The 62,327-nt window shown below is 42.2% G+C and overlaps 1 protein-coding gene across 4 annotated transcripts; it reads right to left on the bottom strand.

The window, feature by feature from the left end:
- Positions 1 to 3,422: 3,422 nt before the first annotated feature.
- LOC147009050 (RNA-binding protein 47-like) lies at positions 3,423 to 48,725 on the bottom strand. Of its 4 annotated transcripts, none has more exons than XM_085864304.1 (2): positions 48,522 to 48,725; positions 3,423 to 4,653 (listed from the first exon to the last, which is right to left on the bottom strand). In XM_085864304.1, the coding sequence occupies exon 2, from the start codon at positions 4,650 to 4,652 to the stop codon at positions 3,438 to 3,440; it is 1,215 nt and encodes a 404-aa protein (XP_085720430.1). In that variant the 5' UTR covers position 4,653; positions 48,522 to 48,725; the 3' UTR covers positions 3,423 to 3,437. The 4 variants fall into 4 exon arrangements, with proteins under 4 accessions (XP_085720430.1, XP_085720432.1, XP_085720431.1 ...); XM_085864306.1 differs by lacking the exon at positions 48,522 to 48,725 and adding an exon at positions 44,169 to 45,323; XM_085864305.1 differs by lacking the exon at positions 48,522 to 48,725 and adding an exon at positions 18,682 to 19,107.
- Positions 48,726 to 62,327: the final 13,602 nt, after the last annotated feature.

Raw genomic sequence — 62,327 nt, 5'->3', positions numbered from 1 at the left:
CACTGCATCAGCGGCACAGCCAAGGCCCAACCAACGATGCAACCACCAGCCACAAGCTGCACTCGATAGAGAGAGATCCCATGCTGTTTGTATGTCTATTAATTACGTACTTTTTGAACGCGAGTTGCACCCTGATTTCACACAAAAACGCCTAATAATTCGATTCCACTGGAATGCACATTTTGATGCTTTGACTGCTGAGACACCTTCGACTATTGAAGACCCTTCAAGACGCCGTGATTCTCAAGACCCCTAGAGAACCCCAAAGACCCAAAAGTCCCCAATGACACAAAAGTCTCCAAGGACCTAAAAGACCCAGAGGACCAAAAAGACCCAAAAGACCCAATAGAGCATGAAGACCCGTGAGTCACTGAGAACGCAAAATACTCCAAAGAACCAAAAAGATCCAGAAGACCCTGAAGACCCCAAAAGACCTCAAAGACCCAAAATATCCAAAATAACCCGAAGATCTAAATGTAACCGTGGTCCCAAAAGTCATTGAGAACCAAAAAGACCCCGAAGATGCCAAAATACAAAAAATAACCTGAATACCCTGAAGACCCAAAAGATCCCAAAGTCCCTGAGGGCCCCCTAAGTCCCCAAAAGACCCTGAATACCCAAAAGTCACCAAAGACCCAAAAGACCATGAAGACCCCAGATACCATGAGGACCCAAAAGACTCCAAAGACCCAAAAGACTCCAAAGACCCAGAAGACCCAAAAAGTCACCAAGGACCCAAAAGACTGTGAAGACCCCAAAGTCATAAATAACCCAAAAGATACTGAAGACCCTGAAGATCCAGAAATACCCTGAAGATCCCAAAAGACCTCGAAGACTCAAAATATCCAAAATGCCCTGAAGACCCAAAAGACCTTGAACTCCCAAAAGTCACCAAGGACCCAAAAGACCATGAAGACCAAAAAAGACCCCTCAAGACCATTCAGACCAAAAAAGACCCCTCAAGACCCTTTAGACCCATCCCTTCCTTCCCTCCATAACTTCCTCTTTCCCTTCCCTCCCTCCCTCCTCTCTCCCCTCTTCTCCCCACAAACCCCCCCCCCCCTCTTAATAATGCCGGCAGTGAAGTGACGGGTTGTATTTACTAGTATTACAAATAAATTTTAAATGAGTATAATATCACCAATATTACAAATAAATTTGTACAAAAGAAATGTTTGTATTATGATTGGTGTCATTCATGACAACGAAGCAAATGTGTGACATCCATTTCCATAACGACATATGGAGAGTCAAGTTTAGCGAACCGAGCCATACTAGTAATCCACAAAACAGAGATGCACCTTTCTTTGATACGGTCTTGCTTTTTCCATGATCCACCAGAGATTCGTGATTTCATCTCCAGTACATCTTCCTCTTGTGAAACTTGCTTGCTCAACAAGTATTTCTCACTTGTTGAAGTTTTCTCTTCTGTGTTGAATGATCTTTCGTAATATCTTGCTGGCACATGAAATCAAGGCGATTGTTCGGTTATTTGAACATTCCCTTGGATCCCGTTTCCTTGGCAATGGTATGTAGACTGACTGCTTTTCACCTTTTAGGCCACCATACAATCCTGCTCCTGATCTGTGTACAGATTCCTGTAAAAATCTTCATTACCTGCTCTCCAACTACCTTATAGAGTTCGATTCGAATTTCATCGGCACCTTTTCATTTTCCGTTTGCCAACTCTTTCAGGGTTCTAAGTATCTCACTCTTGGTCGCTTTCTGTTTCTATTCTATCACTCTTGGTTTTGCTCATATTCTTTCTTCGAAGGTCGCCATCATATTGCTATCTCGTTTGTACATCATTTCGGTATAGTCGCTCAATCATTCTTTCTTGTGTGTTTCTTCCGTCAGGTCTTTTACTGTTTTACTCTTTAGGACCACAATCCTAGACATAACCTTTCCTGTGTTCTCTCTCTCTAATTATTTTTTAAAACATCTTGTTTTCCCCACTCTGTTGTCACTTTCTATCTCGATGCATGCTTTTTGGAAATACTCATCTTTTTCTTTCTGAGCTTGTCATTGGACATTGGCATTTAGCCACTTAATGTCCTCTTGATGAGCCTTTGGTTTTCATCTCTCTTTTTCTGACAGCTCTTTCATCTTCTTTCTGCTTCATTTCGGGATGCAGATTTTGGCCTCTTATTTGACAATGTCTTACAATGTCATGTTCTTGTACTGGAGGTGAAATGTGCAAGCTCCTCCATTAGTCTTAAATTTTAGTGTTTCTAAAATCCCTTGGATTAGTTCAGGAGTTATATTTGTTGGGTTAACTGAAAACTCAAAACAGATTGATGATTGATTCAATGAAAACTGTTTTCTTGCTTGAACCACAACATTGGTATATTTTCCAACCTTACGTATTTTCCTTAAAGCCTCCCCTGCAAAAGAAAGAACGAGTTTTTTTCCGACACATGACTGAGGCTCGTGTATACCTGCCAAGTTAAGGTTAAGACAGGTTATCAGTAAAAACACCTACAAAGGTAAGGTTAAGTTGGATTATCAGTAACACACCTACAAAGGAAAGGTTAGGATGGGTTATCAGGAACAAACACACCTACAAAGGTAAGGCTAAGATGGGTTATCAGTAATAAACATGCCAACAAGTGTAAGGCTAAGATGGACTATCAGTAGTAAACACACCTATAAAGGAAAGGTTAGGATGGGTTATCAGAAATAAACACACCGACAAAGGTAAGGGTTAGGATGGGTTATCAGTTATAAACACACCGACAAAGGTAAGGGTTAGGATGGGTTATCAGTTATAAACATGCCTACAAGTGTAAGGTTAAGATGGATTATCAGTAACACACACCTACAAAGGTAAGGCTAAGATGGGTTATCAGTAACACACACCTACAAAGGTAAGGCTAAGATGGGTTATCAGTAACACACACCTACAAAGGTAAGGTTAAGATGGGTTATCAGTAATAAACATGCCGACAAGTGCAAGGTTAAGATGGGCTATCAGTAGTAAACACACCTATAAAGGAAAGGTTAGGATGGGTTATCAGTAACAAACACACCTACAAAGGTAAGGCTAAGATGGGTTATCAGTAATAAACATGCCTACAAGTGCAAGGTTAAGATGGGTTATCAGTAACACACACCAACAAAGGTAAGGTTAAGATGGATCGTCAGTAACAAACACAATGGCAAATTAATTACATCAGACTTCTAATCATGCCAATGTACAGAATCGTATCTCTTCCCATTGGTTGTGGATGCAAGTTACCAAGTTGGAATAAATTAATATATGCTGAACAGGATTTCAGACAAAGAAGTCAAGATTTAAAGTGAAAGCACAATGTTCACCTGACAAGTCGAGCAAACGGGTCATAAAATAACAATTTTAGATTTCCCAAAACTTTCTACTTCAAATCAGAGCATTTTGATAAATAGCAACAAAATTAGAGATCCCAAGAAAAAGATAATCATGTTGTTTTTATGGTGTGCATCAGCAAGATATTTAATGCCACGTCAACTTTACCTTTCATGACATAATCACGCCCAGGTCCGATGGTAGAACTGAAGGCAGGCCCGTAGCCAAAGTAGGTCAGGCCATAGGGATCGTAGGTCGGATACAAATAACTAGATGCAAGTGAATCCGTGCTTTGTGCGATACCCTTAGTGGCACGTTGGTAGCGCTGATACTGTTCCCGATCCACTGGCTTGGCAAGCATTACCTCAACGCAAGCTCCATCAATATCTGTTCCATGTAATGCAGTCATAGCACGTAAAGCATCATCCCGACATGAAAAATGTACAAATGCATAATCACGGATCTTCTTAACACGCTCAACTGTCCCACCAGGAGCAGCAGCTTCAAAGGCATACCGCAAAAAATCTTCGGTCGTCGTGAGCATCAAATTGCGCACGTAAAGCACTTTCACCGTTTTCATCACTTCCTCATCAACAGCAGGTTCAGGCTCTGCCCAGTCGACAGCTAGTGGTTGCCCCCAAAGCTGAGGACCAGATCGACCACCTGCCAGGAGCTTCCGACGAGCAGCTGCCGCGGCACGATGCGATTCATACTCGACAAATGCAAAACCTCGGTTGCGCGATTTGTCAGCGGCGCTAGCATACACAATAACATCTGTGACTCCATCGGTGGCACATTTCATCTCTCTGAGAATCTCATCCTTGCGTGCCGTTTTTGGTATACCACCGACAAAAAGGCGACAGTTGTCTACACTAGAGCACACACCCAATAGGCGCCCAGGTCTAATCTCATGATTGTCAAGGAGACGGACAGCTGCCCTAGCCTCCGTTCGCCCGATATATGTTGCAAAGGCATAGCCACGTGTCCGTCCTTCACCGTCTACCATCAGCCGAAGTTCATAAAGGCAACCAGCTGTTTCAAGTGCTGGAACAAGCTCATCTTCATAGCAATCACGTGGAATTTTTCCTACAAATACTTGGCACCCACGAGGAGGAGGCGCTCCATCCCAACCAGGTGGAGGGCCACCATAGCGTCGCTGCCCGTTCTCTTGTTGCAGCTGGTAGCCTGTACGTTTCAGGAGACTTTCTAATGCTGAGGATAAGGGGGTTTTGCATGGCTCCCCACTCCCTGATGCAGTAGCTGTGCCATGCTCTGCCATTCCAGTAGAAGCCTCTTGCGGAGAAATAGTAGCGTCTCCAGCAGTCATGCTAAGGCAAGGGAAAGAAAAGAGCAGAGTAAGGTAAAAGAGTGCGAACATCAAGGCAGATGAACATATTGCCGAGAAGTATCTTTTTGCATATTGTACTTTGTTAGAGAAGTCTCATAAAACTCACCAATTGTTCTTGTGGATAGATAATACAACACATACATCCGTCCAGTTCCTTTTATGATGGGTTAGTTAAGCAATAAGAGACAAGCACACTACCCATGCATCCACCTGTCCATCAGCTACCCACGTAACCTCCCTGTGTAAAATTCACCCACACTGGTGTGTATCACCACAGTTTGTTTGTCTCTGAGCAGGATATCTAAAAAAAAGTTATGGATCGATTCGGATGAAACTTGGTGGGGAGGTTGGGTAGGTGAAAAGAACAAGCCGATAAGATTTTGGTTAAAGTCTGGATGCAGATCTGACTTGTTCGGGGGCTACAAAATGTGAACTGTTCAGCCTCACGGAGGGAGGTATGCGCTCTCGCGAGTGCAGTTCTAGCTGTGAAGTTGTATTTATCACATAATAAAGAGCTGTTATAATCAGTAAACCAGAAAAGTGCTCCACAAAAATAGGTCCACCCTGAGAAGGTTCTAGTATATATATTTATTTATTGGATGGGACCGATCCACACTCATATATATATATATATATATATATATATATATATATATATATATATATATATATATATATATATATATATATATATATATATATATATATATATATATATATATATATATATATATATATATATATATATATATATATATAGTGCACATTCGTACAAGGTTGACCAACAAAAATGGACAAAATAAAAATCGACCTAAATACAATACAGGAATGAGACAATAAAGCATCCTATAAATACCTTAGAGTATAATAGGACCACCAAATATAACAAAAAAAAATGTGCCTAACAATTACCAAGGAATGCCTGGGTAGAACGAGGATGATCCTGAAAACGTACCTCTCCCCAAGGGGTAAAAAAAATCAAAGATATAAACCAACTAGCAGTACCAATGTTCCGATACAGTTGCGGAACAGTAAAGTGGCCACAATCGGAAATCAAAAGACCGGATATCAAAACAAGGCAACTCCTCACTGCACAAACATCAGCACATCTCAAGAATGTACCTGCCGAAGAAAGGAGGTGGTGGCGGCCCGATGGAACCAAATCAAGTGCACAAAGTGACAACTGTATGATAAGCAGAGTACTTGAACATATGAACAGAGTACTACCAAATCCAATTTGTATACAAGCATGATCCCAACAAACCATAAAAGGCATCTCTCAATCATCGTGCAAAAAACTTCCAAAAGGAGGTGTGGATCGAAAAATGTCAAACACCAAACTGAAACGGCAACAAATACAGCCTCAACGATTGCCGAAAAAGACCAAATAAAAATATAAGATGAAATATCAACAAATATACACCAACAACTGGGAGAAATACAAAAAGAGCAAGGAAGTATAAAAACAAAGTGTTGAACAGACTTGAGATAAACAAAGAAGGATCACTGGCATGGCGAAGAAGAGGTCTTCATACAATTTTTTGCCAAGTATGTTGGTCTGTAGCATTTGTCTGTCTGTCTGTCTGTCTGTCTGTCACACGATTTGTAGCCACAGTTTTCAAGCAGTCGTTATGACTTTTTTTTTGTGTGTGTAGACGACCGGCCAAGGACAACAATGCATAACTTTGGTGAAGATCCAAATCTGAATCTGGATCTCAGAATCTTTCAAGTGATTCTTCACAATTGAGAGATTGGACCAAGAAAGATAGATACATATATATATATATATATATATATATATATATATATATATATATATATATATATATATATATATATACATATACATATACATATATATATACATATATATATATATATATATATAGCACAATATCTCAAAAACTTGTGGACTGATTCAAATTAAACTTGGTGGACAGGTTGGGTGTGTGACAACGACGAATTGATTCAAATTTTGTGATGATCCAAATTCGGATCCGGATTCGAGTTTTTTCCAAGTCATTCTTCGCCATTTGAGAGATGGGGCCAAAAACTACGTATCGCATGATATCTCAAAAACTTGTGGACGGGTTGGTTAGGTGACAAGAACAAGCGGATTAGATTTTGGTTCAGGTCCGGATTCAGATCTGACCTATCAGTGGCAAACAATATGTAAACTATTCAGCCTGGCAGAAGTATGTGCTCTACCGAGTTCCGCTCTGTTTCGTCAAGTTGTCGATCTACGAGTGATTTTTCATTTGTCTGTCTGTCTGTTTGTTTGTCCACACAGAACTGTCCAGTTTTTCTCGGCAACCTGTCAGATTGAGAAGAAATTTTCACCATCGGTGCGACGACTCATGTAGAATGTTTTAATGATAATGATGTCATAGGTCACGTGGTGTGGCGGCCATGTTGGAAAAACGGAAAAAAACTTTGGACCTCTGTATCTCTGAAACTCCACGAAGGAAAAAATTGAAACTTTGCAAATGGCAAGTACTTCTCATGGGGAATGAGTGCGTTTTTTTTTTTAATGTCGTAAAAGGTGCCTTCATCGTGACGTCATAATTGCATATATAGAATGCTACATCCGATCAGTATGAACAATTTTGTGGGTCATCTCGGGATAAAATGGTCCACAATTTTTGGGGGATTACTTCATCGGTCACGTGATTCAGCAGCCATATTGTTTTTGTTTTTTTTAAACCTTCAAAAATTTTCTCTGAAATGCCTGGACAATTCGAGCAAAACTTCACACATATGACAGCCTATCCATGAGGAACAAAATGTTTACACATTTGATGTCAGAGGTCACATGGTTTGGCAGCCATATTGGATTTAGGAAAAATATTAAATAATGTTTTTTTTCTGGAACCACTTAATCAATCGACATGAAACTTCAAAATTGTTATCTAGTAGTGACGGGGAATACTTGTTTTAAATTTCAACTTGATCGGATGCATGGTCTGGCAGCTGGAATTTTTTTTGTTTTTTTGAAATGGGTTCCATTTTAATGGGTTTTTTTTTTTCGAGTAAGGCTCACTTGGCTGTGCCTGGATGGGTTTGAGGGTAGAGGAGTAGCAGCTGAAACCCGAATCCTATCCAGGATCCTCCAGATGACTTCCTCTTTGCTTTTTTGGGTTCCTTCTGATTATTCCAATGCAGGACTGTACCTAGTTGGTCTTCTATTTAATTTGAATTTGTTTTACTCACATTCTAAATTCAACTGAATAACAATTTTTTTAAAAAAACAACCTTATGGGTCAGGGTCAGGTGTCCAATCAAAGCGGGACGTTTTGGTATCCGGTCATCACTGCCAGCAGTTATAAAGTGATAAACTTCTAATTATCTCATATTAATTATGTAACAGAGCAGTACACAAACACCACGCCAAATACACTACATAAAACAAGTCCTGGCGAGAATCTCTGATTGACCTTTTTACCTCCACCACCAAAGGTGAAGGAGGTTATGTTTTCACCCTTTTCTGTCTGTTTGTTTCTTTGTTTGTCTGCTTGTTTGTCTTTGTACAGGATATCCCAAAAAGTTGTGGACAGATCCGGATGAAATTTTGTGGACAGATTCGGTGTGTGACAAGGATGAACTGATTAGATTTTGGTGAAGACCCAGATCCGGATCCGGCTTCAGGAATTTTTAAAGCGGTTCTTCACCATTGAGAGATATGGCCAAAAACTATACATAGCATGATATCTCAAAATGTTGTGGACGGATTTGGATTAAACTTGGTAGACGAGTTGGGTGTCTGACAAGGAAGAATTGATTCAATTTTGGTGAAGATTCGACTCCGGTTCCTGATACGATAAATTTTTAAGTGATTCTTTCCCAATGAGAGATGAGGCTGAACTAAAATACAGTCATGGCTAAAAATATTGGCACCCTCGCAATTTTTTTTTTCAAATAATGCACCATTTTTCAGAAAATTGTTGAAATTAAAAAGTCTTTTGTTATCCACAAATGTATTTCGTTGGTTTGCAGTGGAACAAAACAAAAAAAGATGAAAAAAATTACTAAATCTCAGCTTATTCCACACACAAATCCTAAAATGGCTCGGACAATATTATTGGTACTTTTAGAAGTTGTTAGAAACAATTACATTTCAAGCAGGTGATTCTCCTTTACTTTGGAATTGAACTCACCTATGGTGATTTGCAGGTGCCTGCAATATAAAATTCACTCATTCAACCAGTTTCACTGGAGAAAAGGAGTCATTCTGCTGTTTTATGTCACTGTGTGGTCCGCAATGAGCATGGAGAAAAGAAAGAAAACCAGAGAATTGTCCGAAGAGGTCAGACGCAATATTGTAACCAAGCATGGACAATCTCAAGGGTACAAGTCCATCTCCAGAGACCTTGATGTTCCTGTGTCCACCGTACGCAAAGTTAACAGGAAGTTTAAGGCCGATGGCACTGCAGCCAACCTCCCTGGACGTGCCGCAAGAGAAAATTTGATCGGAGATTGCAGAAAAGGATTGTTCTAACGGTGGAGAAAGCACCTCGATCAACTGCCAAACAGATTCAAGCTGACCTTCAGACACAAGGTACGACAGTTTCAACTCGCACCATCCGTCACCAACTCGATGAAAGGGTGTTCTATGGTAGGAGACCCAGGAGGACCCCACTGCTGAGAGAGACATAAGAAAGCCTGACTTGAGTTTGCTAAAACACACCTGAACAAGCCAAAATCCTTCTGGGAGAATGTCCTGTGGACAGATGAGACCAAATTAGAGCTTTGTGGTAAAGCACATCATCTCTATGTTTACACTAAACAAAATGAAGCCTTCAAAGAAAAGAACACCTTCCCGACAGTAAAACATGGAGGAGGCTCAGTGATGTTTTATGGTTGCTGTGCTGGGTGCCTTGAATGTGTGCATGGCATCACGAAATCAGGAGATTATCAAAGAGGCATTTTGGAGCGCAAAGTTCAACCCAGTGTCAGAAAGCTGGGTCTCCGTCGAAGGCCGTGGATATTGCAGCAGGACAATGACCCCAAACACACTTCAAAAATCCCCCAGCAATGGTTCAAGACAAAATGCTGGACTGTTCTGAAGTGGTCAGCAATGAGTCCGGATCTAAATCCCATTGAGCACCTGTGGGGAGATCTAAAAACAGCAGTTGGGAGAAGGCACCCTTCAAATCTGGGAGAACGGAAACAGTTTGCACAAGATGAGTGGGACAAACTGCCAGTGGAGAGGTGTCGGAAGCTCATTCATGGATATCGGAAGCACTTGACTGCAGTTATTTTGTCGAAAGGCTGTTATACCAAATATTCAATTTGGTAGCACAGTCGAGGGTGTCAATAATTTTGTCAATGCCATTTATTTTTATTTTCTGACTTAAAAGGATATATTAAGTTCTGATTCTAAAAAAAAGGTTTTGTAATATTAACAGTGATTTGAAGAATTGTGGAGACCAAATACTTTTGTCAATTTCAACTTATTTTTGGAGAAAATTGTGAGTTATTTGAAAAAAAAACAGTGCAAGGGTGACAATATTTTTGGCCATGATTGTATAGCATGATATCTCAAAAAGTTGTGGACGGATTCAGATGAAACTTGGTGGACACGTTGGATGTGCGACAAGGACGAATTGATTCGATTCTGGGGGAGATCTGGATTCTGATCCAGGCTTTCAGTGGGATACAAAACAAACTGTTCAGTCGGGTGGAGGCGTGTGCTCCACCGAGTGCCATTCTCGTTTTTACAATGAATGGCTCTTTGTAGTCAGGCATTCAGATCACGATATAAAGGTGAATAGAAAAAAAAAACTGTAATGGGAAGTAAATACTTTGCAACTTTTGTCATACATTCTTGACAATGTACAACCAATGCAGTACATCTAATGTATGAAAGCTCTTTCTAACTACTGACTGACATTAAAGATGGGTACCTTCCAGGTGACGGAGAAAGCTGAAATTTTGCATGCCAATGGATATCAAAGCCGTTACACTGGGAAACATCACAGAATTGTCGGACAACATCCACAAATGAAAATGTTAAAAAATGGAAGAAAAATTTTTTTTTAAAGAAAAATTCAGGTGAGCGACCCAAGACAATGGGGAATCACAACAATTTAGTGTGCCGCCAGACATCGAGGCCAATACACCAGGAAAAAAATGATCACAGAACCGTCAGAAAGCGTCCGTAAATGAAAATAAATAAATAAATGAAAATCAAATGTGGGAGAGCGACCCACGACAATGGGGAAGCACAATTTGTATGCTTACTCAATGTAACCCACAATGTGTAAGTATACCCAGCCAGTACTTTCATAAAGCTAGCTGATCCAGAAAGGCAAATACATACACAACCAAACACAATGACTTGGTGTAAATCTACAATTTTTTTGTATCGAAATGAGTATATAATGATGCAGTCTATGTATTTGCTAAGGCTGATTGGTAGGGACTGCAATTTGCCCTCTCCCAAAAGGATTGGTTCTCGCTCTCTTCTGCATCAGGTGTTGACTACCTGGGAATGATTTCCCAAAAGCCTGCTTTTGTACACAGGTTTGTCTTTTCTCAATCCAGCTATCATGTTCAATCTCTCAGCTCTGGGACAATGAAAGCATTGGCAGGTGGCTTTCTTCTGGTGGAAGGAGAACCCAACCGAGGGCAACATCAAGTCATTTTACAAGGCTCACAAGTGTGTCTATCCTTGGGCAAGCCAGAAAACACCTGGGAAAGTCAACGCTAACTTTTACAACCGATCTCCTTCTTCAAAATCCTGGTGATGTATTGCTAAGTCTGTATCTTGTATGTTCTCCCCCATCACATCTCAAATGGTTTAACACGGACACAGCTTGAGACAAGGATTAATGTCCAAACTCATTGTTTGCTTCCAGAGCCCGTATATCTAACTTATCCCCACCTGGCATGCACACATTTGTTTTGAACCTAAAAAGGTAGAGAAAGATCTCATCAGCCTTGACTGTCTTAGCAACGAGCCCAGATGGCGACAGTATCTGTATTCTCCAAACCTGCTTTGCTGCTCTCTCCAATGAATCTTTGCAATAAGAAAAAAAAAAAAAAACATTTGCATGGAAAACTTAATAAAACCGCTTTTCTCAAATACAGGCCAATTCGTTTGCTTCCAGTTGACTGGCAATACAATGAAGCCTGCCGTGAAGTTCCCAATGTGCATGCTCCTGCGACAACCAAGAAGCGCTCTGTACGTCTGAAACCGAACTGGTACGATGACGTAGTAAAGGAAGCTCGCCGAGCTCGAGGATGCTCAGAGCGATGACAGCACAATACGACATGAGTTTCTGATCGCAGGAAATCCATCAAATCCCACCGGAATGTTTGTGAGACTTTTAGCAGCCAAGAAGGATTATTATTATTATTATTATTATTATTATTATTATTATTATTATGAAAAACTTCCTAATTGCAATTCCAAAGCCATGTAGAAGACTGTAAATTAATTACTTCATGTTGGAAGTAACGTTATTCCTAAATGTAGTGATCCATCCGATGTGGATAATCGTGATCAGGGAAAATCTGGATAATCCTCCAATCAATCACCGAATCAAGTTCAAGTTTAAGTTCTTGGTCAAGTGGATTTTCTTCACATAACGATTGTGGTTTCACTCATTTTATTTCTGTAAAAGAGGATGTATCGAGGAGAATAAGTAGGAGATGTCCATCAAACACCTGTGTTCCTGACCCAGTGCCAACCTGGCTTATAAACAGACATCTCCCTGTCCTGTCACAAAATGTACATTTGTTTTTGTCCACTTGTGTTTTTTTCAGGAACTCTGAGATCTTCCGTCATGCATGACTCAAGTTTTGAAGAAGTCTTCTTTGAATTGAACAAGGAAGAATTAAGTAACTAGAGGCCTGTCTCAAATTCGCCATTTCTTGGCAAATTAAGTGAAAAGGCTGCATCACAACAGGTATCTGATTTTGTCATTCAACATGACCTCCTTGATCCTCGGCAGTCTGCATATAGAGGAGCGCGTATCACCGAGACAGGCCTAGTTTCAGTACAGAACGACACTGTGCCATTCATAATCAACAGGAAGTGTTCCGACTGATGCTCCATCTGTTCTCCCCTTTTGATACGGCGGATGTTGTGATTCTCGCACACAGACTTTCTGAAGACTTTGGTCTCGGTGGTAAAGTCCTTTCTTGGTTTCAGTCATACCTCACTAACGGATCCAGCAGTGTCCACATTGCTAATTCTTTCTCGGATGACCAACACTTAAAATATGGCATACGTCAGGGTTCTGTTATTGGCTTGCACAACTGTTTACTTACATATTATATTTGTGGTATTGGGCAAACCATCACAATATTTAATCCACTATCATATATATATATATATATATATATATATGTATATATATATATATATATATATATATATGTATATATATATATATATAGATGATATTCAGTTATATGGAATTTTTGACCCACCACAACCTGGTGAAGCTCCTTGTGCTCACTTTCGTCTCTCGAAACGCGTACCTAGATGCCATCCATGGCTGATACAGAGCAAGTTGAAGCTGAAGTCCAGTAAAACCAAAAATCGCGATACCAATTCATTTCAGATCACCTGGACTTTAGTCAGGTGAGCTAATGCAATCGAGCAGTGTCCATACGTGAGAGTCAGTGAGTCAGTCAGTCTGTAAAAACTTCAGTCATTATCGCTTAAACCAAACGCACAATTTTAATGAAACTAGGCCACAAGCTTCACATCCGATGCCTAATGAAAATATATCGACTGCATCAAAATCTGCACTCATTAAGGGGTCTACAGGGGGATGGAGGGTGGAAAGTTCGAACCCCCCATCATAGGTATTTGCTCTTTTCTCCGAAACTACACACACAATTTTAATGAAACGTGACCACAATCGGCATCACCCATAATGTAGCAAAGTGTATTGACTGCATCAAAATCTACACTCATAAGGTCTATGGGAGTGGGGGGGGGGGTTGACCCCCTGGCAAAAATAGGCATTTGCTATCTTCTCCAAAAGACACACAATTTCGATGAAACTTGACCACAACCTTCATCACCCATGATCGACCAAATTTGTTCACACCATTGAGAAATTTGAGGTCTAGGGGGGTCTACAGGGGGACCGCCCCCCCCAAAATAGATCCTACAGGATCTACGTTCTCGGATCACAGCTGCATGCCTACTGGTGGACGCAAACATGCTGATCCAAACATGGCAGGAACTCGTGTACCGCCTTGATGTCCTGCTCGTGACAAATGGAGCTCACCATGAAGCGTATTGATGGTGTGAACAAAACTTTGAGTTTCTGTTTCATATAAACCAAAGGGTATCGTCATATCATTTGTGATTCTAAATATATTAACAACCAAAGTAAATCAAAATATATATTTTTGAAACACCCTGTACATCAATAATATCATACTAGAGGATAGTACAACATAAAGTCTGCCCCGCACCTCCCCGTCGGGAGCGGGTCTTGTGCTTTTGTTCCAAATTCACTCAATAAATACATACCATTAAATATCCAGACCAGAGAATTCAGAAGAGTCAAAACAATTAATGTTAACTTTGAGAATCAAGAAGAAAAAGAAGAAGTGGATGTAAAATCGTTTTGTTGCCGTTCTGTTGAATCAAGGTGTGCAGATAACACCGATTTTGACTCCATATCGAACTGTCGTTAAACTGATTCACTTTTCACAGTACTGTAACAAATACACCTTGAACCTTTTCATAGTACAAGTACCCAAGCAATGAACATCCAGTATCACTCCATAATGAACTGCAAGTTGCACGTTCGATTACAAGAAGATCGCTTTACCTGAATAAAATCATCTCGATGCAGTTTTTCTCAACTGCTCCACCAGGATGCTTTGTCATCATCAGCTCTTCCTTTCACAAGATTCCATAACACCACAGTCTACATTAATGGGATTTGCTGCACAAGTGAGTACAATGTGGAACGGTGTGTGGAAGTGGCACCTAGCTTCAAATGAAACGACGACGGTCATTTTTGACATGACGGTTGGCACTTACCCACATGATTACATGCAAGTCCTTTCACGACGTCTACCACCGAAGATTCACAGAGGTTATGTTTTCAACCATGTCTGTCTGTCTGTCTGTCTGTCTGCCTGCGAGCAGGATATCTTAACAAGTTATCAACGGATAAGGATGAACCTTGGTGGACATGTTGGGGGTGTGACAAGGATGAAATGATTTGATTTTGGCGAATATCCAGATCCAGATATGAGAATTATTTAAGTAATTCTTCACAATTGAGAGATGGAGCCAAAACGATAAATTGTACAGTATATCAAAAAGTAATAAACGGATTTGCGTGAAACTTAGTGGATGAGCTGAGTAGGTGACAAAGACAAATCGATTAGATTTTGTTTCAGATCTGGATCCAGATCCAGCCTATCAGTGGGATTCAAAACGTAAACTATATATATATATATATATATATATATATATATATATATATATATATATATATATATATATATATATATATATATATATATATATATATATATATATATATTGTTGCGAATTCACGCCCACCGGCGTGCGAACGGCCACGTAACTCGAATCGCGGCACGTCGCCCACCGGACAGACAATTCTGTCATGACCCTCTCGGACTAACGCCGGGAGCTAGTCACGGGTGGGCCTTTCGGCCTCACCACGATCATGCCAATTGGCCCCCCGCGTGGGATAGGGTTGTTCGCCAAATTCGACCTACCTAAGTACCCACGCGGAGGGTAGACCGGGCGATCGCACCTCGCCGCAGGTCGACTCCGGACACGGGCCACTTAAGCGACCCGTTCCGTACTATCGAGATAACCGAGCGGTGTTATCGTCGGCCTCGACGGTTCCGATTAATTATCGGGCGTACTAAGCCCACTGCCAACCCTTTACGTGAAGCAAGATGGAGATTCAATTAAAGAAAAGACGAAGCGAAATGGGAAAAACAGTTCAACATAATGCACATTTATTCCGCGGCACACGGAGAGCACACATATACAATTACAACAATTATGCACCAAAAGCAGATGCTGCAAAAGAAACACAACAATGCAGATCTACTACCGACTACACGAGCACACGGCAACACTTACACAGTTTTACTTTACAGACGGCACCAACAACACATTTACTCAAAAATAAAAGAAAAGGGCCACCCTCAAAGACAAGGGGGCAGACGGGGCCTGTGGGCCGCGAGACCGAGTGGATCCTACCCATGTCTTTGTGATGAGCCGCAAATGTGGCAGCGCGGCGGTGCCTCGACTCCGCGCTCCTTCGCGGGTTTCATTGGCACTGCTTGGAGTGGGGTGGGAATGGGGCCCCCTTTTCGCACTATCTCAGCACGGGGGGGGGGGGAAAGGGGGGAATTGTTGATGCTCTGGGGAAAGAGGATAGCTGGCTTGCTTGGGTCCCGCGACGAGCGACTCCACTGCGAGCTCGTCGCCGACCGCCGTCTTCCTTGCCTCGGACCCGAACCCTTCGGTCTCCTCCCCAATTATCCTCAGCCGACTGCAGCAAATCTCCTCGACCGCGCTCCAGGCTTCCTCTCTCTGCAGCTCCCCGACAGACTGCGAGCTCCAACAGACTTCTCCTCTCCAGACCCAACTTGACTCTTCTCAACTCGCCTTGACTCTTCTCCAACTGACTGCTTCGAACTCACTAAATTCGCCCCGCGCTCGGCGCTTTATAGTCCGGCAGGAGAACCCATATGCAAATTTCTGGATCAGAACGAGCTCGGGGGTGGAGCCACGCTCGCCCATTGGACGGAGAAAAAGGGGCGTGAGTCTCCCCTGATTCTCGAATTTGCATATCCCGATTCTACTCCAACGCGCCTGGAGGCAGGGCCAAACCGCCCCGCGCTTGCTGATTGGACGGATCAGAAGTGGGCGTGTATCATTCCTGATCCGACTTCTCCTCAGAAAGGCCGCACTTTGCACCCGCGGCTCGGCGCGCGTCCCGCACGAGGCCAGGACAGCCCGACGCTCGGTGCCCACAAGCGGTGCGGGAATGGCCGCAGAAGGAGAGGCGAAGGTGGTGGAGGGTTTAAAGTGGTGGTCCATGGCCATGGCAACGTTTGGAATGGCGGTGATGCGATGTTTGCGGGAGCGAGTTGTGAAGGTAAAGGTCGTGGCTGTTGGCGTTGTTGTTGTTGTGAAGCGGCGTTGCAGTTGGTGGTTGTTGTGTGATGGCGGTTGAGATGTGGTTGGTTCAAAATAAAGATAGAACAGAAAAACGGCTCTCTTAAAAGGTCGCAGCCCAAATGAATCACATTTATTCCCTCTAAACTACGGGTTTGGGGCTAACTACATATGTACTTACAGAGATATCTCACCTATGGGACCTGAATGGTGGTTTGCGAATTTCATCAACCGTAACAATATATATGTATATATACACACATGTATATGGGGTAAAAAAACAACATATATCCCACCTGAAAAATGAGACACTTTCTGCTGTTGTGGAAACAAAAATAAAGTTCTACAATAAAATTTTTTGTAGTCTAACATTCTTGTAACAAAATATTTAATTTGAATACGCCGTCTTTAAATGTCATTCACTTTTTATAGTGTCAAAGGCTTATAGAAGAACTGGCACATCTTTCACATTCACGACAATGGACAATCAACAGTATTTGGGATTTGAACCCCTTATAAGAGCTTGGCGTGAAATATCCACAAGAATTCCTCTGGATTGTCTGTTAAAACATTTTGTTCTTCAGTTTTTGTTATTTCAGATTACATACAAGTTAAGCCATTATTATAAAAACAAGTGGTCACAAATACTATTTATGAACAAATAAACTTTTAGGAGGACAAGCACATCTCAAAACATGATAAAGTTTGAGGGTTATAAGAACACCAGGTGGAGAAATGTGATGGGTGGGGGAGGGTGGCCACATTGAGAGTGGGGAGGGGGAGGGAGGGGAGGGATGGGAGAAGAGGACAGCACGTTCAAACACAGTGGCTTGCTAAAGCCACTACAGTGCCAGTGCATTCCCAACTGAGCCCAGCTCAGCAGATTCCTTGTGTGTTGCAATTGCAGGCGCCAGGCTGAAGAATACGGGGTGGGAGGAGTGGGTGAGGTGGAAGGGAATACAGACAAAGGAGGAATATAATGATTTTGATGGGCAAACGTAACTCACTGATGAGAGGGTCCAATCAAGGTAACTTGGAATTGAAATGTAAACAAAATGGCGTTTACAACACAACAGGTTTGAAAACGATAATGTCGACTTACTGCAAGATTGGTCCACATGTTGAACTAGGATTTGAAATTGGTGAATAGGATCCATACTGGTTTGGCTTGTAACCATTTGTTTTACTGTTCAGGGTATTGATCATGCAACAAATTGGAAATTGGAAAACCTGAAATACTTTCTTTCACTTCTTCAGTGGTACCTTGTTCTTCTATCCAACATGTGTACAATTTGCAGCCTTTGCCCCACCATTCAAAGCTTAAACACAGATTAGGGTGCAATTTACACTGCTCTCTGACCCTACGGTAGATCTCTCAACGTTGCAGGCACCAAGCTACTGAGCCTGTTCCCCATAAACCTGCCGGTACGATAGACACATGACATGGATCAAGGTCATGCTGATTAATCACATGACGCATAAATCCAACTTGCATCTGTTGTGAACTCCAGCCAAGTTATCGTTCTGCTGAAAGGAAAAAGTTAAAATAAAATGATTTAAAAAAAAGCTTTCCTCCATTTCACAATCATTAAACAAAATCATATTTGTGATTAGACCATTTCAACAAAAGTTTTGCATATGATGAAACAAAAAGGCTTTCCAAATACAGTTCGAGTATCAACATTTAAAAATAAATAATGAGGATACCTGTTGGATTTCAGTTTCACAAAAATCTTTGTTTCTCCCACAAAAGTTACCAAAAAGACAAATACAAGAACAGCTTCATCCAGGATAAAGGATTTTTACAATCATCCATGCACTCAACTCCAACCATGTACCTGTTTATCAAAAACAAAAACATACTTCTCAAACACAACTTCCTTTACGTCGACTGGTGATCCATACAAGTTGCTGTCATGTCACGAGTACAACGTAACCGTCAGTTTTCTTCATAATCAGCAGTTTGAGTTCATTCTACTGGGATAATGAACGACCAACTTCCAGTAAAAACCATAATCAATCAAACTACAACTATCACATTCCAGATGGAGTGGGCAGCACTCGTGAAAATGTGTGGTACCACTGCACACAATGAAGCGCTATCAGTCATCGCAAAGTTCTTATGGACATTAAACTTCCCAAGTTGTCAGTCTGGTTAATCAGGAAAACCTACACTTTGAATAACAAACCAGACCAGTTCCAAGAGCTAGTTCCCATGTGACTCAAAGCAGTGTTTCGCTCTAGACCGCACAGTTCTGCCTATCAAGCATGGTTTTCCCCCCAAGGCAACTGAAGTTTGGGTAAAGCCAGGGCAAACACCATGTACATGGTCCAAATTAAACTGATGAAAGGAGAAGCAGAAGAACAAGAAGACTAGAATAAAAGAGGTATTTTTAAAAGCTTCACTTACCAAGTTGATACACACTGGAACAGGATGTTACTTCAGACAAAGCTTTCCCTGCAATAATTATTGAAAACAGGCCACCCCCATTTGTATATTTCAGTTTGTTCATTGGGTGAAAGTTGCCCGCCCAATCGGCTGCCCTCAAAGCAAACAAGTTGCTACCAAAGCCAACACTATCTCTGTCGAGACTGTAAGCGCAAGCAAAAATTGTCATCACGCATTGGTTCAAAGTTCAAAAGAACTTGCCATCTCAAAAGCGTTCTAATCAAATCAATATTGAGGCAATGGTTCTGCGACACAGATGGACAACAATACAACAACTGCCATATGGACACCGACCTCATATTCCGACACATTCAAGACCTTTTTTTTAGGCCTTTCAAACTCAAAAGCCTTGCACTACCTAAGCTTTGCCATTAAAATACCTGGAGTTTTGTGGTGACTCTTTCAAAGATATCTGTATTTTTGTCACTCGAACAGCAACGTGGCTTGTGTTAGATGCACAACAAATTATTTTGAAGTAAAGCCAGTATCAGATGATCTGTCACGTGATCCAACACATTTTTGGAAATGTAATCAAAACATAGTTTTTATCATTTCACAGTTTAAACAGTCACTGTGTGGATTAAAGAGTTCAGATCGAATGTTGAATACAATCAATTCTCAACAAAAACACCTCAATGAAAAACACGAGATGACACGAAGCTTGGAGCTTGGAGATAGCAGAGAGATTGGGAGGGAGGGGGAGGGGGGATAAACAGATTTAAGAAAGTCGATATCCTTTCATAGATTGGGCAAATGATTGGGAGATCTAGTTTAACATAAAGTATTGTAAAATGATGGAGATGGGCGAAAAATAATGAAAATCGAGATTACATGATGCAAGGTACAATCTTGGAATGTGTCACATGGGAGAAAGATCTGGGGGTGGTAATATATAAGGAGGGTAAGCAGGCAGCACAATGCCAGGTAGCTAAAGGTAAAACAAATAGGGTTTTAGGTTGCATTCGGAGGGGGATCATTTATAAATCAAGAGAGGTGGTGCTAACATTGTAGAGGAATTTAGTGAGGGCCACATCTAGAATATTGTGTGCAGTTCTGGTCACCACAACTTAGGGAGGACTAATATGCCATAGAGAAGGTTTAGCACAGGGCTACTCGATTGATTCCAGGCCTAGCTAGACTCAGCTATGAGGAGCGGCTGAAAGACAGGACTTTATACATTGGCAAGGAGGTGGTTACGAGAGGATATAATCGAGATGTTTAAGATAATGAAGGTTGTGGACAAGATATGTGCAGTTGAGTTTTCCAGCAGAATGGATCGTGTTACGATTAGGGGCAGGAGCCCGAGGATAAAGAAGATGCGAGTTTGGACAGTTTAAAGGCAAAGGTCTTTCAGTCCGAGAATAGTTCATGCAAGGAAAATGGTCTCCCTGGAAAGATATTGGCAGCAGAGGGGTTAAATATGCTTAAAATGGAATTCGATAGGTAGCTCAATATATTGGAGACAAAGGTGAACAGAGATATTGTCAGGACTTGTGGGTAACTTGTGTGTGGGTGGATGATGGTTTCTGGGGTTGGTGTGGTGGAGGCATGGTGGGCTGAATGACCTCTTCCCATGCCAAAGTTCCTAGTGTGTATCACGATCAGCATGTCTGCTTTGTTGGGTTCACTTTGACGGTGTAATGTTGATATAAAAACACAAGTTTGGCATGGCAGTTTCAATTTCAGGGAGAACAAGTTTAATTTAATGCCTAAAACCTTCCTTCTCCTGCCTCAACGACCAGCTTTCAACTTATTCCGTTCAACAGCTCAGAAGTGCATAACAAGCAAAGCCAACACACAATTGATAATTCCTCCACTCCTATATGTCAGTCTGGTTATGACTTTTAGTACGCACTCCCACAAGGTGGCACTGTACTGATACACATTACATAAAGAGGATTGTGGCACTCAGGACGATTGACTCAGCACGTCATTCTTCCGAGGTCAGCAAAATGAGAACCAGCTTACTGGAAATAGGGGGCACTGCATTAGCAGCACAGCCACAGTAACAGCAATGATGCAACCAGCATCCACAGACTGCACACAAGACTAGAAAGGCATTCGGTAGAGCACATACCTTCGCCAGGCTGAACAGTTTACGTTTTGGATCCCACTGACAGGCCGGATCTGGATCTCGACCGAAAGCAAAATCGAATCAGCTTGTTCTTGTCACCAAATCAACTATTCCACCAAGTTTTGTCACAACTCATCCACAACTTCTTGATATCTCATGCTGAAAGGTATATCATTTTGGCCCCATCTCCCAAATGTGAAGAATAACTTAAAAAAATTAAAAAATTCCCGCATCCGGATCCGGAACTAGGTCTTCACCAAAATCTAAATCAATTCGTCCTTGTCACACACCCAACCTGTCCACAAAATTTCAGCCAAATCTGTTCATAACATTTTGAGATACCCTATTCACAGACAAACAAAAACAAACAAAAAGAATACGTCATGCAGAGCATGATACTTCCAAAATCCAGGAAACAAATTTGACCTCAAAAGTAATTGGTGGTTGAATTCAATGAACATGCAACTCCTCTTCAAATTTCAAGTCAATTGGATGAAAATTGTCAATTATAGAAATTCAGCCTATGTTGACCTTTTGGCCCATTTTAACCATAAAATAATTGGCTGGTTGAATTCAGTGACGTGATATGCAAAATCCTCTTCAAATTTCAAGTCGATCTGATGAAAAATTGAGCATTTTAGAAATACCACCTGAGTTGTTGACCTTTGGCCTATGTTGACCTCAAAAATAATTGGTGGTTGAATTCAGTGATCTGAAATATAAATCATCTTCAAATATCAAGTCAATCGGATGAAAATTGAGGATTTTAGAAATACTTCCTTTGATGATGACCTTAGGCCTATGTTGACCTTTTGGTTGATTTTGCCCCTAAATAATAAGCTGGTTGAATTTGGTCACCTGAAATATAAATCCTCTTCAAATTTCGAGTCAATCTGATGAAAATTGAGGATTTTCGAAATCTCACCTAAGTTGTTGACCTTTGGCCGATGTTAACCTTTGAACCTTTTGACCTCAAAAACAAGATTTTCCTGTGACAAACTCTGCCATGTGGTGAAGTTTCGTGAAGATAGATTTGAAATTGTGAACTGTAGGCGACAAACAGATAGACCGAATAGCAAAATCGACGAACCAATATGCTTGAAAAGTCTTTGATTTTGCAAGTAATAACGCACAAGACGAACCAATATAGTTGAAAAGTCTGATTTTCGCAAATAATAATAATATCTAAGAAGACTGGCGTTGGCTTGGTGGTTAGGGCGTCAGGCTAGGGATCTTAGGGTCCTGAGTTTGAGCCCCATTGATGTTGGATTAACGCCAGGTGGGGTTGACATCCTACCGAGGTCGGCAAAATGAGTATAGCGGAGGAGCGCGTCACTGTGTCCACTTTCTGCCAGAACTCCAGGGGCCTCAGCCATCTGGCCATCCCCCAGGCAGATGCCTGGCCCTTCCCAATCTCCTTGAGATGGCGATCAACCTGCTGCAACCACAAGGCACGTGGTGGGCCCATTGGCCTCCTCCACTCACGAGGCTCCCTCGCTGAGAGAATCTGGTGAGCAGGATCAGCGTCAGGAAAATGAGTCACAAGTCCATACAGCCGCACCTGACGTTCACAGACAATGCAGGTAACAAATCTCATTTGATTCTCTCTCAGCAACCGCTCGTTGGACACAAAGTCTGACCAGAAATAGCCAAGGATTCTCCAAAGGCACCTGGTACCAAAGGAATTAAGTCTCCATCTCAGATTCCTGGTCAGAGCCCAAGTCTCACATCCGGAGAGAAAGACTGGAAGCACCAAAGACCTGAAGACTCAGACTTTCGTCCTCCTGCACAGGTACCGACAGCACCACACCACATGATCCAGTGAATCCATAACTCCCCAAGCCCAACCCTGATGTCAATTAACCTCTGGCTCACAGCCAGCAGAGGTATGAATATCACTGCCAAGGTAAGTGAATCTCTCCATGACCTCAACATCCTCACCACAAACAGATACAGACAAGATAGCAGCATCCAAGCTTTCAAATGAAAGCCTGGATCTTAGTTTTGACCCAGGAAACCCGTAATCACAGTGGCTCAGACTTCTCATTCAGCACCTCAAGGGCCCGCAAAAGGATATCCAAATTCTCTGCAAAGATGACTGCATCATCCGTGAAATCAAGGTCAGAGATCTTGACATTCCCAAATGATGCACCACAGCTTGATCTTTCAGACATCCTCCCCAGAATCCAGTCCATACAATCACTGAAGAGTGTAGGGGGTCAGTACACACCCTGACAAACTCCAGCAACAACTGTGAATAAATCTGAGATGGAATCACTGCATCTCACAGCACTCTCAGTTGCAGAAGAAAGTTCAGAGATCAGATTGATCAGTTTTGGAAGAACCCCACAAACACCAAGAATCCTTCAGAGGGCATCCCGATTCACTGAATCAAATGCTTCACAGAGATCAACATAGGCTGCAAGTAGCCCCTGCTGAAACTCTCGTCTGCGTTCAGTGAGGACCCAAAGAGCAAGGATACGGTCAATCGTTGACCTCTTTGGTGTAAAGCCTGACGGATCTGGGCACTGGTGCTCAAGCAGATGGTGGCGAACCCTATCAAGAATTATCCAAGCAAAGACCTTTCCTGGCACAGAGAGCAGCATCACCACTCATTCGTTGTTGCAGTCCTGGCAATCACCCTTCCCTTTCCAGAGAGGGACAAAAAGGCCTCTCTTCCAGTCAGTCGGGATGATGCCTGTGTTCCAGGCAGAGCACAGAACTGCATGCAATGATATGAGTACAGCATTTCCACCAGCCTTGAGAAGTTCAACATGGATGCGACAGATCCCAGGAGCTTAAACCCATTTCAACCGGTTCACGGCAGCCTGTTTCCACAAACGAAGGTGGATCACATTTGATTGGAGGGTCGGGATAAGACCACTAACAGCAATCAGAATAAGAACACCCCTGACATCCAACTCAACAGCTGGTGGATCAACCTGGAACAGACGCTCAAAGTAACCAGCCCAGTAGGCCTTCACTTCGGACTCCTGTCAAGAGCCCACCAGCCTCCTTTCTAACTGCAGTAAAGTGAGGGATGGGCTTAGAGGAACACAATGCGTGAATTTCCCTGGAAGCAGGATGAGAATCACTTGACCACAGGTGATGCTCTACCCGCTCACAGATTCCTTGCACATCGGCCTCCTTGTCTACCATCTGCGCATGTACAGTTTTATGCCTCAACTCCCTGAACAGCTCAGCTCTGTCATTAAGCCTGGCCCTGTGACTCTGGTCAATGGTATCCAGTGTCCCTTGAGAGACAAAATTCTTCTTCGCCCTCTGGTGAGTTCCAAAACATCCACCGGCAACATCAAGCACAGTGGTCTTGAGGGCACTCCACAACTCTTCAGGAGTTACAAAAGCACCCAGACCCCCCCCCCCCGCCCCTAAATGCCCACTCAGCCTGTTCGCAAACTCCTCAGCTACCCTCTCAGCCTTGAGCTTGCCAATATCCAGCTACCATTCTCCCAGATTTAATCTGCAACTTCAGAGTTGCTACCACAAGCCTGTGGTCAGTCATGAGGAACTGAGCACTCCAGTGGACCCTGCAGTCTCAATCATCCTCCAGCGACCATCAACAAGCACATGGTCAATCTCCTTTGCCACACCACCAGCTTGGAATACCAAGTCCAGCGATGAGTCTGTGGGCACTGATACCATGAACGAGCCACTGTAAGTCCATGACTTCTTGCAAAGTCAAGGAACTTAATGCTATTTAGGTTCACAGTTTCAGACTCATGGGGACCAACACACGTCTCATAACCATCGCTATCAGTTCCAGTCAATGCAATGACATCCCCCAAGACTAGAAGTGTATCTCGCCTGGTGCACCGATTAACTACAGACTCGAGTGTGGCGTAGAATGCATCCTTCACGGTGAGATCACTCGCCTATCAGAGCATTTCCAGAGACCAGGGAAACAACACCCAAGGAGTGAGGAATCCTTCGTCTCATAATACCTTTGTTGATCATTGTTACCTCAATTATCATTGGAGTCAGCTTATTGGACACAGCTACAGCAACTCCTCGAGCATGGTGACCATCAGAGTGACCAGACCAATAGTAGGTGTCACCACCCGCCATGATTTCGCCACATTCCAGTCTCCGAACCCCAGAGTGCTACAATACGGATGTTCAAACGCTTGAGCTCAAATGATAACAGAGACAGGTGATCATCCTCCCTTAGGTGTTGGACATTCCGGGCATCCACCCGAAGAGCGGCCTCAGGTTAACGCAAGGAGACCATCATCTGGTGGACGACACCTCAGCACCACCCCGACACACACAACCGCAATCTGACCCGGGAAGGTTATCCCATGGTTTTCTTCCTATCATCTAAGAGTGGGGGTCCTGAAGGCTTTTCCCCAATCCCGTCATCCAGTGAGCTGCCTGCAAAGGACAGCTGCACAGGAGGTTCTCCCACAAAGTGGGTTTTCAATTTTCTTTGCGTTTTTCTTGCATTTTGCGGAGTGAAGGGTTGTACGGTGGCCAAAGTGCATATCCTGCCACCAGATCCATAGTTTTAGTGACAGCAATAGTTAATCGCTTGCCAAGTCAGGCGTTCCGTGGAGTGCTTGCTCGAGTTCTTTAGACACTCGCCGAGCACCCTCCAGTTGATAGCAGTACAGTTCGTGTCCCGATTGGGTTGTACAGTCGGTAGCTGCTATACAAGGTAGAGGTACGCATACAGCGCATACGGACGTGGTACAAATGATTACATTTGGATCTTAAGGCCTCTCCGGCGGAGTGTGTGCATGCCATGTTACGGGCATCGTGGTGGCAAAGTTTCATCCCGCGTCTAATGGAGGTTCTACCAGGTTTTCCTTTGTCCTCACGACTGTTTCTAAAGCATTTTGTTATCGGATTTGCTTTATAAAGGTTATAGGTTTCTCTTTTAGAGTTTCAAAGTAAAATGTATTAAATAACACCTGATTTCTGAGCTGTTTGTCACTTTAGAGTGTTTTCTAAATTACTGAGCCAAGTTTATTTTTTTTTCCACCAGTCACACACAGCTGCTTATAAAGATCATTGTTTGTGTACATCTCCTTCAGATGTCTAAATAAATGCAACGTCGTTTTTCGGTGAAAGCTACTCAAGATTTTTGGGCTGTATACAGTACATCCTGCAATCTGAAATCACACCGACCCCAATCTTCCTAGTTCCGAAAAATTGCCGTTATCAGCCAAGTACTAGTGTGTGTGTGTGTGTGTGTGTGTGTGTGTGTGTGTGTGTGTGTGTGTGTGTGTGTGTGTGTGTGTGTGTGTGTGTGTGTGTGTGTGTGTGTGTGTGTGTGTGTGTGTGTGTGTGTGTGTGTTTCATAAAGCATAACATTTTATTCTCACTAACTACTCTACCCCCCAACCCTCTCTTTGTCCAATCCTTGCTCTACCTCCTCCCAATACAATGCAGCACCCTCATCCCTCAAACTCTCTGTCTGTCTCTGTCTCTGTCTCTGTCTCTCATATCTCTCTCATATCTCCATACATGTCTGGGTGGTGGTTATGTCTGTGCAGTGTTTGTTTCTGGATGTGTTGCGGCTGTGTTTATATTATGACTGGAAGAAAATGGATTTCATACATTATTTTGTTTCCATCTTCACTGTTGTTCTCTGCAGAATCATTTTGATGAGACAGTACGAGTCATAATTAACGCTCAACCGCAAGTCTGCCTTCCCTTCATCTCACCTCATGCTGCCTTCCCTTCCCCCACCCATCCACACTCCTCCACCCTTCACTCTCCTTCACCCCTCTCTCCTCCTTCCACCTCTCTCTTTCCCCCTCCACCTCTCACTCTCTACCTTCTCTCTCTCTCCGCTCCCAGTATTCCCGTCAGCGAAGCGATGGGTGGTATTTGCTAGTTTCCGATAAAGAGAAAAGGGCATGACATGTTTGCGCACCTGTGTCCAGCTTGAATTTCACCTTCAGCCCTTCAATAGATAAGTCTGAAAAGCAATTCTTACTCGTGACTGGTCAATATACAACTGGTCAATATACAATAATCAATACCATCAATATACAACTGGTCAAGACTTGCAATATACTCGTCATCGCTGTAAGTGTCGATGGCGAGTAAAACACATTTTCTTGAAGCAGCCGATGTGGCCACAATGGTTGCACTTCCTTTCTTCAGCTGAGCAATTGTGCCTCCATTTTTTTTTGGTACCTGCATCAAGAACATGTCGGTGGCCCTCCTCCGGCCAAAGAGGAGCGGTGTTCACTGCAAGGTAGGTGGCGCGGCATGGCATTGAGCCCTGCTATTGAGAAGTGTACATTCAATTTACCTCAAGCGGTGTCTTTGTCATGGTCTTTAACTGGGTGCAACTATCCTTTGCTGCTCTGCATATGTCCCCTGCTGTTGTGAGATCAAGATCTATTTTAGAGTAAATGTTCTTTTAGTCACAAATCTGACATGGCGAAAACCACATGAGCCAGAACAGTGTTATCCGCTTCCACAAAACCGAATGGTTTTCGGAGCCAGCTGTGCTCATTGCTGCACACCATTCACCCGGTTAATATCGCATCATGATGCAAGATGGCCAGGTTTACCGTCACAACTGCAAACACCTGCTTACACTGAACAACAAATTTCAAAAAAATTTTTTTACTGGAGATGTGTAAAGTGATTAAGACTAATTTGGGTACGCTGATTTCAAAAATCATAACCGTTTTGCTGTATCACGTCAGGATTTTCAGGAACAGAAATATTCCCATTGCCTAGAAGTTAGGATTTCAATGAAATTTACATATGTCTTTAACATGTCTATTTCGTACAATTGTTGCTAACTTGTGTTATATTTCTTTCTTTCAGATAAAGATGAGTAGGCGTTCCTGTACCAATCATCCTGACAACTTCTGTTATGTCTGTGGTCGGTATACCAAAAAAGATCAACAGCGAAGTATATCTACAGCAGTGAAAATGAAGGCCGCCTACTTTCACTACTTCGGGTGTAAGGTGGGGGACCAAGAACAGAGCTGGGCACCACACATCTGCTGCACAAGCTGTCACACAACCTTGACTCAGTGGTTGGTGGGCAAGCGCGCGAGCATGCCATTTGCGGTGCCCATGATATGGCGTGAGCCGCAGAATCATCATGATGATTGTTATTTCTGCTGCACAAGCATCGCCGGCTTCAACAAGAAGAATAAAGGTCACATCAAGTACGCTGACTGCGTCTCTGCTCGTAAACCTGTGCCTCGTGATGACGAGAACCCCGTTCCAACACCTCCAGCTGATCAGAACATAGCTGTAAGCAGTGGTGAAGAGGATGGTGATGATGAACCTTTTGAACCCGACACTCAAGAATCACACCTTCTGAACCAGGGAGACTTAAATGATCTTGTAAGAGATCTCTCGCTGTCAAAGGCGAAGGCAGAGCTGCTTGGATCAAGGCTGCAGCAGTGGAATCTACTTGAACCTAACACCAAGATATCCTTGTTCAGAGCACGTCACAGAGACATGGCTGAGTTCTTTGAGATGGAAGACATGATGACATTCTGCAGTGACATCAACGGTCTGTTGAAAGAACTTGGGTGTGATCACGATCCTGCAGACTGGCGCCTCTTCATCGACTCGGAGAAGAACAGCTTGAAGACTGTTTTGCTCCACAATGGCAACGAGAAACCATCAGTCCCACTGGCTCACGCGTTCGGCATGACAGAGACCTATGAGACTATGCGGCAGCTGCTTGATTCCATCAAGTACAATGACTTCAACTGGCACATCTGCGGAGACTTGAAAGTGGTGGCGCTGTTGTTAGGGCTGCAGTCAGGCTACACGAAATACATGTGCTTCCTTTGTCTCTGGGATAGCAGAGACGACAAGAATCACTGGACGAAGAAAGATTGGGAAGAGCGAAAAGAGCATGTACCTGGTCGACACAACGTGAAGCATGTCACCCTTGTCGACCCAGCCAAGGTTTTCCTTCCACCACTCCACATAAAGCTCGGCTTGATGAAAAGTTTTGTACGGGCAATGGATCTGAATGGGCGTGGGTTTTCCTCAAGGAAAAGTTTGGCAACACCTTGTCGGAGGCCAAGATCAAGGCTGGTGTCTTTGTTGGACCGCAAATCCGACAGATTATGAAGGACGAAACTTTTCCGACAACTCTAAACCCCAAAGAGCTGGCAGCGTGGAGGAGCTTCAAAGCTGTGACGGACAACTTCTTGGGGAACGAGCGCGCGGACAACTATGAAGAAATAGTGCAGCAGCTGCTGGAGTCCTTCAGGAAACTTGGCTCCAGGATGTCCCTGAAAATCCATTTCCTACACCAGCACCTGAACTTCTTCCCTTGACAACTTGGGACCAGTCTCGGACGAGCACGGCGAGCGATTCCACCAAGAGATTTCACTCATGGAGACGCGTTACCAAGGGCGGCACAACCCGAACATGATGGGCGATTTCTGCTGGTTCCTGCATCGTGAAACTGACACAGAGCAGCACAAACGCAAAGCCAAATGCCTAAAGCATTTTTAATTACATTCTAGTGGAGTTTTTCTGTAATTTCTATAATTTTGAAGCATTCATGATGAAATAAATGAATAAATGAATTTTTGTAAATTTCATTGAAATCCTGACTTCTAGGCAATGGGAATATTTCTGTTACTGAAAATCCTGACGTGATACAGCAAAACGGTTACGATTTTTGAAATCAGCATACCCAAATTAGTCTAAATCACTTTACACATCTCCAGTAAAAAAATTTTGTTGTTCAGTGTTATCACCTCACTCCTTGAGGAAGACCAGCTGGCTGATCACTCCACAACAATAGCTCAGTCACAAGACCAAGCGGAACAACCATTCTTCGCATTGCAGCCTGAAGCAGCTTCTACACAACTAGTCAAAACACCTATCCATCGTTCTTATTGTACCAAGAGACTAACCACACATCACTGACTATGTTGCGTAACTTCATCATATCTATTACAACGGTAAGAACAGTTTGGCTTTGTGTGATCCAATAACTGTTGCTCAAACTGAAACTCTCATGACAGTTTGATTTGACTAGTGAGTTAATACTGTTGTTCATGTTAGTTTTGCCTCGTGAGTATTGTTGTTTATTTGGAGTTTTCTATTTAGTTAATACTGTGGTTCGTGTGTTGCAATTGGTATTTCGTCGTTTCAGTAATTGAGGTTTGCAGCACTGGTACTAGTATTCTCTTTTGGCCACTCGTGTGAGCTTAACATTGAGAAGGCATTATGAGTGTTGTTATAAGTTACATCATGGGACATTGCTCTGACCTCGGGTTAGTGTACGCACTTAACAGTTCCGGTTCAGCCTTCGTCGTGCTCACTGCAATAACGATCACCAGTAATCTTGACTGCTGTAACTGCAGCTAGTGATGCTAACTTACGTTCAAAGTAGTAATCTGATTGCAGTCACTCTCATTTCTGAACCGATTCATTTTTGGGATTACATTTGCTTAAAAAAATTAAAATATATAAAATAAAAACTCTCAATTGATTCATTGAACACACAGTACAGGAAATGTGCTGAATAGCACCATTTCCTTATCGGTACTTGTTTGAGGCACAGCTTGTTCTTTTTCTGTTTCAATAACATCGACTCAACTGTCGAGCTGACGGTTGCTTGTGTCTGCATAAGGAAGAAAAAAAAATGTAAGAATTTCCTGGCACAGTAAAGAGGTAGTTATGGAACAGCCAGCCAATGAAATTTTTATCATGTCAAATATTCCTTCCGATAGCTTCAATGCATCACTCCACAATCACCTGTGAACTCGTATTCAGACATTTTGCTTGGAGGTGGGTTGAATGGTTCGCTTCGGTGGACACTATATACAATGCAAAACATCTGACCATTTTTCTTCTTCAACGTCTACCATTATCCTACCTTTCTTGTGGTGTCAACCAGGGGAAGCTTGGCCGAAGTCTTCACAAACCGGCTGGCCAGACCTGATGGTTGACTAGTTAGGGCAGGAATTTGTAATTCGTTCATGGTGTCAGCGACAGCCCACCTGCTCTTTGCAAAGGATACCATGGGATCTTTAGTGTCCACCAACTAATGCTGGCAGATGAGATTCCCATTGAGCATCCATCCAAGGGACATCAGACACATCAATGAATCACCCTGCCTGTGAAACACCGGACTGACAGTTTACAGCTGGGTAGGGAATTGAACCCAAGCGAGACACTTCAGAAGTGAGTGTTCGTACCTCTCGGGCTCAAGGCCATCCGGTCAGCCCTGTAAAATGTCTGACCATTCTACATGATTATTACATCATAACAAAACCCCTTCTTGTCGTGAAAATAGCTCCCAATTCCAGAAAAAAAACAAGGTCTGCATTGGCACCAAAACATAACAAACAGGAGTATAAATAAAATAGTTCACATTATCCCCCCTAAAATATCACAAAGCCCTGACGTTTTGGACCTCTTTTGCTCCGATGAAGGGAAAGGGACCAAAACGTCAGCGCTTTATCATCTTTTAGGGTGGATAACACCAACCATTTGATTATTGCGTTGTTTTTTTCTCCTCTAGTAGCGAGTTGGCAAAAAAAAAAAAAACAACGGAAAAAAGAAAGATTGATCATTACTCAGAAAGTGTTTATACAGGTATTTCTCTCGGTTTTAATTTCACAACCAAACAAATAAATAAATAAATACCTGTTAATGTGTTACTTGTGCTTAGCAGAATTCGATTATTATTTTCACCTGCGACATGTCGCAGGGTCTACAAGAGGTCTCTGTGTTGCTGTTGTTGTTGCTGTTGTTGGGGTTCTTGTTGGGGATCGATTTTTGAAGTGTGCACCCATTAGTCGGACAGCTGCCGAAACACACCCACATTGGTCGCTTGACTCCACCCACCATGCTACTAAGACTACTACTAATACGCATGCCCAACTAGGGGACGTAGCGACCCCTATAACTGGCGGTCTTCCGCCTTCTGCCAACATTCACGTGGGCCAAGGCCAAACTCGTTGGCACAGTGACGTAAGCAAGAAAATCTTGGGCGTCCTCGAGGACAGTGCCAGGTTGGATCGGGTCTGTGACATTGGTAAAGATTTGTGGCAAATTCCAGGGAAATATGAGCCGGTACATGTTCATTTAAACGGAGGATTTGTCCAAACAGAGAATTGCATCCCCTTGCAATATCGAGTGTGATGGGGCCTAGTCTAGTGATCTCACAAATAGTCATGTTTGAAACTCGATCATATCATCGTACCCCAAGGATGTGACATTGACATCACATGTGGAAAGAGTCCATGTCTCACAACTATAGAGGAGAACAGATAGGACGCATGTTCTGCAAATGCGGAGCTTTGATGGTAAGCTAAGCCAGTGCCAATTCCAGACAGCGTCTAGTTGCCCCATGACAGAGCCAGCCATACCGATTCGTCTACGCACATCAGGGCGGCAGTATTCAGATGAATGAATGTTGGAGCCCAGGTATGTCAAATGGTCCACTGATTCCATAACTACACCAGAGACAGGTACTGGCAGGGGAGAAGGACCAATGGCAAAATTCTGTACTTTGGTTTTTTTGCCATAAGAGCTTAAGGCCGAAGCTTTTGGCAACCAATTCAAAGCGGTTGAACACAGCCAGCCAGTAAACAGGGTCTCTCACAAATAGGGCAGCATCATCTGCCTTGAATAGATTGGTGATGATTTCTCTTCCAACATTGATTCCAAGCTGATCTGCACACCTTGACATGATCCAGTCCATGGCGCAGCAGAAGAGGAAACGAGCAAAGACGCAACCCTCATGAACTCCAGAAGACGTGGGGAAAGGTGATGATAAGTCAGTGTCCACTCTGACGCAGGCTGTTGCATGTTCATGGAGGTTCTGGATCATGTTGAGGAGTGATGATGGAACTCCATTGCCTCTCAGCACCTTCCATAGGAATGTTCGGTCAACACAGTCAAATGCAGTCTTGATGTCGATATACGCCACATTTAATGGACGCTGAAATTCCTGATGAGGTTCTGCAAGAATACAGAGGGCTAGTATGGCATCCGTTGTAGACCTGTTTGGTGTGAAATCACATTGCTGGTGGCATCTACGTTGTAAGCAGGAGGGGGTGAATACGGTTAAAAAAAAAACATGACCAAAAACCTTCCCTGGGACTGATAGAAAGGTGATCGGGTGATAGCTACTGCAGTTGGAGCAGGGGCCTTTGTAGATGGTCCTGCTGTTTGAATTATGCCATTATTCCACTCCACTGGATCATGCCCAGAATTCCAGACATTTATAAAAAAAGCCAGTGTAATATGTTACAAATTGGAGTCTCTGCACATTTCAGCAGTTCTGTGGTGATGTTATCAGACTCAGCAGCTCGACCATTTTTGAGTTTCATCACTGCGTGGCGGACCTCAGACAAGGAAGGAGGATCCATACACACAGTGACATCGTCGACAGCTATGGGTGCCTCTTCCTCAAAGTCGTGGGATTGTGTACCATGGGGAAAGTTAAGCGCCTGTTCAAAATGTTCTTTCCAGCAGTTAAGGGTTTCATCATTGGGATGGCAGGGGCGGGGGGGGGGGTGCTTGCTTTCATGATCGGAATGCTGCCTTTATTATTATTTGAATTTCGACCAATATGCATGCGCTGGATTGACTGGAAGGCAGGTCTAAGGTCATTTCGATGAATACCTTCCTCAACTCCATTGGCCAGGCGCCCATACCGAGAGTCAAGATCTGTCCGAGCCTTTGCCCGATAGACACCTCTAAGGCGCCTTCTTTCTGGGATGTTTCCTTGAAATTGTGCTTCCCTCTTCATAACAATAATGGTCAGGGTATCAGCTGACAACCAGGGCTGTTTCTGTTGCCAAAAGAATGGACATAGGTCTGCTGTATCATCTGATAATAAGACATTTATATTATAATTTCAATGAAGTTGGACATGTTTTCAGTAGTTGTTCTACTCAAATTATAGACTCAGTTAATGTTAACAATTTTGATCATAAAGAGGAGTGTAATGTTGAGCTAGGACGCAGAGGATTTTTGGATCAGGACACGATGTGTGATCTGTCCATTGGGCCTTCATGACAGGTTACAAGGTACTACATCAGTTTCTCAAGGTAATGTTTTCAGTAACGAGAATTTTGTTAATCCAATCAGAAGGAGACCCAGACATCATGGGCATCGTATTTGGTGTCATAAGTCTCCAAAAATGGAAATTACAGAGAAAATTGATAAACTTAAAGGTTTTTATGAAGGAAAGGTTTTTCATGATTTTTATGTTCCTCTGAGGTCACATTCCAAACAAGTCGTAGCAAATACTCTCCAGAGTTTAGCAGGTTCATATGACGTGCTCGTTTTTCATGGAAGCTTTTTGCAGCAGTGTTCTGATAAAGATGTCTACTCCCAAAGTTGGGAGATATCAGCCACAACGAGTCTGTGGTCAGTGTTTGCCGGAGCTTTGGCACCTCTGAAAACCCAATTTGATTTGAGAATTGAACAATCTCGAGATAAAATGTGATCCAGTTCTTTACGGGTGGAAGCATCACGAGAGATCCAGATGAATCTGTGTACGTCTCTCCTTCTGAACCAAGAACGCATAATAGATAAATTATGAGAGGAGCAGAGGGAGATCATACGAAGAGAATTGTCATTCATATAGCCTGATCCGTCGTTCCCGGTAACACTTTCGAACCCTGCATGATCAGTGCCAGAGGATGCATTCAGGTTGCCAAGAATCAAAAGTTTGTCACGAGGGGAAACCGATGCTACAAGAGACTCCAATTGCTCATAGAATGTGTCTTTCTCTGAACTTGCAGAAACCTCGGTAGGGGAGTATGCCACAATCATAGAAAGGGCGCCATGTCGATGCTTTATGCGAGCCATAAGGAGACAGCCTGAGACATGGAGCCATGACATCAATGAGCGGCTCACATCATTTGCCAGTGGTAGGGTTACCCCATAGTTGTGCTGTGACTCTCCTGAACGAATGAGGATGTAGTTACTGACTTGCTGCTGTCCACGACCAGGTACATGGTGTTTCAAAAATATTGATACAACTTTGACTTCCTGCCATGTTTTTGTTTTTTGACCTATACAGTTTTCCTTTTGAGGATTTGGTGATGTTATTGTGGTATTTGTTCCCTGGGATTTCTAGCTCCATAGCTCAACTATGCCATTGACAGTGAAGCAGAAGACAAAAGCGGTGGTTCTGTGGTATGAGACTGAATTATATGTAGAAACCCACTGGAAGTTCTGCCAGGAATACGACCTCAGAACACATGATGGACCCATAAATTGTGCCATTCAATGTATTATGAAACATTTCGAGCACAAGGGTACAGTGCACAACCAGAGTAAGGGCAACAGTGGCAGGCCAGCATCAGTAACCAAGACCCAGGCCAAGCCAACATTGACACCATGGTGGATTCTGCAGTGGACAGTCCCAAGAAGTCCCACTGCCGGCACTCCCGGGAGCTGGGCATCAAACCAACATCAATCTGGTTCTATCCTCACTGAGGAACTGAAGCTTTTCCCACACACCATCTCTATTAGGCATAAACTGAGTCAAGATGACATGAGAAGGAGACTTGATATGTGCAAATGGCTCAGTGACAGGATGGAGTGGAACCCAAACTGGATCAACCTGATGCGGTTCAGTGATGAAGCCCATTTCCACTTGAAAGGTGCCATCAATAACCACAATAACATAATCTTGGGGGGGGGGGGGCAGAACCACCTGAGAGGTACCTAAAAGGGCCTAAGGTCACATAGTTCTGCACCCTCAATGCCATATAGGGAACACTAGGGCCTTGCTGATTTGAGAATGACAATAGCAGGATGGTGACACTGGATGACTACCTCCATCCTTCTTCTTCTTCTTAGTAGTAGTTCTTCTTCTTCTTCTTCTTCTTCTTCTTCTTCTTGTGGTGAAGAAAAAACCTTTTGGACTCAGCTCTTTTATATACAGGATCCGGATCTCCTTAAATACTAAACACCTGTACACATCCTCGCATTGAGGGTGCCATTTGAGAGCGTCTATCATGAACTTTTAAATATATTCGGACATTTGCTTTAAAGTTTCGAAAAGTTCACATTACTATTTAAAGATTATTCCATTTAATGTGTTGTAATTTCGTAAATACATGATTTTCTCGTCATGAACAGGAGCCTCCATGACGGGTCTCGCTATTGGCTCCATCAAGGCACGTGACAAAATATCGGAAGTTGTTGTTATTGTTATTGTGATCAAAATGCTGTTTCGACTTTCTGTAACTAATTTTTAGCTGTGTCGCATTGTGAACGCTGGCTCTAAGAGTGCTCTGCGTTGTTGTTGTTGTTGTTCTTCTTCTTCTTCTTCTTCTTCTTCTGGTGAAGACAAAACCTTTATGACGTGGCTCTTGGACACATTTGTCCTTGTTTTTTTATGCATGCAAAGTTTCAGGTTGCTAGGTTCCATGGTTTGGGAGTTATGGAGGAGACACACTGACTGAGTGACACATTGGAACTCTCTGACATTTATGAGTGTAGATATATATCCAATCATCAAGACACTTCACCAAATGCAAAAATTGGAAGGATAGATTTTAAATGATTTCTGAAAACCTTCGATGCCCAAATTTAATTGGTTCCTAACTACAGTTTTGACTTAATTACACATTATGTGTGCACGTGAAAGCTGCAGACTCATTGCAGGAATATCCTAGTGGTTCCTCTTAAAAGGGTGAAAACCAATGGAGATTGAGCATTCTTTAGAATTTAGATTTTCTCTTTAATGTGAAACTCGGTGACATTTAAATTAAAACTTCATGAAATCTCTCCTAAATTTGGATCTTTATACAGTTGACTTTTCTTAAATGTTCTACCTTTCTTTCCTCATTGAAAAGCACTTTGAAGCTTGGTTTCTAAATGAAAAGCAGTGTCTAACAAATTGATTAAAAGATTGTGGATGAAGTCTTAGACTGGACAACCACATGTTCAAGATTGTATCACACAATAGGAATCGGAAATGGAATAAGACGAGAGGAGAAAAAGGAAGCGGGGGGGGGGGGTGGTTGGCATTTATCTACTCTAATCCAAAACTCAAATGAGATCGAGTAAAATAGTCATGCCAGCAAACATTAACCAATTGTTCATTTAAGACGCTATATTTTGGAGATATGTTATCTTTACAAAAGAGTAGGTTAATTTGCACTTTGTTGATGGCAAGTACAGCTGAAAGCCAACTTGCATCTCACATAAAACGATGTTAGCTCTTGATCATGTGCTTGAAAATCAATCCGACCACAGCAAGAAGTAATTTACAAAAAATAAATTAAGCAATGGAAAGGAAGGCAGGAAGATAAGCTATTTGCAGAAGAGGAAGAGGAGTTTGGAGAGGCAGTTGGGACAGGGAACACAAGTGCGCTTACATCATACGAGCAGATAACCCGGTTCCACTGGGCTCTTGCAAGGGAATTCGTTCCCAAGAGTGGAATATTTAGGGGGTTTGCCAGGAATGTCCTACAACAGCATAATGTTTCTCGGTGAAGTAGAATAATGGAAAGGTAATTATACGTTGACATAATTGACTGAATAACTTGTGGTTACATTGTTGTTTTACTTCCGGTTGTTTCTTCTGATGACAAAAAACGCTGGCATGATAACCGAAAGTATGCACACTCACATCTTAATGGTGTAGTCTGGATTTGAATGTCAACCCAGCAATAAACTGTCATCCTGGTATTTCACAGGCTGGGCAATCCATCAACATATGCGCCATACCTTGGATGGGCATGAACTGGAGAATCCCTGCTAGCTTCCTTGGATGGGCCTTGGATGGGCATGAACTGGAGAATCCCTGCTAGCTTCCTTGGATGGGCATGAACTGGAACATCCCTGCTAGCTTCCTTGGATGGGCCTTGGATGGGCATGAACTGGAGAATCCCTGCTGGCTTCCTTGGATGGGCATGAACTGGAACATCCCTGCTAGCTTCCTTGGATGGGCCTTGGATGGGCATGAACTGGAGAATCCCTGCTAGCTTCCTTGGATGTGCCTTGGATGGGCATGAACTGGAGCTGCTGGATGTTGAAGATCTCACAGTCTCTTTTGTGAAGAGTGGTTGAGTTATTACAGGCACACTGAACAAATTATACAAATTTCTCTACAATCAGTTGATTATCCTGCGTCGGAGTGGTGACAAGACAAGGATTGTAACCCAAGTAAAGAAAATGCTTTGGCAGAATCTCGGACACGTCGAGAGATAAATACCATCTGGACACGTCTGGAGACAAACCCCGCCTGAACATAACCACTGTTCAGACACATATGGAGATACGCATCCGGAGCCAAACTCCTGTCCAGACAAGCACTGCCCGGACACAAACTCCCATCCAGACATGCCCGGAGATAAATACCATGCAGACACATCTGGAGACAAACCCTGCCCGGACATAATCACCGTCCAGTCACATGTGGAGATACGCATCCAGAGACAAACTCCCGTCCAGACATAAACACCGCCCGGATACGTTCGGAGACAAGCACTGCCAGGACATAAATACCACCCGGAGATAAACTCCCGTCCGAACATAAACACTGCCTGGACACGTTTGGAGACAAACACTGCCCGGACGCGTCCGGAGCAAAGCTGTCCAGAAACAAACACCGTTCTGACACATCCGGAGACAAACTCTTGTCTGGACATAAACACTGCCCGGACAAACTCCCATCCAGACATAAATGGAGATAACCACTGTCCAGACATAATGACAGTCTGGATACGTCCAGAGAGAGAGAGAGAGAGAGAGAGGGAGGGGTGGAGGAGGGGGAGAGAGAAGGGTGGTGGGGTAGGGGAGTTATCAGAGATAATGTGTTCTGCTTTGTGAAAAAAAAAACACACACACACACACACACACACACACACACACACACACACACACACGCTTGGCCGATATCGGCAATTTTTCGGGAATCAGCAGGTTGGAGTCAAAGTGATTACCGACTATAGTATGTTCTATATACAACCCAGAAACCTTGAGTAGCTTTCACAGAAAATCGGTCACATTTACATCGACGTTTCAGGTGAGTGTTCACAAACATGAAGCTTTATAAACAGTTGCGTGTGACGGGTGGAAAAAATTTGGATTGGAAATCTAGAAAACACTTTAACACAGCAAACGGCTCAGAAATCGGGTGTTATCAAATATATTTTGCTTTGAAACTCACAAAGTGAAACAAATATCCTTTGTAAAGCAAATCCAATAACAAAATGCTTTAGAAACAGGCGGGAGGACAAAGGAAAACCTGAATGAACCTCCATAAGATATGGGATGAAACTTTGCCACCAAGGCATCCGTAACAGGCATGGCGTGTCCACACACCCACGGAGAGTCTGTACAGATCCAAGTCTACCCAAATGTACCACGTCAGTGTGTGCTGTACACGTACCTCTGCCTTGTAATAACTGTACATCCCGATTGGGACACAAACTGCACCGTGCAGCTCGGTAAGTTGCTTAAGCATTCAAGCAAGCACTCCAGTGGAATGCCTGGCTTGGCAAGCGATTACCAATTGCTGTCGATACAAATATGCACCCAATGTCCAAATTGGACAAATGAACACTTTTTGGGGGGAGTTCTGCTGATACTTTAAAATCTGGAGCTTAGATTTTGTAATTCTGGTTAGTTTAAGAGATTCTCTCGGTTATACAGATGCGCAAATGAAATAAAGCCATGGACGCTGGTGTCTCCAGGCATTTATAAGCATTGCAACATTCCCAGTGATTCGTAGCTATGATGAACAGGCATTCAATAACATGAATGAAGAAAGTGGAGGAAAAAAACAAACAAACACAAAAAAAACACTCGTTAAGAAATCATTGAGGCCTGTTCCAAGTCAAGGCATGGTTGAGCAGGCAAAACACATGGTGGCTTCAGATCCCAGCGAGGTTACCCAGGAAACGCCTTAAGACCCCAGACAGTGAGGTGGCCGAAGGATATAATTAAAAAAGGCCATTGATTATATTCAAAAGGGGTGATTTAATGAACCCAAACACACAATTTTCATTCTTGCACTTCCATGGAGTTTTCTTAATGTGAATGCAAAGTTTCAGGTTGATAGGTTCTATAGTTTTGGAGTTATGGAGGAGACGCGCGCGCACGCGCACGCGCACGCGCACACACACACACACACACACACACACACACACACACACACACACACACACACACACACACACACACACACACACACACACACCCTTTTGTTAGTATTGATCCCAAATGACACAACAATACCCTTTGTTTCATATGAGACAGAATCTCATCGTTTTCTTTATTTTCAGTTCTGGTGGTTTAAAGTAAAAAAAAAATTTAAAAATGGCGACTCCACAGGAAAAAGCTCAATGCATCGAATGGTTTATCGAGACGAGCTCCAACACGCAAGTTCAGTATAATTTTCTTTCAAGGTATGGAGGGAACCCGCCATCGTGGACTTATATCAGAGAGTGGTGCAAGAAGTTTAAGATTGGAAGTTGTCAGAAACAGAAAAGTTCCGGTCGACCAAGCACAAGTGCAACAGATATTGAATGAGTGTGTGAATCATTTCAACAAAATCCCAGAAAATCAATCCGACACACATCCAGAGAAATTGGACCATCAACCACCACTGCACACAGTATTTTGTATAAAAAAAACTGAAGCTTTATGCGTATGAGGTGCAGATGATGCAGGAACTCAAACCAAATGACTGTCAAAGTGCAGTGGTCAATGTGTGGTGTGGCCTTCTGCATGACTGCTTGGTGGGTCCGTTTTTCTTTGCGGAGGACACAGTGACCTCAACAATTTACATGAACATGTTGGAAGGATTTGCCGTCCCACAGATTGAAGACCTGTAACCTGATGTCATTTTTCAACAGGACGCTCTCCCTCATTGGTCCCCAGGATCACCAGACAACCCCCCTTGATTTTTATCCGCAAGGCGAGACGTGGCTCTTAGGGAGCTCGGTATTGTTCTTCTTCCTCTTCTTCCTCTTCTTGTTCTTCTTCTTGTGAAGACAAAACCTTTCAGACTCGGCTCTTTTATATACAAGATCCGGATCTCCTTAAATACTAAACACCTGTAAACATCCTCACATTGAGGGTGCCTTTTGAGAGCATCTATCATGAACTTTTAAATATATTCGGACATTTGCTTTTAAGTTTCGAAAAGTTCACGTTACTATTTAAAGATTATTCCATTTAATGTATTACAATTTCGTAAATACACTATTTTCTCGTCATGAACGACGATCGTCCATGACGGGTGTCGCTATTGGCTCAATCAAGGCAAGTGACGAAATATTGGAAGTTGTTTTTTTTTTTCTTCTTCTTCTTCCTGTTCTTCTGTTGAAGACAAAACCTTTAGGACGCGGCTCTTGGACACATTTTTCCTTGTTTTCTCTGTGGGGGTTTGCCAAAGATTTGGTCAACAACACCAAGGTGGCATACCTGCAGGATCTTCGTTCTCGGATCACAGCTGCATGCCCACTGGAGGACACAACCATGCTGAGCTGAACATGGCCTGAACCCGGGTACCACCTTAATGTCCTGTGTGTGACAAATGGAGCTCATATTTGAAGATTATTGATGGTGTGCACAAAATTTAAGGAGTTTGTTTAAAAAAAACCCAAAGGGTACCATTGTATCATTTGTGGTTCGAAATATATTAACAACCAAAGTTGTCCGGGTCTTTTTGGAACACCCTGTACGTTTAAAGACCTGAGGCAAGGAGTCGAATAAAGGCGAGTTAAGAGAATGAAGAAAGGCAACGTAACAAATGGATTTTTTTAGACAAGGGATCGATGAAAGGTCGAATATTGAACTCAGCCTTTTAAAGAGGAAGAAGAGCAGTGTATTTTGATGGAATAAAGAAATCCACATGGGAGAAATAGGAAGTTCAAACATTTCAAAACACCATTTTCTTTAAAAGGTGAGGAAAGAGAGGGGAGGGGGGAGAGAGTAGAGGAAGAGGTTGAAGAAAGTGGATGGTGAATACCTTCATGATCAAAGTGGGAACAAAGAGGTGGATCGGCAAGGAGGAGGAGGAAGAGGAGGTGGAGTAGGTCACGTGGTTATGGGAGGTGTAAAGTGAGAAGGGAATATATATATATATATATTTTTTTTTTTAAAGCCATCAAACAGAGGGTATAATTGAGAGGAATTGAAAGAGTGGTAAAGTGAATGTGTGTGAAAATAAAAAAGCTGAAGGTAGTAAGGAGAAAATACAACAAACATGATCTTGCACACAGATGAGGACAACCCGAAGGGTCGGCCTCAAGGAACCCGACTTGAAAATTAGAGCAAGTTCTGAAACAAAACTGAACTAGAAACGCACAGTAAAACACGGAGGCAACATCGAACACGAAAATTTATCGTTAAAACGTGAGAGAAAAAGACGACGACCGGGAAAACTGATCTTTGAGAAAGTTGTCAGAAACCATGAAGAACACCACCACAGCTCAAGAACCGGAACCAAGAACCGGAACCAGACTTTGGGGTATTTTGGGCACTCGGGGTCTTTAAAAGGTCGGAGGAGTCTCAACAGTCAAATGAAAAAAAAAACAAAATAAACCAATGTCACCCGCAGGGTGACCCGTATCTTGCCAAAAGGTGACCACGTGTGACTTGTTTAAGGTCACACTGAGGTGAACAGAGCTGCTATCCACCAGGAGCGACTCCTTGAGGAATATCTGCCTACGAGAGATTCCGATGAGAATCGTTCTACAGAGTAACCATGAAAAATATGCTTTTGCCTCATAACGTCACCAAATGACGTCATAATGTCTCAAGCTTGACATATCTAGAAAGCACTCATTGAGGTGTTCAATTTGAGGTACTACACGATATGGTTCCTAAAACTTGAAAATTTGACCTTGGGGTCAAATATGTTTAGTTTGACCTTAGGCGCTAACCATGAAGGTCAAGGCCAATCACCACCAAAAATTAATCAGCTGAGCGCCAGACCATGAACTATATTCCCATGAAGTTTGAAGACGATCCGATCAAAATTACTCAAAAAATAAGGGTTTCGTCGACTCCCCTGATTTGCGACAAAGTGACCTTGACCATCAAAATTTTATGCGCTGAAAGGGACCTCTATAGGCCTCTGATATGCGAAGTTACAAAAATTTCCGATGATAACTGTGCTCTGCAGAATTTTTTATACGTGATTACAGACAAACAAACAAAAAAAAAAACATACAAGCTGACTAACATATCTTGCAAAAACTTCGTTTTGGCAAGATAAAGAGTTAAAAGGTACATTCTAATCGCAGGTAATTAATAAAGACATAAAAATCATGACACACACACACACACACACACACACACACACACACACACACACACACACACACACACACACACACACACACACACACACACACACACACACACACACACACACGCACGCACACGTGTTAGAAAGATTCTTCTTCGTCATTTTTGATGGACGGGCGGACGGACAGAGTGAAATATTGAAGCGGATTCACCGCTTAAAATTAATGGGAAATAGGAGCGATATGTAGGAAGGAAAGTTGTGGAGTAAGTATAACGTTTTGGATTTAGACCATATGGTCTTTTTCCTCGAGAGGTTGGAACTTCCCTCAGTAAGAAGAACCGTTTTGAGCAACAACAACATCCCCGCTGCACACCCCCAGGCTGCCAGGGAAGAGTGCGCGACGTCAATGAATGGGCGGGGACACACTCATGAAATAGACCAAATCTCTCCAACCACCACTCGTTACAACCGAGTCAGCACATTGTTGTTGATGGTATTGTGTCGAACGTTCCACCGAATAATCTGCTCGTTTCGAAATCTGCGAACACCAGCTTTCAGTCCCTGACGTTATCAGCTCAAAATGGAGCATCTTCAAAAGGCAGATAATGTACCGGAATAAGCGAAGCAGTCGTGACGGCAGAGCAGCAGCGATGAAAGTAGGGGACCCTCGGTGCCGAGGAAAACGGGACGAACATGAAGTGGTTATAGTAAAACCTTGAAGACATGTTTATCAGGTTGTAGCCATTCGCTTCAGGATGGTCTCAACGTTGTGAAAAAAAAAATGTTTCGACCTAACCGCGGAAAAAAACCGTGAGATGTTACGAAACAGCAACTTCCCAGGCGAGCTGCCCTCCCCGCCACTCCTCGAGTCTCGTGCCTTCCCTGTCAGGACACGGAGACGGAGCACGAGCTGCGGACGTCGGCTTGTCTCACGAGTTACGTGTCACGTGCGAGCCTCGTGCGTGGACTTCGGGATAACATCGCCACACACATCATCTTCTTCATCATCATCGTCGTGTTCATTAAATGTTAAAACGTCAATGTTGTTCAATCCTGTAAACTGTTTAACTTTGGGTTCGTGTTGACAATGGACACGCTCGAGTTGAAGTGCGTGAGATAGCCGCTGAATCATCAGATCATTGTGAGGTTCTTTTATTGAACAATGTGGGCCAAATAGCTGATATATACAAACATTGAATCATGTGTACACCAATTTTGTTTCTTGTATAAACCCTCAATTGAAAACATGATTAAAACATTTCCACCCACAAAAAAAATTTTAAAACACGATCTTTACCACACAACCGTCAAATAAAACCATGAACTACATAGTCACCACAACCGTCAAATAAAACCATAAACTACATAGTCACCACAACCGTCAAATAAAACCACAAACTACATCGTTACCACAACCGTCAAACAAAACCATAAACTACATCGTTACCACAACCGTCAAATAAAACCATAAACTACATCGTTACCACAACCATCAAATAAAACCATAAACTACATCGTTACCATAAACCGTCAAATAAAACCATAAACTACATCGTTACCACAACCGTCAAATAAAACCATAAACTACATCGTTACCACAACCGTCAAATAAAACCATGAACTACATCGTCACCACAACCGTCAAATAAAACCACAAACTACATCGTTACCACAACCGTCAAACAAAACCATAAACTACATCGTTACCACAACCGTCAAATAAAACCATAAACTACATCGTTACCACAACCGTCAAATAAAACCATAAACTACATCGTTACCATAAACCGTCAAATAAAACCATAAACTACATCGTTACCACAACCGTCAAATAAAACCATAAACTACATCGTTACCACAACCGTCAAATAAAACCATAAACTACATCGTTACCACAACCGTCAAATAAAACCATAAACTACATCGTTACCACAACCGTCAAATAAAACCATAAACTACATCGTTACCACAACCGTCAAATAAAACCATAAACTACATCGTTACCACAACCGTCAAATAAAACCATAAACAACATCGTTACCACAACCGTCAAATAAAACCATGAATTACATCGTAACCACAACCATCAAATAAAACCATATACTACATCGTAACCACAACCATCAAATAAAACCATATACTACATCGTTACCACAACCGTCAAATAAAACCATAAACGACATCGTTACCACAACCGTCAAATAAAACCATGAATTACATCGTAACCACAACCATCAAATAAAACCATATACTACATCGTAACCACAACCGTCAAATAAAACCATGAACTACATAGTCACCACAACCGTCAAATAAAACCATAAACTACACAGTCACCACAACCGTCAAATAAAACCATAAACTACATCGTTACCACAACCGTCAAATAAAACCATAAACTACATCGTTACCACAACCGTCAAATAAAACCATAAACTACATCGTTACCACAACCGTCAAATAAAACCATAAACTACATCATTACCACAACCGTCAAATAAAACCATGAATTACATCGTTACCACAACCATCAAATAAAACCATATACTACATCGTAACCACAACCGTCAAATAAATCCATAAACTACATCATTACCACAACCGTCAAATAAAACCATAAACTAAATCGTTACCACAACTGTCAAATAAAACCATAAACTACAGAGTTACCACAACTGTCAAATAAAACCATAAACTACATAGTTACCACAACCGTCAAATAAAACCATATACTGCATCGTTACCACAACTGTCAAATAAAACCATAAACTACATAGTTACCACAACCGTCAAATAAAACCATATACTACATCGTCACCACAACCGTCAAATAAAACCATATACTACAACGTCACCACAACCATCAAATAAAACCATAGACTGCATCGTTACCACAACCGTCAAATAAAACCATATACTACAACGTCACCACAACCATCAAATAAAACCATATACTACATCGTTACCACAACTGTTACCACATCATAGAGAAACATATACTAGATCTTCATCACAGAGAGCATCATAGAAAACCATACACTATATCTTCACCATACATATAGAGTATCATAGAAAACACACACTAGATCTTCACCACACACATAGTGCATCATAGAGAACCATATACTAGATCTTCACCATACACAGAGCACATCATAGAGAACCATATACTAGATCTTTACCATACACAGAGCACATCATAGAGAACCATACACTAGATCTTCACCATACACAGAGCACATCATAGAGAACCATATACTAGATCTTCACCATACACAGAGCACATCATAGAAAACCATACACTAGATCTTCACCATACATATAGAGTATCATAGAGAACCGTATACTAGATCTTCACCATACACAGAGCACATCATAGAGAACCATATACTAGATCTTCATAGAAAACCATACACTAGATCTTCACCATACATATAGAGTATTATAGAAAACATACACTAGATCTTCACCACACATATAGTGCATCATAGAGAACCAAATACTAGATCTTCACCATACACAGAGCACATCATAGAGAACCATATACTAGATCTTCACCACACACATAGCACATCATAGAGAACCATACACTAGATCTTCATCCGCACATAGAGCATCATAGAGAACCATATACTACATCCTCACCACACAGAGCGTCATAGAGAACCATATACTTGATCTTCACCACACACAGCATAATAGAGAAACATATACTAGATCTTCATCACATAGTGCATCATAGAAAACCATACACTAGATCTTCACCATACACATCGAGTATCATAGAAAACCATACACTAGATCTTCACCACACACAGCATCATAGAGAACCATATACTAGATCTTCACCACACACATAGAGCATCATTGAGAACCATATACTAGATCTTCACCACACACATAGCACATCATAGAGAACCATACACTAGATCTTCATCCGCACATAGAGCATCATAGAGAACCATATACTACATCCTCACCACACAGAGCGTCATAGAGAACCATATACTTGATCTTCACCACACACAGCATAATAGAGAAACATATACTAGATCTTCATCACATAGTGCATCATAGAAAACCATACACTAGATCTTCACCATACACATCGAGTATCATAGAAAACCATACACTAGATCTTCACCACACACAGCATCATAGAGAACCATATACTAGATCTTCACCACACACATAGAGCATCATTGAGAACCATATACTAGATCTTCACCACACACATAGAGCATCATTGAGAACCATATACGAGATCTTCACCACACACATAGAGCATCATATACTAGATCTTCACCACACACAGCATCATAGAGAACCATATACTAGATCTTCATCACATACAGCATCATAGAGAACCATACACTAGATCTTCACCACACAGAGCGTCATAGAGAACCATATACTAGATCTTCACCACACACAGCATAATAGATGTTCATCACATAGAGCATCATAGAAAACCATACACTAGATCTTCACTACACACATAGAGCATCATAGAGAACCATATACTTAATCTTCATCACACACACACAGAGCATCATAGAGAACCATATACTAGATCTTCACCACACACAGCACATCATAGAGAACCATATACTAGATCTTAACCCACAAGAGGTAAAATCGATAGTTCTGCTGCATCGAAAAGCACCTTCCATCCTCTATCTCCTCGTTTTTTATGACAATAAGGCTTCAAAAGCGAATATCCATGGTCACAACCCGGCATTTCGCAGGTGCACAAGCGCACCAGTTACCTGTACAGGTAGCAACTTGAGAAAACGTTTCATTTCAACGAGCACTTAACGATGGAGAGCGAAAACACACACACACACACACACACACACACACACACACACACACACACACACACACACACACACACACACACACACACACACACACACACACACACACACACACACACACACACACACACACACACACCTCACCTCCTAAATTGCAGGGCAGACAGGTGGTTTACACGTTTTCTTTTGATGGGTAAAACCAGCAAAGCAGTGACACGCGCTTGTCTTGTGATACTGTCGTTGGTAATATATATATAAATATATATAAATAAATAAATAAATATATATATATGATGTGCTCGAACTTCCCTCCTCTTCCTCCTCCGCCCCTCTCTCCGATGCTCCTCCCCACGCACCGCAACGTTCGCCGCTCTCAACACTTTCCCCCCACCTACAACACGACCCGTGGCCGCTGCGGTTTGGTGGTGAATGTTATAGTCAAAGCGAAGGAACGAGCGTGGGGGTCAAGGTGGGGGTGCGGGAGGGGGGGTCGAGGGAGGGGAAATGAGAGGAAGAAGATGAAGTGGCAAGACGCACCGACCTGGCACAGGTGTCAATGTGGGAGGCCAATAACCTGGAAAATGAACTTCCCGTCGAATGCAGAATTTCGTGTTTGACGTCATGCAGGCAACACTGTGACGTCATCGGCTCACGGTGCGAGTCAAAGAGTGAAATACACAGCAGTTAGTCATTTTGAAACAGCACAATTTTGTTAAGGTGTGCAGGTGCAAATAACGTAATTTATTTCCCTGTTCCAGTTCGATGAACAAAATGTAAACGTGATTATTATAAATATGTTAAACAGCATCGACTGTATTGTTACCATGCCAAGTGGAACCCAAACACAAACTGTGCCGACACTGCACTACACGTGCTTGGCGAGGTCCCTGTTTGTTTATGGAATCGAATCAATGATTAATGAGTCATTGTGATTTGTTTATGGAATCAAATCAATGATTAATGAGTCATTGTGATTTGTTTTTGGGATCAAATCGATGATTAATGAGTCATTGTGATTTGTTTTTGGAATCAAATCAATGATTAATGAGTCATTGTGATTTGTTTTTGGGATCAAATCGATGTTTAATGAGTCATTGTGATTTGTTTTTGGGATCAAATCGATGATTAATGAGTCATTGTGATTTGTTTTTGGAATCAAATCAATGATTAATGAGTCATTGTGATTTGTTTTTGGAATCAAATCAATGATTAATGAGTCATTGTGATTTGTTTTTGGAATAAAATCAATGATTAATGAGTCATTGTGATTTGTTTTTGGAATCGAATCGATGATTAATGAGTCATTGTGATTTGTTTTTGGAATCAAATCGATGATTAATGAGTCATTGTGATTTGTTTTTGGGATCAAATCGATGATTAATGAGTCATTGTGATTTGTTTTTGGGATCAAATCGATGATTAATGAATGAGTCATTGTGATTTGTTTTTGGAATCAAATCGATGATTAATGAGTCATTATGATTTGTTTTTGGAATCGAATCAATGATTAATGAGTCATTGTGATTTGTTTTTGGAATCAAATTGATGATTAATGAGGCATTGTGATTTGTTTTTGGAATCAAATCGATGATTACTGAGTCATTGTGATTTGTTTTTGGGATCAAATCAATGATTAATGAGTCATTGTGACTTGTTTTGGAATCAAATCGATGATTAATGAGTCATTGTGACTTGTTTTTGGAATCAAATCGATGATTAATGAGTCATTGTGATTTGTTTTTGGAATCAAATCGATGATTACTGAGTCATTGTGATTTGTTTTTGGGATCAAATCGATGATTAATGAGTCATTGTGATTTGTTTTTGGGATCAAATCAATGATTAATGAATGAGTCATTGTGATTTGTTTTTGGAATCAAATTGATGATTAATGAGTCATTGTGATTTATTTTTGGAATCGAATCAATGATTAATGAGTCATTGTGATTTGTTTTTGCAATCAAATCGATGATTAATGAGTAATTGTGATTTGTTTTTGGAATCAAATCGATGATTAATGAATGAGTCATTGTGATTTGTTTTTGGAATCAAATCGATGATTAATGAATCATTGTGATTTGTTTTTGGAATTGAATTGATGATCAATGAGTCATTGTGATATCGATGATTAATGAGTCATTGTGATTTGTTTTTGGAGTCAAATCGATGATTAATGAGTCATTGTGATATCGATGATTAATGAGTCAATATGATTTGTTTGTTTTAAGAACCGAATTGATGAGGAATGAGTCATTGTGATTTCTTTGTTTTTAGAATCGATGAAGAACGAGTCAGTTTGATTTGTTTGTTTTTGGAATTGAATCGTCGATGGATGAGTCATTGTGATATCCATGATTAATGAGTTATTATAATTTGTTATTTTCGCCGAAGGAGAGGGTATTGCATTTGTGTCTGTTTGTTTGTCTGTCTGTTTGCACAGAACGTTCGTGTTTTTATCCGCAACTGCTTGTCAGATCGAGACGAAATTTTCACCATTGGTGCGACAACTCGTGTAGAATGTTTTAATAATTATGACGTCGTAGGTCCCGTGATGTGGCAGCCATGTTGGAAAAGTGGAAAACTTTGGACCTCTATCTCTGAAACCGCAGCGAGGAAAAAATTGAAACTTGGCACATAGCAAGTACTCCTCATGGGGAATGAGTGTGATATTTTTTATGACATCATAATTGCATATGTGGAACACGACATCCAATCAGTATGAAAATTTTGAGGGTCATCTCTGTATAAAATGATCCACAAAATTTTTTGATGACATCATTGGTCACGTGATTTGGCAGCCTTTGTTATTTTTCTTTTTTTTAAACCTTCCAAAATCTTCTCTGAAATGGCTAAACCGATCGAGGTGAAACTTTACACATGACTGACTATCCACGAGGAACAAAAGGGTCACACATATGATGTCATAGGTGAAATGGTTTGGTAGCTATATTGGATTTACCCAAAAACTTATAAAAATATACCACTCAAAAGAAGTTCTGGTGAGGTTCGGCAATCTCTGATTGCTCTTTTTCTTGTTTTTGAAATGGAATCGAGTCATTGTGATATCGATGATAAATGAGTCATTGTGATTTGTTTGTTTTTGGCATGGAATCGATGATTAATGGGTCATCGTGATATCGATCATTAATGAGTTATTGTGATTTGTTAGCCCGTCTCCACGCAGGGGAAGACGTGTGTGTGTGTGTGTGTGTGTGTGTGTGTGTGTGTGTGTGTGTGTGTGTGTGTGTGTGTGTGTGTGTGTGTGTGTGTGTGTGTGTGTGTGTGTGTGTGTGTGTGTGTGTGTGTGTGTGTGTGTGTGTGTGTGTGTGTGTGTGTGTGTGTGTGTGTGTGTGTGTGTGTGTGTGGTAAAAAAATTTTTACCATTTGAGCATTTGTCACATTTTCAAGTTCGCTTTATTACGAGAATATAGAGAAGCTGAATTGATAATAATTTTCTTTATTATTATTATAATTCTTCAATCCTTTTTATTATTTTTGGCCTTTTTTTGCTCTTATTTTTAAAACTTTTTTTTCTCAGCAACCACAAATAATTCAGGGGAGGAGTGACCCCCAAGGAGAATATTTTAATGATAATTGTGATATCATAGGTCACGTGATTTGACATCCATCTTGGATTAAGCACCAAAAATTTTAACATGTCTCCGAAACCGCTGAACGGAAAAATTTAAAACTTGGCACATCTCATTCTCCTCCCAATGAAGAAAAGAGGTTTGTCAGGATGACGTCATCAGTGATATGGTGGACCAGCCATAAATTTTTTAATCAAAATCCCTGTTTATCATTGAGGTAAGGTGCATAAGTCGAGGCTGTAACATTATTACCAATTGAGCTTTTGTCATCAAATCTTCAACAACAGTTCATTATTTAATTGGAGAGAACTCAAATTAATATGTACAATTTTATTTAACAGTCAGGTCAGGTCAGGTATGGAAGTATGAGCCAGAGCAGGTCAGGTATGAGCAACATGTCCATACAGCCACAGCTGACGCTCACAGACTATACAGGTAACACATCTCATTTGAGTCTTTCTCAGCAACCGCTCATTGGACACAAAGTCTGACCAGCAACAGCATAGGATTCTCCGAAGAGACTTGGAACCGAAGGAGTTAAGTCTCCCTCTCAGATCCCTGTTCAGAGTCCAAGTCTCACATCCATAGAGCAAGACTGGAAGCACCGAGGACCCGAAGACTCAGACTTCTGTCCTCCCACACAGGTACCGGCAGCACCACACCCCACGATCCAGTGAATCCATGACTCCACAGGGCCGACCCAGATGTCTGTTGACCTCTGGCTCACAACCAGCGGAGACATCAATATCACTGCCAAGGTAAGTGAATCTCTTTATGACCTCAACAACCTCAACACAGGCAGGTACAGATAAGATAGCAGCATCCAAGATGTCATTGAAAGCCTGGATCTTAGTTTTGACCCAGGAAACCCGTAATCCCAGCGGCTATGGCTCCTCATTCAGCACCTCCAGGGCCCCCAAAAGGATATCTAGAGTCTCCGCAAAGATGACTGTATCATCTGCGAAATCAACGTCAGAGATCATGATATTCCCAAATGATGCACTGCATCTTGATCTGTCAGACATCCTCCCTAGAATCCAGTCCCTTCAAGTGCTGAAAAGTATGGCAACGAGTACACACCTCTGCCAAACTCCAGTAACAACTGGAAATAAGCCAGAGATGGTATCACCACAGCTCACAGTACTCTCAGTACCAGAATATAGTTCAGACATCAGATAGATCAGTTTTGGTGGCACCCCACGAAGACCAATAATCCTCCAGAGGCATTCCAGTTCACTGAATCAAACGCTTTCCAGAGATCAACATAGGCTGCAAGCAGCCCCTGACTAAACTCTCATCTGTGTTTAGTGAGGACCTGAAGAGCAAGGTACCATCAATAGTTGACCTCTTTGGTGTAAAGCCTGACTGCTCTGGACGCTGGTGCTCAAGCAGATGGTGGTGAACCCTATCAATAATTATCTGAGCAAAGACCTTGCCCGGCACTGAGAGCAGCGTCATCCCTAAGTAGTTGTTGCAGTCCTGGCGATTACCCTTCCCTTTCCAGAGAGGGACAACAAGGCCCCTCTTCCAGTCAGTTGGGATAATGCCTTTGTTCCAGGCAGAGCACAATACTGCATGCAACGACATGAGTGCAGTATTTCCACCAGCCTTGAGAAGTTCAGCATGGATGCCACATATCCCAGGAGCTTCACCCCATTTCAACCGGTTCACCGCAGTCTGTGTTTCCACAAATGAAGGTGGATTACAGTTTATTGGAGGGTCAGCAATTGGGAAGGTAACACCCTGACATCCAACTTGACAGCTGGTGGATCAGCCGAGTGCAGCCACTCAAAGCAACCGGCTCAGCGGGCCTTCACTTCGGATTCCTCTGTCAATAGACTACCACCCTCTGCTTTAACTGCAGTACACTGAGTGACAGGCTTGGAGGAACGCAATGCGTGAATTCCTCTGCAAGCAGGACGAGAAATCCTCGACCACAGGTGATGTTCTACCTCCCTCACAGATTCCTCGCAGATAGAACTCCTTGTTCACCCTTAGCACATGTACAGTTTTACGCCTCAGCTCCCTGAACAGCTCAGCTCTGCCATTCAGCCTGGCCCTGCGACTCTGGTCAATGTTATCTAGTGTCCCTTGAGAGACAAAATTATTCTTCACCCCAAGGTGAGTTCCAAGACATCCACCAGCAACATCAAGGACGGTGGTCCTGAAGTTGATGCATTGAAATCCCCCAAGACTGGAAGAGTATCTCGCCTGGGGCATTGATCAACCACAGAGTCGAGCATGGCACAGAATACATCCTTCATGGCGAGATCACTTGCCTCAGTCAGAGCATCGGCAGAGACCAGAGTAATGACACCCATGGAGTGACAAATCCTTCGTCTCATAATACGCTCGTTGACCGGTGTTTCCTCAAATATAATTTTGCAGTCAGCTTACTGGACACAGCTTCAGCAACTCCTTGGGCATGGTAACCATCAGAGCGACCAGACCAATAGTAGGTGTAACCACCCGCCAAGATCTTGCCACTATCAGGTCTCCAAAACTCAGAGAGTGCTGCAAAACTGAAGTTCAAATGCTTGAGTTCAGATGATAACAGAGACAGGCGATCATCTTCTCAAAGATAGGACATTCCAGGCACCCACCCAAAGGGACCACCTCAGGTTAACCCAAAGAGATAGCCGTTTGGTGGACGACACCTCAGCACCACCCCGTCACACACTACCGCAATCTGACCCGGGAAAGTTACCCCATAATTCTACTCCTATCATCAGAGTGGAGGTCCCAAAGGATTTGTCCCAATCCCGTCATCCGGAAGAGCTTCTCTGCAGAGGGCAGCAACACAGGAGGTACTCCCACGGAGTGGGTTTTCAATTTTCGAAACGGTTTGCTTGCGTTTTGTGGAGTGAAGGGATTTACGGTGGCCAGAGTGCAAATCCTGCCACCAACCGAAAAAACAGTAACCCAACTGCAGGAGGACGTCCGCAGATATAGTTGGGCACTAGATATGGATTGCCATTGGCTCACAAGGAGCTCGTCCGCTTTGTGATAGGAAGCAAAGTCAAAGGAGAATATGAGAAGGACATGATTAACAATATTAAGCATAATAGCAAGGCATTCTTTAAGTATATCAGGGGAAAAGAACAGGTTCGGACCAGTGTAGGCCCATTGAAGAATAGCACCGGGAGAGTCTGTGTCAGAGTGGCGACCCATCCAGGATTGTGCCCAATAGCCTAGGAGACTGCTTCGGCAGCACCAACGCTCTGTACAGAGTATGGTCCCAATGGATGGACTGGGAGAGTGGTTAGTGTGGAAACAGAGATGGCAGGCTTATTAAACAGGTATCTTCCTTCAACATTTACACAAGAACAGTCAGAAGAATTGCCAATAGCTGAGAGCATCCATCAAGGAGGTGGGGAAAGGCTTTCACAGAAGAAACAGGTTGGAGTGGAGGAAGTAAAGGAACAGCTCGGTAATCTAAGAGTCGATAAGCCTCTGGGGCCAGATAATATACACCTCAGAGTGTTGATGGAAGTGGCTGAGCAGGTAAGCGAGATATTACCAGATATTTTCAATGGCTCACCGGAGTTAGGACAGGTACCGGAGGATTGGAAAGTAGCAAATGTAACACCATTATTTAAGAAAGGATCCAGAGAAGAATTGGGAAACTATGCACCTGTTACTTTGACTTCAGTTGTGGGGAAGGTGTTGGAGACATTAATTAAAGACCAGATGAGGAACGATTTAAACAAATACAAACTAATTAAAGGTTGTCAGCATGGGTTTACCAAAGGTAGGTTTTGTCTAACATATATTTTAGAGTTCTATGAAGCAGTATCTGATTGGGTGGATGAGGGAAAGGCAGTTGGCTTAGTATATCGAGACTTTAAGAAGGCATTTGATAAGGTACCAGACCCACCAGTCAGACTGCCACCAAATTTGGGTGACAACATTCAAACAGTCATGATGTTAAATTGTGCTGCTCATGCTGATCATATGACCGGAAGTGTGTCAAAATGTCGTACTTCATAAATATCTGGACTTTAAGAAGGCATTTGATGAGGTACCACATCGGAGGTTGTTAGCCAAAGTGAGGGCTTGTGGAGTGGCTGATCAGGTTCCCAATCTGAATGCAAACTGGCTTAGTGGTAGGAAGCAAAGAGTGGCTGTGAGTGGGAGGATGTCTTGCTGGGAAGATGTAAGTAGTGGGGTACCTCAAGGATTAGTACTCAGACAATTATTATTCATTATTTGCATAAATTATTTGGATAATGGGGTAAAGAGTCAGATTTCCAAATTTGCAGATGACACAAATCTTGGAGGGAAGGTGGATAGTAGAGGGGGTGGTGATCAGATTCAGCAAAGTATTGATACTTGCATAGATTGGGCAAAAGATTGGCAGGTGTAATTTAACCTGAACAAGTATAAGGTGTTGGGGAAAATAGAGATTACAGGATGCAAAGCGTAATTTTGGAGTGTGCCGCACAGGAGAAGGATCTGGGGGTGGTAATAGATACGGGAGGTAAGCAGACAACACCAGGCAGCTACAGGAAGAGCAAATAGGGTTTTAGGTTGTATTCAGAGGGGGATCATTTATAAATCAAAAGAGGTGGTGTTAACATTGTACAGGAATTTAGTGAGGGCCACATCTAGAATATTGTGTGCAGCTTTGATCACCACAACTCAGGAAGGACATCGCCTGGTGGTGGCTCAGTGGTTCGGGTAGCGGCTTGGGATCCTAGGGTCCTAAGTTCAAGCCCCGGCGGCCGCTGAATTAATACACCAGGGGGTTGACTCAACCTGTCATTCATTTTGCATTTTCTTATTTGATCTTGTGTTGATAAATTTGTGTGGTGTTGATGTGGTGCCGGATTGATAGGCTGAATGGCCTCCACCTGTGTCACATTTCCTTGAGTTCTTTGTGTCATGCTGATCACATGACTGGAGGCATATCAAAATGGCCGACTTTGTCCACCTTTGGGAAAAATCACATTAATTGCTTTAAAAATCCTCTTCTCCAGGCCCTCCAGTCACACTGCTATCAAATTTGGGTTACAACATTCAAACAGAGTCATGATGTTAAATTGTGGAGGTCATGCTGATCATACGACTGGAAGTGTGTCAAAATGTCGTACTTCGTAAATGTTTGGGAAAAATCGTATGAATTCCTTCAAAAACATTCCTGTCCGGACCCACCAGTCAGAATGCTACCAAATTCGGGTTACAACATGAGGATAGGGCCCAGATAAGCAACAGATCCAATGGTCATATTTTTATATTTTAGCATTACAAATGTCAAAATTACTGGAGGTGCAAAATTGGATTGACAAAATATCCAAAATGGTCTCCTAATGCTTAAGTGGTCACCAAACTAGTGAGATTTTGCCTATAATGGTCGTTGTTGTCGACCATCTCACGTTACATGTTTCAATTTTCCTCATAATTGTTTTTTATTTCAGGTGTCTGATGAAGATCGAACAACTGGGTATGGACAATAAGTCTCCGTCAAGTTCATGGGATAAGATATCCGTCGACCTTCCTGAGCCAACCTTGAAATCAATACATGTTCACCCTGGATGAATTACATGCCAAATGTGCTTCACTGGATGTCAGAAGAAGAATTTGAAGAGAGGCAAATATGAGAGGATATATGATTGGGGGAAAAAAAATTGGACAACATGCAATTAATTGGCAGAGATTCTGTCACAATTACAACACAGTGTGCCAATTGGTGGAATGGTCAGCACCGGGTGAGAAATGGGCACATAAATCATGCAAAGGGCAATTTCTGAAGGAGCAATTTCTAAATCTGCAGCAGCGTCTGCCAGTGGAATCCCAAGAACTTGCACCTGATAGTCCGATCCATTGTGACAGTTCTTTAAAGAACAAAAGCCTACACGGAGCTCTCGTGAAGAGTTGGCATATGCATCATCTTGGCAGACAGTGGAGAAAAAACGATGCGTTATTTGCAATGAGGATAAATGGGAAAAAGGGAGAATGATTCCAATTCAAACAACCACACTTACTGAAAATGCAGACGCATCACTTATGGAGTATGCCAAGCTCCATGTATGGAATAGCAATGCTAAATATAATGCTGGAGTCCAAAATCTTACTCACACTTGCGACAAAATCTCTTATGGCTTCTGATGTTGGTTACAACAGCAACAACAACATAAAACTTTACTTCGAGCCATTCAGGAGTCCGGCTTGGAAATGTGAAAAGGGTGGTACAGGCATGACTTTCTCCAGTGACAAATATGACACTCTGGAAAGATATACCAGCTCATTGTTGGCTCCATCATCAAAAGACATGAACTCAATATGATGAGCCATTTTCAAAGCCTGGTGTTGGTTTAATCGTGAAAGTGACGAGCTTAAGATCTTCAGGTATTGAGTTTGAGCCACTGGTGTTTTTTTGTGCAACCATTGAATTAACACCAGGTGGTGGATACATAAGCACCAGGTGGTGGGAAATATGGATACATAAGCAAAATTTTTGGAGGGTGTGGAGTGGTTTAACAAGTATAGAAAAGATCATGATTTTGGATGGGGGATGACTTGAGATGGTGGTGAACAACAGTCTTGAAGACCTGGAGGGAAGAATGAGATGAAAGAGAATATGGAAGGTGATTCCACAGGTGGGAAAAAAGAAGAGTAAATGAGTGTAGGTGAGCAGTGATTAAGGATTGAGGTAGTTTCACTCAGAGGGGGTTGCTGGTGGAGCACATACATCCTACAATTACCTGGGGGCGGGGGGGGGGGGGGACAAAGCACGGAGAGGACAAAGGGTGCAAGTCTAGAAATGAGGTGGAAGCGACACAGCAACCACCGACCTGTCGGTGATGTCGAAATGAGAGGCCCATAGGCTCAACGTCATCACGGGAGATACCAATGATTCTAAGAGTCTTGGTTTCCACGGCATGAAGCCGAGAAATGTGTGAGGCAGGGGAGCCAGCCCAGAGGGGGGATCAGTACTCCATTGAGCTGTGGATGAAAGCGTTGTAGGTGGATAGGAGCTCAGGTGTGCCAAGGAAGGACTTTGCATGACGGAGGATACCCAGTCGTCATCTAGCCAACCCTAACAGCCCATTTCTCACTCGGTGCTGACCATTCCACCAATTGGCACACTGTGTTGTAATTGTGACAGAATCCCTATCAATTAATTGCATATTGTCCAATTTTTTTCCCCTCAATCATATATCCTCTCATATTTTCCTCTCTTCAAATTCTTCTTCTGACATCCAGTGAAGCAAATTTGGCATGTAATTCATCCAGGGTGAACATGTATTGATTTCAAGGTTGGCTCAGGAAGGTCGGCAGATATCTTATCCCATGAACTTGATGGAGCCTTATTGTCCATACTCAGTTGTTCGATCTTCACCAGACACCTGAAATAAATAGCAATGGTTAGGAAAATGGAAATATGTAACGTGAGTTGGTATACAACAACGACCATGATCAGCAAAATCTCACTCGTTTGGAAAACACTCAAGTATGAGGAGACCATTTTGGATATTTTGTCAATGCAATTTTGCACCTCAAGTAATTTTGACAACATTTGTTATGCTAAAATATTAAAATGTGCAGAATGATTATATATATATATATATATATATATATATATATATATATATATATATGTAAATATATAAAGGATTTCATGCTGATTTTACCACCAAGTTTAAAAATTGCATTGCAATTCTCACTATTTGGCAGCCATGATGAATCTGGCACCATATGGCAGCCATTTTGGATTTCAACAACCGTATTTATCAAACTGGGTATGCTTTAGAACAAATTATAGTCACTGAAAGTGTCTCAAATTGGCCAATATAATACCAAATATTGCAATTTTCATTGGGATGCTCTGAGCATTTGGGCATGTTGGGCACTTTTTATCAAAAATAGGACCATGTTTCCTGAAGCTCACCTCGATCAGGAGCAAGTCACTCAAACCCCCCACAGATGCCCTTAGACCCTAATTTGGGGGGGGGGGGCTCAAACTCACTGCAGACACCTGTGGACCCTGATTTTATTTTTTAAATGCTCTCTTAGAGCCTGATTTGGGGGAAATCAACCCCCCCATCCGCAGACTTCCGTAACTCTGATCTTTTTAAATGCCGTGAACAAACATTGGTACATCACAGGTGTTGAATTAGTAACAAAGCCGATATGAGAAATGGGTCCATTCTTGAACTCGACTTTCTAACAGGAGGGGAAGAGTGTCTGGGTGGGTAGGGAGGGGAGGGGTGCAGACAGTAAATTAAAAGCTTGAAAATAACAAAAGGTATACTGAACAATGGAGAAACTGATAAATAGATGGGGGTAGTGATTCGATAGATGGACAGTTTAATCGAGTGACAGAAATCACTGCAAGACCAAAGCAAAAAACTGTCAAAGACGCACTACTTGTGTACTTGCAATGACAGCAGGGAGCAGACTTTGGACTTCAGTTTACTGACAGGAATGACTTTAGATTGCATCCTATTGAAAGTTGCAATGCCCTTAGCCTAAAGTTTATAAGCGAGTCAATGAGTAGCTACAAACAGCGAGTAAACAGCTTGCACACCAATGTGAAAAACATTCAAAATGAAGACTAAGCAGGTATCATGATAACCTAAGTCAAAGTTCATCACGAAAAGGATATCCAACCATAAAATGACAAGCAAAATAACAGGGGAAATGAGAGATCATCTGACCCATTATGCCTACGTAGCATCCATGTTCAAGAACCTCCGTACAATGCAGCTACAACACTTCAACATAACACAACATGTGAAAAAATGAACAAAGAAAAAGGTTTTTTTTGCAAATATGATGAACCCTCAAATGACACTGTTCCACTGCAACAAGTGGATCTCCAAAGGTATAATTAATTGTCAGACATGGCACTAAAAAATAATCAAAAGAAGTCAATTGAGGCAGTTTTGGGGTAGCACAGCCAATTGTAAGGTGGCATTTTTGTGCCATTGTCAGGTTTCCCAAAGACAAGACAGTAAACCACAATGTATAGACTGCAATCAGAAGTAAAACACACCAGGTGGGATAAGTAAATTAATTGCCAAATTTGTAAAAGCATATAATCAAAATCATTCCTCGACTGCTGCCCTCATCTAGATTTGAGCCCACAATCTTCACGACGCCAGCCCAATGCCTTCATAAATAATAATAATTAGTGGCCCATACACCTTACAGAGCTCCAGGAAGTATCATTACAAGTCAGGAAATGTTAATAGCATCGTCGAGCCAATCTTGGAGGGGTCACCACTCCAATGCAGGATACTCATCTGAGTGTGTAGGAATTTGTCATTTGTTCAGTGTGCCGGCGATAACGCACCGATAATTTGTGAAAGGCTGTGGGATCTTTAACGTTCACCAACCAATGATGACAGTCAAGTCCTCCAGCTAACTTCCATTCCATCGATGGCACACACAATGCTGCATCTCCCTGCATGTGAAACACCAGGACAACAGTTTGTAACTGAGTCAACGTCATACCTTGGCCAGACAGCTCAGATGGACTACTTCTACAGAGTGAGTCTTAAGTCCCAGGACACGGTTTTGGCTGCTTATATAAGATTTGTTTATACCATTTACCAGGGTGAGCCATAAACCCTCGGAGTAATAACATTTTACAATAACAGTAATACATAATTACAGAAGTAATAATAAAATATTAGTTTTACAACAATTACAATACCTCATTCGACTACGAGTGCATCCATATCACATCTGCCGTTGTCATGGCACAAGATGATTTTGTCAACCTCTTTTCATGATCTGCATCTGACAATTCACAAATGACAGTTGGTTTATCTGGTTTCATGTGTAGGTCTTCTTTCATTGTACAACGTAATGATGAATATGAAACACCCAATTCTGCATAATGATTCTGTCATGATTCTTTCAGAGATCTGAGAACGGATGTTTTAATGTTTTGAATTCCCAAATCAATAATAATTTATGGGCAAATAATAATAATTTGGAAGTTTCATGTTGATCGAGAAATCGGTTCAAGAGAAGTCGTTTTTTAAAAGATTTTTTCACAATCAAATATGACTGCCAGACCATATGACATCAATTATTCGTGGACACCCTGGTATCCCCAAGGCTTGGGGAATATGTGTGTGAAGTTTCTCCTCGATCTGTCCAACCGTTCTGGAGAAGATTTTTTTTTAATAGGTTTTAGGGTAAATCTAATGTGGCTGCCAAACCATGTGACCTATGACATCATAGGTGTGAACGTTTCATTCCTCATGGCTTGGCGGTCATACCGGAAAAGTTTCACCTCAATCTGTTCAGCCGTTTCAAAGATGATTTTTAATAGCTATAGAAAAACAAATAAACAAAAAAACCACGTGACCGACGACGTCATATTTTTACCTAGAACAATTTATCC

Source organism: Eptatretus burgeri, chromosome 18 (genome assembly GCF_056783735.1).
Source record: "Eptatretus burgeri isolate ZD-2024b chromosome 18, Ebu_testis_v1, whole genome shotgun sequence".
Lineage (NCBI taxonomy): Eukaryota > Metazoa > Chordata > Myxini > Myxiniformes > Myxinidae > Eptatretus > Eptatretus burgeri.
Note: the sequence above shows the minus strand (reverse complement) of the source record. Positions and strands in the feature narration are given on the sequence as shown.

Bases quoted from the DNA above. Each gene is read 5' to 3' on its own strand.
- LOC147009050 (XM_085864303.1), bottom strand. From the start codon at position 14,535: ATGATGACAAAGCATCCTGGTGGAGCAGTTGAGAAAAACTGCATCGAG. The intron at 4,654-14,473 runs GTAAAGCGATCT...CCCTTGCCTTAG, and splicing joins ATCGAGATGATTTTATTCAG to CATGACTGCTGGAGACGCTA.